The following is a 60,948-nucleotide window of genomic DNA, read 5'->3' on the forward strand; positions in this document are numbered from 1 at the left end:
TTTAGGCTTAAAAGAAAAACATGTTGGAGATTTATTTGTATCATTTGTGTTCTATAACTGGACTTGTTATCAATAAGATATGTAAAGTTCTATGTTACTTTTTACACTGAGATACAATTTAAATGTATTTTTATGTTAATGAGAGCCTAATCAATGTAAAGGTTTTATTGCAAAACACAAAAGTACATTGCTACTTTTCTACAAAAGGTTAAAGCTTTCAGCTTTTCTTTAATTCATGTTTTAGATTTGATATTATATTGTGTTAGCTAATATTCATGTGAACTTGAGCAACAATTTATGTAGGCTTTATAAATTTATGTAGGCTTTGTTTAAAAAACAAAGATCAGCTTCAGAACTACAGTACTTAAGATTTATGAAGAACCCTGCCTTACCTGAGATAAGGCTCTATGTCCCATCTCACTACATGTGAAAGTGACTATGGAAGAAGTAGGCCAGATTTCAGTACATTTAAAGTTGTGTCCAAAAGTTGGTTTTTGTCACGATTGCCAGGATCTCAAACAGGGGATATACTCCACCAAAATTCAAGGTAGCTATTATATGAACTAAATGTTTTTACTCTTGATAATTTTATTTTGTAGTTTTCTTATAAATGACCTAAAAATTGCCTGTTAATGTTTTGCAGAGGTACTGATTTAAGAACACACAACCTGGGTTAATTTATGATAAGGAGTTATCACCTACAGGATAGAGAGATAGACATTAAAGCCCAGTACTCTTAATATAAGACTATTGAAATTTATTTTTTTTAACATTTATTTATTATTCTTCGGCGGTCACAACATCTTTGTTTGTATGTGGTGCTGAGGATCGGACCCGGGCCACACGCATGCCAGGAGAGCGCGCTACCACTTGAGCCACATCCCCAGCCCCAAACTATCAGAATTCTTTTTTTTTTTTTTAGAGAGAGAGAGAAAGAGAGAGAGAGAGAGAATTTCAATATTTATTTTTCAGTTTTTGGTGGACACAACATCTTGGTTTGTATGTGGTGCTGAGATTTGAACCCGGGCCGCACGCATGCCAGTCGAGCGCGCTACCGCTTGAGCCACATCCCCAGCCCTGTTGAAATTTATTTGCTGGATGTTTAAGATTAAGTTTTAAAATTAAAGCTAAATTAAAAGGGCCAAGAAAACCAATATTTGGCTCTTGCCCTCTGAGTCAGTCTGAATCAGGGAATAGGGGACTTCTCCAAAGAGCTTTGCAACTCTGGGCCACATAACCTCCCGATCAGGGAGATTAATGAGCCGGCTGGAGGACAAAAAGCCAATCAGTGCATTTGCTATGAAGAGGAGGGTCATCAAAAAAGGGAGACATCCCTGATGCTTCCAAGGGAAGCCACATGGTCAAGCAAGGCCTGGACCCATCCTAGCGCAAATGGCACTAGCAGCACAAATGGCACTAGCAAAACTGAGAAGCTGCTGTAAAGTTCCCCCAAGACTCCCAAGGAAACTCAGCTGACTATTAACAATAGATAGAAACAAAAGTCAGTTTGACTTGCTTCATCTTAAACACTTAGCAAAGACAGTTAAAGCCAAAACACTGCTATTCCTGGGCATTTTAAATGATAATAATAGTTAAATGTAACTTCCAAGAATAAGTAAACTGGAGGCTGCAAAAGAGATTATCAGACAGGAATGCCTGATAACTATCAAAAGGGACTTCCAGAGTAGTTTTTAGTTTAAGGCCTTTATTTCTAACCTACACAGGTAGGCTTAGTGTTTGCTAGTATGGTTATCCAGCCCTAAGTAATAGAATTAAAGATTTCTCTATTAGACACAGAGGTCATACTAATAAAAGGATTTTGCAAGATCAGATGACATTAAATTATTAAACTGTATCTTAAGGGGAAGGACATCTGTAACCCTAACAGTTAAATGTTATGTTTACAGTCCTGGTAACTGAGGATGTTAAAGCCTGGTGAGGGAACTTATGTACAGTGACATGTTCCAGCTGCTACAACACTTATTCAGTACTCATGGTTTTTGTTTCCCTCATAAAAGCACCCATCCCCAGATGACAACCTGTTTTTCCCCAGCCAGACCTCAAATGGAACTGACTTCTAAAAGGGAACTCATGTCCCCCATGTCGTCCAGGAGAAGGCATATACACCAAGTTACAGTCAGCTGGATGCCAAGGCACTGTCGCCCATATAGGTCCACTATCATCATCTGAAGATGGAAGACCGTGATGCCAACATTTAAAAGGATGTTCTACCCTTCTCTCAGGTTTATTTCTTAAGTTTACATCCCCACAGATCTCTCTTTCTTATATAAAAGTATAAGTAACAGCTCTGACCAACCATCTTCTGCCCTTGCCATAAGGGTTCACTCCTCCATGGGCCCCTCCGCTTGGGGGAGGATGCACCCATGGAGTGAAGACGTTAGGCCATAATAACGGAGGGTGCAGGAAGGACTGCAGGAGGATGGATCCACGGATCCCAAAACCCAAGACCTCTGAGTGACACGCTCTGGTGATGGCGGTTGGCATGCTCCCCCCTCAAAGCTGTCTCCTCCAAAAACATGCCAAGGCCACCATGAAATCTCCTAGTGAAGATGCTTGCTCAGATCAGGAGATATTCTAAGGCCTCCTAGAGGAACAGAGCCTCCAGCACCCCCTAAAAACATGGCCGGTAAGGTATGGTCAAATATTTTATATAAGAAAGGGGGAGAAGCAGCTCTCTCCTTCTCAGATGTTGTCCTTGAAGGGTTAACTTACCCAGAACAGTGAAAGGAAAAGCTGCTTTTATGTGAACTTCTGCAGACTGTGAACTTCTGAGCCCCTCCCCTTACATGCTGGGTATAAAGTTCTGAAACTACCTGAACTTGGGGTTCAGGAGATTAATTGGTTACAGCAAAACCTGTACCCTCTGAACCTGGCTGCAGCCAAATAAAACTGTTTCCTGCTATCTTCCATGCCCTTCTTTATCTGTCCCCTACAACATTTTGAGCTAATTTAGAATTGTGGGCTTTGAATTGATTAAGTCTGTTGCAGAGCCCAGCATTAAGGATCATCATTTTCTTTTTTCTTTTGTTTTTTTTTAAGAGAAGAGAGAGAGAGAGAGAGAGAATTTTTTTAATATTTATTTTTAGTTTTCGGTGGACACAACATCTTTGTTTGTATGTGGTGCTGAGAATCGAACCCGGGCCGCACGCATGCCAGTCGAGCGCGCTACCGCTTGAGCCACATCCCCAGCCCGGATCATCATTTTCTTGATTAAGAACCTATAGAGTGAAATTGAATTGATTGATTTGAGTGAATAAAACATTGAAAAAAAAAAGCAGAAGCATGTGCACATTCTTTATTTCTCCCCCTCAACTGCATAAGTTGCACCTTTGCCCATCACAACAAATCTCCACCTGTCCCTTTCCTAAAATATAATAATAATAACAACAACAACAACAGCTCAGAGTAGGCCCTCTACATTGACTAAGCCATGTCTAAGGCCTGATGGGAGGAGAGAATATGTTGGAAGGTTCCAGGATAAAGATGGAGTGACTGCTGTGGCTCCTTGTTATGGTCCTGTGGGGATGGCAAGGGATGGGCTCACAACAATCAAAAGAACATCTTAAGGTTGCTTTCAAAGCCCAAAGTAGGAAAGAGTTGTGCTAAGGGCACTAGGAACCAGTGACTTTTCTGGAAAAAGGAGAAATAAAGAGAAGGTGGCAGGGCCCTCAAATTCACTGTAGTTACCTAGGGGCTGAAGAGGCCACCGGCCTGGGGGATGGATATGCAGCCTCTTCCAGTTGGTACACCCTGGCAACAAAGTGGAGCCAGTGGGGTCCAGCCTTTCCCTTAATCTTTTAAATTTTTTGTACCGGGGATTAAACTCAGGGACACTAGACTACTAAGACATATTCCTATTGGCATCAGATCAATATTGGCATTAGATCCTCCCTTTTAGGTCAGGAGTCATTTTTATCTAGGGACTCCTAGGTTTCCATTTTGCAGACATTTTATCTAGAGATCCTGAGGCAATGCTGCTTAGCCTCCCTGCTAGAGGGTCCACCCCACCCAGCCCATGACATAAGCCTAGACAGGCTTGTGAAATTCCTTACAGGCTATAGAGCTGCTCTGTGACTGCCCAGAGGCTGCTGCTCTTGTCGGAGGGACAGCCTTGTCAATTGGCTCCATGCTCTGACAATAAATCTCTCAAGTGGTGTGGTCCTTGGACTTTGTATGGACTCTGCTAGTGTCCTTTCAGTGGTGGCATGACTCAGATTAGGCTCTCCCATTGACCTTGCTCTCCCTTTGGGGGTCTGAGCTGCTTTGGGATCCTATACCTGGTCCTAGGTCACCCTCAACTCGAACCAACCTTCCATTTCATGGAGCACTTGACATCTCATCCACCACCCACTGATTCCAGTAAGTTCCCCTGCCATCAGACAACTCAAATGACCTAGGGGTCAGGGAAGTGACCTTCGAACATGCAGCATTCCAGGGTTACTGTTTGGTTGGGAGCACTTGCAACCACAGCTTCAAAGTTATGGTTGGTCCCTATTGTCGGCCGAGTCCATAAGCTTGGAAGGTCTCACCCCTGGCAAAAGATCTCTCTCTCAGGGTCTCGGAGTAAACCCGTATGGGCCTTAGCCCCAGCTGCCACCCTGAGACAGTGATGACTCCCAAAGCTGTCCACTCTTCCTTATTCGGTGTGAGAAGACACAGAGGGACACCTCTGCTCCTCCATCTCTTGCCATGGGTGCAGCCACCTCTGCCATCACCTTGGACACCAATTGGGTTGCCTTTTAGCAAATTCAGACTCATTCCACCTTACTCCTGTCTTAAAGGTACAGAAACTAATTTGTTTTTGCAACCAAATTTGGCTCCTCTATACCCTAGACAATGATTCCAAATGGCTGATTAATGGTACTCTAGATCCCAATATTTTGAGGGATTTTTAACTTTTATGAGCACTTGGGGAAATGGAAAGAGTCCTCCTGTATCTGGGCCTTCTCTGCCTTCCTTTAAAACTGTCCTTCTGCTCTTCGGCTCTCTGGCCCAGGTTCTGCTGGCTCTTAAACCCTCTCTTCCTGACTTCACAACCCTCCCAAAATCCCAGAATTTGACCCTGCTGATGAACCCTCTGCCTACCATTATCCACCTTCTGCTCTGACTCCTCTGGGACCACCCTCACCCACTTTAAGTCCACCCACTTGGCCCCCTCTTGCTTGGCCCCTCTACCCAGCCCGGACCTCTGCTTCCCTCTCAGGAAGTAGCAGGGTTGGAGGGAGTTGCCTGGTACACTTCCCTTTCTCCCTAGTGACCTCTCCCAAATCCAAAGCAGGTGAGGGTCCTTCCCCTCCAATCCTTCAGGCTACACTAAGGAATTTTAATACCTAACTCAAACATACAATTTAACTTTCCATGATCCTATCCTACACACTTCTATCTGAGGAATTCAGGTGGGTTTGGGAGCAGGGTTAGGGAACAGCAGTTTTCCCTAGTTCTTCCAGACCTGTGTCAGGACTTTCAGTCCTCCCATTACTTGCTTTCATTCTCACAAAGGACCCCTCTGCCTTTCCTAAAATTTTTATTCAACTATGAAGTTTAAAAAAAAAAAAAAAAAAAAAAAAAACTCTGTAACACTGCAATGGAGATTCACCTACAAAATGAGAAACTCATGTGACTCCATTTTTTAAAAACCAGCCTGTACTTCAGAGCCTGTCCAAGGGGGTTGGGGGGACCCTTGTCCTTGAAAAACCCACAGAGTGTTCCTAGGCACCCTGCTGAGTCATTTGTCCTTAAATAACAGGAAAGGCCTGTGGAGCCACATATCCTTAACTACAGTGATCAGATGTCCTTGACTCAGCAATGCAAGTTCCTGGAAAGACCAAAAGATGCTTGAGGCCTAATTCGGACCATAGCAACAACCAATCAGAGTGAGACAGGGAAGATACCTGAAATTCCAAATGGCCCTCCCAGTAGTTTCTTGATTGATACAGGCCACCCTGCAAGTTTAGCATATACACTCTTGCAACCCCTCATGGCCTAAACCAATCAGTTCAAATGTATCCACCACTTGAACTGACCAATCACTCTTACCCGACTTGTTCCTGCCAATGCTAATCAATGTTAAGAGTTGTGGTTTGGTTTCCCCTGCAGTGTGAAGTGATTTGCTGTGTGATGTTGTGATGCATAGAGTATCCCCCAAAAAACTATAAATCCTCACTGAATTAAGGGTCAGGACTCACTCCTCAGGACCACTGCATTGGAAATGGTTGTGATTCCAGGCTCCAGCTTGCAATAAAGACTCTTCTGTGATTGCATCAGATTCAGCTCCTGGAGGTCTACTGGGGTCCCACAAATCTGGCATTACAAAAAAGCTACAAGGCCTTTGCTATTGTGTTATGTGTGCACACTGGTATTGTGTGTTGTCTGTCCATATGTGTGTGTGTCCATATATCATGTACAGAATATCAAGATTGGCAGATAATGAGTGCTCATAAATTAAAAATGGATCCAAATACCCTTATTTCATGTGATTTAAAATTGTTCAATTTAGATTGGATAAAAAAAGTAAAGATTTCTTACTTAATTCACAAGTCTCTAGGTGGTCAAAGAACTAAGAATAGGTTGATGTCTGTAAAATATCTAATATCCCATGGTTCTAGGACTTTTCTTCAACAAAGAAGAAGCAGTTAATACTGTTCAATACACTTATGTGATATCTTGGTAAAAATAAGTAAAGTATATTTGACATGGGATTACTCATCAATGTGTTTCTTAGACATCTGATTAATTTACAAGGTTAAAATGCTAATTGTTAAATATACCTTCAGGTACTCTTAACTCCTTGAATTCCATAGGGTAACATTGATGTTTTCATAAATTGGTAAATTTAAAAAAGGGGGGATGGTTAAAGTTGCTTTGTCATCACTGAAAACAAGTTTAGGTAAATAGATGTGATTAACTGTGTACTGTAAATAACAAAATATTTCTTATTAAAATGGAATAATCTGATTAAATTCAGAAATTTACAAGGATTATTTCAAAATGTGAATAAAAAATGGGTTAACAGGTAGGAAAGAGAAATTAGAAGGTTCTAGGTATGGAAACCATATTTAATAAAAGGTGAAAAAAGTTTTCTGGATAAAAAGTCTATGTGATTAAGTAAATAAGAGGGTTTAAGAAGTGATAAAGAAGGTCTGTGTAAGTTGGTTATATATGTAAGGTTTTTTCCCCTAAGGTCAATGATATACACCAAAGTTAAGAACAAGAATTCTTGGCTGGGGATGTGGCTCAAGCAGTAGCGTGCTCGCCTGGCATGCGTGTGGCCCGGGTTCGATCCTCAGCACCACATACAAACAAAGATGTTGTGTCCGCCGAGAACTAAAAAATAAATATTAAAAATTCTCTCTCTCTCCTCTCTCACTCTTTAAAAAAAAAAAAGACTTCCTCTAAATTAAAAAAAAAAGAACAAGAATTCTTAAAACATAACATTGTGTTTATTAAGATTTTTAAGCTTGCAATCTTGAGGGAATTAAGGATTATACAACTGTGGTTAAACAACAACTATTATTTTGCAATATTGTAATGTGTTATTTCTTTAAGAGCTAAACTTCATTAATATAAAAACATCAATTTAATTGTGGTGCTACTGTTATGCTCGAATTCGGGACCCCCAAAAGATCACCAGAGACCAAGATCAATGTAAACAGCAAAGAGGTATTTATTGCAAGCTACCTCGGTCCTACACACACACATACAGCAACTGGTGATGCTGAGAGGCCCCAAGCCCAGGGTTTGCAGCAGTTTTATACACTCTTTGGGGAAAGCAGGGACTTCACATACATCATAGTGTAAGAGGGGTCCGGCGGAGTGTCGGAGGGAGAGACCACACACAAGAGACTTACTCCATGCAATTGGCAAAAGGGGATTTATTGGGGATCCATTCCAGCGCGCTGGGACTCTGTGCCCACTCAAGAAGGGAGCGCAGCTCAGAGCCCCGAGCAGAGGTTCAAACAGAGCTTAAGTACACTTTTTGGAGAGGGCGGTGGGCTTTGCATACATCAGAACAAATCATCATGAGGCGCGGGGAAATTGAACAACAACTCTGAGACGTGATTGGCGGGAACAGGTCGGGCGGGGGTGATTGGTCATTCGTAAGCGGGTTACACATTCAAACTGATTGGTTTGGGCCCTGTGACAAACTGCACAGGGCCCTAGGCTAAATGGCCAGTAGGGCGTTGTTTTAACTATCTCAGGAATCTGGGTGTAACAGAGGAACTTAATAATACCTAATCTTTTACATTCAAGCTTTCCAGCTTAGAAACTTTACCCTTTCGGGGCTGGGGATGTGGCTCAAGCGGTGGCGCGCTCGCCTGGCGTGCGTGCGACCCGGGTTCGATCCTCAGCACCACATGCCAACGGGGATGTTGTGTCCGCCGAGAACTAAAAAATAAATATTAAAAATTCTCTCTCTCTCCTCTCTCACTCTCTCTTGAGAAAAAAAAAAAAAAAGAAACTTTACCCTTTCAATAGCATCTCTTAGCAAATCATCACACACTGCAAGAAGATCATAAAACAACTCTAAAACATGATTAGCACATTCACTGGTGGGAACAAGTTGGGTAAGGGTGATTGGTTAGTACAATAGGGGGATTTATTTGAACTCATTGGTTTAAGCCATGAGTGGAGTACATGCTGAACTACATGGTTTCCCAACATGTTATCATCCACCATAAACTACTGAGGGGTCATCTGGCATCCCAGGTATTTTCCCTGTCTCATGCTAGGGTTGCTATGGGTCCTCACCTAGCCTGACTGAGTCACGGACACCTGGTACAGCAGATCTCTCCTGTTATTTGTAGATAAACAACTCAGCAGGGTGGATATGTGCCTAGGAGTGCTCTGTGGGTCTTTCCAAGGACAAGGGTCATGCCCCCTGACTTGGACAGTCTTTGCTCTGAGGTAGAGGCTGGTTTTTCACTACTACTCTTCTTTGTATATTAAATGTGTTCATATTTTCCAGGTATACAAGTTCTTTAAGGTAGAAGCTTTAAAAGACCATTATATCAAGATGGTATTCTCCAAAATAAAGTTGTATGGTAATTTTAGGCTTATAGGAATAACATATTGGAGATTTATTTATATTATTTAATGCTCTATAACTGGACCTGTTATCAATAACATTAACATAAAGTTTTATGTTACTTTTTACACTGGGATAAAATTTATTTGTGTTTTTAAGTTAATGTGAGCCTAATCTATGTAAAGGTTAATATAGTAAAACACAAGTATTTTGTTCCTTTTCCACTAAAGGTTAAAAGCTCTCAGCCTTTCTTTAATTCATCTTTTAAATGTAATATCATATTGTATTAACTAATATTCATGTGACCTCAAGCAATGATATATGTCAACTTTGTAAAATAATATTTAAGAAGCAAAGATCAGGTTCAAATCTAGAACACTTAAGATTTATACAGATTTCTGAAGAGCCCCACCTTAAGGCTCTGCCTCCCATTTTACTACATGTCAGAATGACTCCAAGGTAGGCCAGACTTCAGCTCATTTAGAGTTGTGTTCAAAAGATTAATTTTTTGTTAAGATTAGTAGAATCTCAAACAAGGGGTATAATATATAACTAAGTCAGAATTTAAGATAGTTATTACATAAACTAAAAATGTTTTTATTCTTGTTAAAGCCTAGTATTCTTAATTTAAGACTAGTGAGACTGATTTGCTAGATATTTAAGATCAATATTTAAAATTAAAGTTAAATTAAAAGGGCCAAGAAAGCCAATATTTGGCTCTGGCTCTCTCAGTCTGAATTCAGGGAACAGGGAACTTCTCTAAAGAGCTTTGCAACTCTGGGCCACATAACCTCCTGATCAGAGAAATTAATGAGACCACTGGAGAACAGAAAGCCAATCAGTGCACTTGCTGTGAATAGGAGGGTCATCGGAGACAGGAGACATCCCTGATGCTTCCAAGGGAAGCCACATGGTCAAGCAAGACCTGGACCCATCCTAGCGCAAATGGCACTAGCAGAACTAAGAAGCTGCTCTCAAGCCCCCCCCCCACCATGAGCGACCCCTATGGATACTTGGCTGACTCTTAACAATACATAGAAACAAAGTCCATTTTGTCCAGCTTGATCTTAAACACCTACCAAAAACAGTCAAACCAAAACAGTCATACCTGGGCATTTAAAATAATAATAATAATGATAGTTAAGTATAACTTAAGATGTACACTTGTGTTAGCCCTCAAGAATAAGTAAGAGTGGAGGTGTTACCGCTGTTGACCGGTGCTTCCCCGATGTTGAAGAATAACACCAAAGAAGCACACCGAGGCAAGGTCAGAGTAGAAATTAGAAGTTTATTAAAGGACAGCAGAAAAGACTTCTCCCAGAGGAAGAAGGGGACCCAAGAGGTGGACCGTGGAAGTGCGGTTGTTTCCCCTTTTTATAGTTTTGGTGATGGAATGTAGGTTGGAAGGGTTAGGACACAGGTGGGCCAAATGGGCGGGCGGGCAGGAATGACTTTTGGGATGGGCTTATCACTTCTCTGGGATGGGCTATCTCCAAATCTGCTGGGGGCTGTTCATTAACACTTCTTTGAGGTGGACTTTGGCCTAGGGCCTCTTCATTAACATTCCATGAGTTGTCCTGTGTTTTCCCTGAGTCATTCCCAGCATGGCCTCCATTTTAGATTTCACTGGATATTAGACCCGATTTACCTAACTACACTGACTACCTAACTTTAAATCTGGCTTCAGAGGCTACAAAAGAGAGATTCTTAGGCAAGAAAGCCTAATAAGGATCAAGAGAAACTGCCAAAGCCAGAAGTTTTTAGTTAGTTTAAGGCCTACAGATACTCGTAACCTACAAAAATAGGCTTGATGTTTGCTAGTATGATTATGCAGCCCTGGTTAAAAAAAAAAAAAGTAGATATTTTATAAAATCAGATGATATTAAATAGCTTAACTACACCTCAAGAGGACAGAATGTTGGGTGTGAGGGAGACTCCCTGCTGAAGTTAAGTTTCCATCTCGTAAAACATCACATAATCCCTTGCCCCTTCCCCTCCTCTCCAAAGGGCACCAAGATGAAGAGCTCCAAATACAAAAGTTTTCTCGACTAATCCCCACTGGACACAGTGTCTATTCACTGTTCCTGAGTCACCTTGCCAGTCAATACCCTCCATGTCGCCTACGCAACCTTTCTTAAGATGAAGCTTGCAAGCTCACACTCTCTGCCCTCTTCCTCTTCTTTCTCCCCTCTCTGCTCTTTCTCTCCCTGCTGTCTCTCTCCCTCTCTCTCTCTCTCTCTCTCTCTCTCTCTCTCTCTCTCTCTCTCTCCCCTCCTCCTCTCCTCTCTCTGCCCTACTCCTCTCCTTTTCTTCCCCTCTGGCAGCCCCCCAATAAATCTCTTGGTTGAATCTCTATCTCAGGTGAGTCACTCCCCTTTCACAGACATCTGTGGCATTAAAGGTTAAGTGTGTTTACATTCCTGATAACTCTGGCTGTGTTAAAGATTATATTCCCAGGGCTGGAGTTGCGGCTCAGTGGTGAAGCACTTGCCTGGCATGTGTGAACCCCTGGGTTTGATCCTCAGCACCACATATGAATAAATAAATGAAATAAAAGATCCACTCAACCTTGTTATGGGGACAACTTCTTGGCCCTCACACCTCCTGGCAAGAGATTACAGGCTTCTGTCATTTAACAGCAGGTCTTCTAGGCCTAAACAGCTCACTGGAAAGCCCCTACTCATATGAGCCCTCAACACAAATAGGCTATGGAATTTGTTCCCCTAGTAGCCCACCCCCCCTGGGTTTATGGCAGGCCTAGCCACAGGAAGGGCAGGAATAACCATACCATTACCTATTTTCATCAGCTCTCCAATCAGCTAATAGGGGACATCCAACAGGTAGTCGAGTCTATACTAACCCTCCAGAATCAACTGGACTCTTTAGCCTCTGTGGTCCTACAAAACCGCTGTGGACTGGACCTACTAACAGCAGAGAAAGGTGGACTCTGTCTGTACCTATAGGAGGAGTGTTGTTTTTCTGTCAACCAGTCAGGGGTAGGGCTGGGGATGTGGCTCAAGCAGTAGCGTGCTTGCCTGGCATGCGTGCGACCCAGGTTCGATCCTCAGCACCACATACCAACAAAGATGTTGTGTCCGCCAAGAACTAAAAAATAAATATTAAAAAATTCTCTCTCTCTCTCTCTCTCTCTCTCTCTCTCTCTCTCTCTCCCCCCCCCCATTCTCTCTTTAAAAAAAGAAAAAAAAAAAACAGTCAGAGGTAGTGAAGGACAAGATCAAACAACTACAAGAACAGCTAGAAAAGAGGAGATAGCAATGAGGCCAACAGGCTCCATGGGGAATGTTCAGTCAAGTGTAGCCTTGGTCCTCCCCCTCACAGGATCCCTGTTAGTCCCCTTTATGTTTCTCCTAATAGGACCATGTCTGTTAATTTGCCCACAGAAGTTCCTGCAAGATCAGATACACAAATTCACAAACCAGTCAGTCAATCAACCACTTCTTTAAGACTACCAGCAGGGCTGGGGATGTGGCTCAAGCGGTATCGCGCTCGCCTGGCATGCGGGTTTGATTCTCAGCGCCACATACAAAGACGTGGTGTCCGCCGATAACTAAAACATAAATATTAAAATTCTTTCTCTCTCTCTCTCTCTCTCTCTCTTTCTCTCCCCCCTCTCACTCTCTCTTTAAAGAAAACAAAATAGTAAAGGGAGGGTTCTTTAAAAAAAAAAAAGACTACCAGCCCCTGATGCCCAAGATGGAGACCTACGACTCATGACCAACTCCTCTGGCTCCAGAGACTCTGCCCCAATCTAAAACCCTCCCTGACCCCTTTTACAGGAATGAGATTCTTCACCCCTAAATAGCAAAAAGAAGCTACAGGAGAAAGTTTATCATCCCCACCCTAGGTATCTATAAAAACAAAAATGGAGGAATATTGGCATCAGATCAACATTGGCTTTAGATCTGCCATTTTAGGTTGGGAGCCATTTTTATCTAGAGACTGCTAGGTTTGGATTTAGGAGTCATTTTATCTACAGATCCTGAAGCAATGCTGCTTAGCCTCGCATAAGAACACCTGCCTGCTAGAGGGTCAACCCCACCCAGCCTGTGTCATAACCCCTAAGCATGGTTGTGAAATTCCTCTTTCAGGCTATAGAGCTGTCTGTGAGTGCCCACAGGCTGCTGCTCTCCTTGGTGGGACAGCCTTGTCAGTTGGCTCCATGCTCTGACAATAAATCTCTCATGTGGTGTGGTCTTTGGACTTTGCATGGACTCTGCGAGTGTCCTTCAATCCTCAACTATATTTTCTTTCTTTTTTTTTTTTTTTTTTTTTTGGTACTGCTGGGGATTGAACCCAGGACCTTGTGCATTCGAGGCAAGCACTCTACCAACTGAGCTATATCCCCACACCTATTTTTGTTGTTGTTTGTTTGTTTGTTTTATTTTTTGTTTGTTTGTTTGTTTTTAGAGGCAGGGTTTCACTGGGTTCCTTAGCACCTCACTTTTGCTGAGGCTAGCTTTGAACTCACAATCCTCCAGTCTCAGCCTCCCAAGCTCTGGGATTACAGGAGTTCGCCATTGTGCTGGGCTCAATCTTTTTAATTTCTATAATCAACAAAGTCTCCAAAAAAATTGAGTGACATAAATATGCTAATTCCCTTTTGTTTCCTTATTCCTGACTGTACTGAGGCTGGAATCCAGAGTTTCCCTGCCTACTGAGCAAGCCCTGAGCTGCAGTCCAGCTGCTTTGTTTTAAGCAATTCCGCCCTAAGGCAACCCTGTGACACACCCCTGCAATGTGGTGGACCGAGAGGCTGCGACCAGAGAATCCATTCAAGGCCAGCCTTGGCAATTTAGTAAGACTGGACAAGTCACTCAGTGGTAAAGCACCCTTGGATTTAATTCCCAATACAAAATTAATATAATAATTCTGCCTTAGAAATTGGAAGATGACTTTCTGGTAATTACTAATTCAAATGCCCTTGGGGTAATTAAAATTTCCACCTCCAGGCCAATCCCAGCAATTCTGTGCATGGGGGTGGAGGCCACCTGCCCCTGCCCACCACCACCACCACCATGGTTGGCCAGGACTGGGGGCTGCCTTGCCAGGGGCTGCAAGAGCCAGAGGGCTTCCCACTGTGCATCTGGTTGGAGGAGGGAGATTGAACCAAGGGGATTTTACCACGACATTTCATTTTATTTTTTATTTTGAGAATGGGTCTGGCAAAGTTGCTGAGGGTCTCATTAAATGGCTGAGGCTGGCCTGGGATTGTGCTCTTTCCTGTAGCAGTGGTCCACTTTATGATGTGAATACAACCCTTGCTGCTCTGCCATTGTGACTTATTTTTTTAAGAAGGTGTTTCTTTCTCTTCCTCTCTCCCAGCCCCTTCCTATTCTCTCCCCTCCCTAATCTGCAGGTTTGGGGAAAGAGGTTTACTTTCTTCCCATCCTACAGGTGTTATCCATCCTTGAGCACTCACCCACCACAGGAAGGAAGAGATTCAGACTTGCTGATGCAAAAGTTCCCAGAAATTACTATCTCTCAAATTAACAAATGAATTACCTCTTCAGACGTGGAACATCAGGAATGTATCCTTTGAATCACCTCTTTAAAAAAAAAAATTGTTTGAGGCTGGAGAAATCTATATGGGACTCTTTCGTGTCATTGCTTTAAAAAGAAAGTGGGGGGAAAGAAAATCATTGTACCCCCATCAAAATGTACAACTTTATGTTTGCATTATCAGTTTGAAATACATTTATTTATTTTTTTAAAAAGCCCCCTATTGGGGCTGGAGTTGTGGCTCAGAGGTAGAGCACTTGCCTAGTATGCTTGAGGCACTGGGTTCGATTCTCAGCACCACATATAAATAAATGAATAAAATAAAGGTCCATAAATAACTAAAAAAAATATTTTAATTATATTTAAAAAAAGCCCCCTATTTCCTCTGATGGGCAGAATCACAGCCTCAGGGACAGGAGTCCCTTGTGCTTCTCCTTTGTTAGGAGAGCAATAAAACGTTGTCCTTATTCTCAAAACCATGTCCTCTTTATCGGATGGGCATTGGGGATGAGGACCAAGCTTTTTTTTTTTTTTTTTTTTAATTTTAATATTTATTTTTTAGTTTTCGGTGGACACAACATCTTTGTATGTGGTGCTGAGGATCGAACCCCGGGCCGCACGCATGCCAGGCAAGCGTGCTACCACTTGAGCCACATCCCCAGCCCGAGGACCAAGCTTTTGGTAACAATCCCCCAGCTTCAGCCTCCCCAGGATTGGGAACACAGTCCTTTAATTAATTAACTTATTTTTTAAAGACATGGTTTTTCTAATTTGCTCAGGCTGGCCTCTGAGATTCTTCTGCCTCAGTATCTCCAGTGGCTGGTCACTAGGCAGAAGCAGCAAATTTTAAAAATTAAAATTAAAAAATTTAAACAAATTATGCCAGTGAGAATTGTCTATTTAAAAGGAAAGATGGGGGAGCTCCCAGAAGGAGGAGAAAGAGTTTATTCAGCCGATGGGAGATGGTCATCTGGAGGGGATTCTACCCAGTTAGAATTAGCACACCCACAGGGCACAGAGGGTCCCGGTTCTCCTAGACATAAAAGAAAGAGGGGGTTAAAGCTGAGTGGATGCTGTTCCACACTGAGTGAGGCCCACAGCTTAGATGGACACTCCAGCTGATGTTATGCCAGATTCGTGGGACCCCAATAGATCTCCAGGAGCCAAATCCGATGCAATCACACAAGAGTCTTTATTGCAAGCTGGAGCCTGGACTCACAACTGTTTTATCTAAGATTTTATCTAAGATTTATCTAGATTTTATAGGTTTGGGGGGGATACTCTATGTGTCACAACATCACACAGCAAATCATTCCATATCGCGGGAATATCAAACAACTCTTAACATTGATTAGCACATTCACTGGCGGGAACAAGTTGGGTAGGGGTGATTCGTTAGTACAATAGAGGGATTCCTTTGAACAGATTGGTTTAAGCTATGAGGGGTATACTACATGGTTTCCCAACATGTTATCAACCACTACATGCTAAACTATATGGTTTCCCAACATGTTATCAACCACCATAAACTACTTGGGGGTCATTTGGCAATCCAGGTATTTTCCCTGTCTCATACTGATTTGAGGTTGCTAGGGGATTGCTATGGGTCCCCACCTAACCTGACTGAGTCAGAGACACCTGCTACAGCAGACCTCTCCTGTTATTTGTAGATAAACAACTTAGCAGGGTGGGAATGTGCCTAGGAGTGCTCTGTGGGTTTTTCCAAGGACAAAAGTCATGTCAGTTCCTTGGACAGGCTTTGCTCTGAGGTAGAGGCTGGTTTTTCAGTCCCAGACCTGCCAGGGGCCCCAGCCATGCCAGTCACCTTTGGGTTTTTCTACAGATCTGACACATCCAGAGAGACAAAAATAAATAAATAAATAAATAAATAGACGGAAGATGTCAATATTAGGACAGCCTGTCATTAGTTTTTTTTTTTTTTTAAAGAGGGGGGGGGGACAGAGAGAGAATTTTAATATTTATTTTTTCTTAGTTCTCGGCGGACACAACATCTTCGGTTTTTTTTGTATGTGGTGCTGAGGATTGAACCCGGGCCGCACGCACGCTAGGCAAGCGCGCTACCGCTTGAGCCACATCCCCAGCCCCAGCCTAACTGTTAACAGTTATAATATTTTTGCTAAAAGCAATGATCTCTGAAGCCTGCAGGAGTCCTATGAGTAATGACACAGGATAAAGCTCTCGATACCTCTGCTTCCTTTGTACTTGTCCCCTTCATTCCCCTGCTCAGCTCTGCAAAGGACATATGACCCATTTAAGGAGTGTTCATCGAGAAACTAGTACTACGAGGTTTATTGGTCTTAAATGTACCTAAACTACCCTGTCCCCCTGAAGCCAGAATTAGACAAGCAGTTGGTGTAGAGAGGAAAATTGAGTCTGATCCGATCAAGGAGGCCAATTTTGAGTGAGTCTGGGAAGCTGGAGGCTGTCCAGAGGGATTGAAATGTTAATTCCTTCAGAGCCCTTCCTCCACCCTTATCAAGAACCTGCCCCTGCTCCAACCTGTTGCCTAGGTAACCTGTCCCAGAAATTGCCCCTCTCTACAGGGAGCTATAAGGTTGTTAATGTGTCCTAGGCTGCACTATCCTGCCCTTCCCTCTTCAGCCCACCTGTGACCCACCTTTGGGCCATCCCACCCCTAGTCACATGTGCAGGAAGGAGAAAGATAAGGGGAAGGGGCAGGAGAACAGAGGAAGCCTAGGGCATATAAAAAGGGCAGAACACCTGCTTTTGGGGATCCAGGATACCAGCGATGGCCCCCTTCTTCCTCCTGAGAGAAGTCTAGGTTACCCCTTTTTAGACAAACCCTGCTTTGTGTTTGCCTTGGCTGCTTCTCTAATGTTCAGTCTTCAACATGTGGGGAAGGAGGACCTGTCAACAGTAACTGTATCACTCCTTCAAGACTGAGGCCAGATTTTCAGGACATTCCAGCATCCTGTTTCAGACCCCTGTGAGTACCTAGAGACTTCCAGAACCACATGTCCGACAGACAGACCTCCTGAGCCACAACTGGAAATTTGGGAAGTGCTCCCTCAAGTGCTAAGGATCTCTCCAGAGCCACTTCTCAGAACCAGAACTGACCGCTCCACAGAGCTCCTGTCCCTGCCCCAGGCCACCATGTACCTCAAACTAAAGCTCCCATCAGCATCCCAAGGTGGGGCTGAGATACTGAGTCTTCCCAGTAAGGCCAAGCTGATTAAAGTTCTGTAACTGCTTGTCTATTTTGCTCACTCCCAAGTCCCTTAAGACCACCCATAAAGAAACATGCATACTCTACCAGAGTACTGCCCTTTGTAGCCATTGTACCCTGGGACCTCCAGGTAAAGGAACCTGGTTGACTTAACTAGCTGCAGACCCTTCCCAAGTCATCTTGTCTCTGGGACCATAGTCGTGCACACCATGCCTGGCTTTCTTGTAATTTTTTAAGAATATTTATTTTTTTAGTTATAGGTGGGCACATTATCTTTATTTTATCTTTTTATATGGTGCTGAGGATTGAACCCAGTGCCTCACACATGCTAGGCAAGCACTCTACCTCTGAGCCACAACCCCAGCCCCCTTTCTTGTTATTTTTCAATGTGAGACAGGATCTCATAATTTGTTTATTGTCTCGCTAAGTTGCCTCAAACTTTTGATCCTATTGCCTCACCTCCTAAGTAGCTGGGATTATAGACATGTGTCTTCATACCTGGCTGCAAGGGTTAGTTTCTTAGGGCTACATAACAAATCGCCAGAAACCATGAAGTGTAGACAGTAATAATTTACTTTCTCAGGGTTCTGGTATTTGAACCAAGGTATTCGCAGGACTGTAAGGTTGGCCTTAGTCTAAGCAACTCCATTTTAAAATAAACCTGAAGTCTTACCAGGCAAGCCCACAGGGCCCTCCAATATGTCATTAGGCATAGCCTAATAAAACAAGACACTTTCCACAACCCTGATAAGAGTCAGTGAACTCACTTGATATAAACATGCCATTTGCCTTATCCGTGATAAGAGCTAGAAGGGTAATATCACGGTGGAATCCACCAGACCATATGTCCTCTCTAAGATGTCACTAACAAAACTGGTAACAGCTGATAGGGGCCAAAAGGGATGCAGAAGCCCCTAGATTCTATATAAATAATAGAACAAAAGGACAGACATTCAGCCAGTGGGCTCTCATGCCCACAAGCCTGAGAGCCTGATAAGGACCTGGACTGATACCCAGCTCTTCTCATCATCTGCCTGATCCTCTGCATCCTTCTCACCGCTCTCCAACTCTACAGCAGCCTCCTGACCCTGGTGAGAAAGGTAACTTCTCCTTACAACCATCTCCTCAGCCAGCCTTCAACTCCACACCAGGAGAAGAGTCATCGGTTCCTGACCTGGTCACTGTGGTCTGAGTGAATGTGGATCTGCTGGACTTGAGACCCGAGACTTAAGACTTTAAATCTTCACTTAAGCTTAGCATGCAGAGGGAATGTCTGTAATAGGTCTGTCATGATTGTGTTTGCAGTGCTTAGAGTTAACTTAGAATGTTGTGTTTAGTGCTTTTATCAGTCTGAATTATCATATTTGCAATGCCTAGCTTTAAACACTGTCATTTCTTGATTAAGAACCTATAGAGTGAAATTGTATTGAGTGAGCTGAGTGAATAAAGCATTGAAAAGAGCATTAGCAGTGGACATTCTTTATTTCTCACCTTGACTAAATATGTCACATCTTTGCCCATCAATGCAAGGACCATACTTCCTCTGAAGCCTCCAGCTTTTAGAGACTGTCAGCCACCCATCCCCCAACCTCACTCCCTTTCAGCAGGAAGTAGCTTGGAGACTTTGTTGCCCACTTTCCATAGAAATAGAATGTAGAAATTGATATTGAGGAATAGTAACAGGGGTTCACTTGATGGTTTGACTATATCCCTTGTGGCTTTGAAATTTGCATGTTTTTTTTTCTTTTTCCCAATCTTCTATTCCCTATACTTCCTGATCTTCATTTCCCTAACTTCTTCCTAATCTTTCCTCCCTAATCTCATTTTCTCTGAATCATCTCTATAAAAGCCCCCTGTTCCTGCTGATAGGCAGAATCTCAGCCTTTACGACAAGAGTCCCCTGTGTTTCTCCTTTGCTAGCAAAGCAACAAATCTTTTTTTTTTTTTTTTTTTTTCCCTCAAGACCTTGTCTTCCTTATTGGATTGGTGTCGAGGATGACGATTGAGCTTTTCATTAAGGTCATGGTCACAGAAACCCTAAGTTAGAATTTAAATATCTCTTGGTAAGTGACATGGTTCTACCCATCATTGAGACTCTCCTCACCAATGCTTTTTGCACATGCTACAAATCGGGTCAGAGGAAATGAGAGTGGAGGACACCACAAAATTACAAGAATCAGTAGTGAGTCAGTGTCAGGGACTCCTGGGACAGATCACCTGTGTTCAAAAGATTAAGCAAATTACTTGGAATACAGGAGGACTTAGATGCAATTCAGAATGCCTCATAATGAGGGAAAAAAAAATAACCGTTAGGTGGTGTTTATTATTTCTGGCTCTGCAGAGAAACAATTAGAATGTGATAGACGAGGTGTAGACATGAATATGGATAGATATAGCTATGAGGAAATTCTGGGAATTGGTTTAGGTGCTCAGGACTGCCGAGAAGTCCCACCACATGCTGCCTGCATCTGTGGGACTGGGAAAGCCAGTGCTAAACTCAGCCTGAGGTCCAAAGCTCCAGAGATTGGGGAAGCCACTAGTATAAGGCCAGAGTCCAAAGGCCTAAAGTCTTGGAGCTCCAAAGTTCACAATCAGAAGGTGAATGTTCTAGCTCAGGAGGAGACAGGAATTCCCCCATCATTTGCCTTTTTCTTTACCACTGAGCCACATCCACAGCCCTTTTTGTATTTTGAGGCAGGATCTCACTAAATTGCTGAGGCTAGCCTTGAGTTTAGCATCCTCCTGAGTCAGCCTCTTAGCCACCACACTCAGCTTCACTTGCCTTTTTACTCTAGCTGAACTCTCAGAGATTGATAATGACCACTATTCATCCCTGCCTAGGAAAATTTGCAGTTAGATAAGAAGGTCTCTAAAGAATGTGATAAGGACAGCATGGTGGCACACATCTGTAATTTCAGCAATAGGGAGGCTGAGGCAGAAGGATCCCAAGTTCAAAGCCAGGCTCAGCAACTACAAAGTACTGTGAAAGACTCAGTCTCTGAATAAAATGCAAAAAAGGGCTGGGAATATGGCTCCGTGGTTGAGTGCCCCTGGGTTCAATCCCCAGTGCAAAAACAGACAAACAAAAATGTCCAAAATGTCTCCTTGCATCCTCCAAGTTCTTTCCCAGTGATCAGTAAGCAGTGCACTGGGGCTCACTGTTAACAGTGTGTTCACAGGGTTAGCAGCCCTGGGCCGAACAACATCTGTCCTGGTGAGAGCAGATCTTCACTGCTCAGTCTCCTGCCACAGATGCCAATCTCCTTAGGAAACACCTGATGGACACACCTAGAAAAAGTGAGGTTTTTTAATTTTGTTTTGTTTTTTGGGTGCTGGCGGGGTGGTGGGGGCAGTTACCTAGGGGCATTCGATCTCAACCACTGAGCCACATTCCCAGCCCCTTTTTGTATTTTATTTAGAGACAGGGTCTCACTGAGTTGCTTAGCACCTCCTTGTTGCTGAGGCTGGCCTTGAACTCGAAGTCCTCCTGTCTCAGACCCCTGAGCCACTGGGATTACAGGCGTGTGCCACTGCACCTAGCCAGAAAAAAAAAAAAGTGTTTTTCCAGGTATCTGTGTGTCCCTTAGCCCAGACAAGTGGACACATAGAGCCAGCTGCAGTAGCACCCACCTTTAACCCCAGCTACTGGGGAGGCAGGAGGAATACAAGTACAAGGTCAGAGTGGGCAACTTAGTGAGACTGTATCTCATAATAAAATAAAAAGGGCTGGATATAGCTCAGTGATACAGCAATTGCCCAGCATGCATGAGGCCCTGGGTTTAATCCCAGCAAAAAAAAAAAAAAAAGGTGACACCTATAATTAAATATGACAGTGTTCAGCAGCAGAAAGGGCAACAGATAAACTGAAATAAGAGATGCCAAACATTAGAAAATATGGTAGGTATGCAGATCTAATGGATAAGAAAGGACCTTAATGATCTCTAGTTCGGTGTTATCCATATGAGCCAGGTGTTATAGCAACAGTTATAAACAGAGAAATGAATCCACCATCTCCCACCACCAAATGACTCGGAAAGCAAGTGAGTTCCAGGCCAAACTCATAGACATGAGACTCTCTTGTCAGATGGAAAACAGCACGGTCCTGTGGCAAACTGCTGAATGAGCAGGCTGAATGGATGAAAACCACAAGCAGGAGGTACTCATGGAAACACCTTACCCCAAGGTGAGGGACCCCGGGGTGGGACCTGGGAGGCGAAGTTGGGGCACATGTTAGACTGGAATCTAGGACCAGTCTGTGCTCTGAGATGGAATCAGAATGTGTCAGCCATTCTCACAGGGAACACAGGGGAGAAAACAAATGTGAGAGAGATTGAGGCTTCAAATTTAATTTCAATTGAAACAAGCTAGATATGAGGGCGGGGGTGCAGAGTGGCCACAGGTGACCCGAGCTGGGTGCAGCGGTATACATCTGTAGTCCCAGCGACGTGGGGGGGCTGAGGCAGGAACATGGTGAGTTCCAGGCCAAACTCAGCAACTTAGGGAGACCCTGTCTCAAAAATAAACAAATAAAAAGGCCTGGGGCTGCAGCTCCGTGGTAGAGTGGCACTGGGTTTAATCTCTAGTACCCAAATAAGCAAACAACAACAAAAAGAACAGTTCCTGAAGGCTGATATTTAAGTCCTTGTCCTCTTCCTGAACACATAGCTAATGGGATTTCAAGGTGTCACCTTACTCTGTGGGGAAAGGTGGGCATTTCAGAGGTGCTGTGAACAGTCCAGCTAAGGCAGCCTGCCTGGAGATAAGCAAAGAAAACAACAAAAATTAGCGGCCTCTGTGAGAGAGCCAGCATGCAAGCCACATAACAAGTGAACTTTCCTTCCACTGGCTTCTCACTGAGCCCTTCCACAGGCCACACTCCTGTGGACACTGGAGCTAGATTAGTGCCTTCCTCCAGAAAGGCTGAGGGTGACAGTCACAGTAAGAACTAGTGCTGCTATTCCCAGGACAGTCCACTAAGCTACAGCCTCTGCTGTGCCCAGGATCTAGGCTGCAGTCTTCCCCTGCTGCCGAGAGCATACAAACCTACCAGGACTGCTGGCCATGCAGGCCCTGGCTGGGGCCTGTGGGCACTGCTTCCACAGAGGGAAGGCCCACATGGCTGGCCTGGGATGAGGTGGCGAGACTGCACCTCTTTCCACACCTATATTTGTACTGACCCATGAGCATATTTATAGAATGACAACCTTGGCCCCCCTTCCCCAGAGGAGATCTCAAGATGTATTGTGGCCCTCCCATGACTTACTGGGTGTTAGAAAAGTTGCAAATCCAATCTTCCTATACGTAGTGCACTTTCCATGTTGGGCATGGTTTATCATTTCCACAGCTGCAGTTCATTCACCCCCACTCTCTGCAAAATGTAGTCTCAAACCTTCTCTTTCATGCTCCTCCAATTCCATTCTCTCTTCCCTGTCAATTGAGGGTCTTGTGCGTCAGGGTTCTCCAAAGAAACAGAATAGGCTATGAGGGGAGGAAGAGGATTGGAAAGTGGAGAGATTGAGACTGCATTAGTTTAAGGATTGCCCATGAGATTGTGGGTGTCTGCAAGTCCAAGATTTGCAGGCAGAAGGAAAAAAAACCCTCTGAAATACAGATGTTAATACACAATAAGGGGGAGGGGAGACTAGAAGTCTATTGGATTAAACCAAGGCAAATGAAGGGAAGGGAATGGGAAAGACAGTAGAATTAATGGACATAACTTTTCTATGTTCATATGTGAATGCGTGGCCAATGTAACTCCACATCATGTTTAAGCACAAGAATGAAAAGTTATATTCCTGGGCTGGGGATGTGGCTCAAGCGGTAGTGCACTCACCTGGCATGCGTGCGGCCTGGGTTCGAGCCTCAGCACCACATACCAACAAAGATGTTGTGTCCGCCGAGAACTAAAAAATAAATATTAAAAAATTCTCTCTCTCTCTCCCCTCTCTTTAAAAAAAAAAAGTTATATTCATATTCCCTGTATGTATATGTCAAAATACATTCTACTGTCTGTAACTAAAAAGAACAAATTTTAAAATGTGCAGGAGACACAGGGAGCATCAGTGCTACTGCCTGACTCCGAAGGCCGACTACAGACAGAGCTCCCTCTCGGGAGACCCCAGTCTTTGCTCTCAAGGCTTCAATGGATTGGATGCCCCTCCTACATCACAGAGGGAAATATGCTTTATTCAGTGTCTACAGATATGGGACAGGTGTAGGTCAGTGGCAGAGTAGTTGCTTAGCATGTGTGAGACCCTGGTTTCAATCCCCAGTACCACACACCAACAAAGTCTATGGTTTTAAATGTTAGTCACATCTTCAAAACACCTTCATAGAAACATCTACAGTGGTGGTATTTGAACAAAAACTGGTTACTATAGCCTACCCATATTGGCATATTAACTAACATACCCACCTTTTTCCTTTTTTTGGTGTGTGTGTGTGTGTGTGTGTGTGTGATGTTGGGGATGGAACCCAGGGCTTTGTGCATTGGAGGCAAGCATTCTACCAAAAGAGCTCTTTCCCCAGCCCTCCTACTTATTTTACTGGAGGGCTGAGGAAGATGGAAGCAGCCTGCCAGGTCCTGCTGAACCCCTCTGGATTTGCAGAGCCTCCGACCTCCTCAAGGCCAAGTGCTGCAATTTCTTCCTCTACTGGAAGGTGGGCTCTGGAGCACACTGGGTAGTCTGGACACATCCCTCTCTCCAGTGTGCAGTGACCCAGCAGCTTCTCCACTGCTCTGCTCGGGGGCCCTTCTCCCAAACCCTGGGACAGTGTTCTTTGCTCAACTAGTTTGATTTTGCAGCAGCATTTACCTCCAATGACTCCTCCTCTTCCTTGAAAAGTATCTGACTTTAAGATTCCAGGGCTCTGTGCACAGGATTACCTCAAGGTGGGAGGTTGTCTCCCTCCTTTCCCCTCTCCTGCCCTTCTTCCCCCTTTTCTTTCCATTTTTATCATCTCTCTTTTTTTTCCCCATACTGGGGATTGAATCCAGGGGTGCTTTACCCCTGAGCTCCATCTGCAACCCTTTTTGAGACAGGTCTTGTTAAGATGCCAGGCTGGCCCTAAACTTGTGATCCTCCTGCCTCAGCCTCCCCAGATGCTAGGATGACAGCATGGCCACAGTACCTGACCCTTCCTCTCCCCTTCCCCAGGCTCTCCAGAGGCTGGAGCTGACATTTCCCTTCCCTGGGCTGGTTCTCCACTCCAGGGTTGCTAGCTGTGCCCAGCAGTTCCTGCCAGTCACAGGCAGGAGCTCCAGCAGGCTGCAGCAGAGCATCACTCCAGGGCCTGCACTGGAGTGCCCAGTAGGTGCTCTGCACACCTGTGTTGAATGACAGAAGGACCCACACAATCACAAAATGAGGCAGTCAGCATCAGCACCATCCCTGTTTCTGCAAGAGGAAACTGCAGCACAGAGAGGTGATGCAGGCCTCAAATCACCTGGCTGGCTAGGACTTGATGAGTGAGTCCTGACTCAAATGCTGAGTTAAATGCAAAAAAAAAAAAACAAAAAACAAACATGAACATGAAGTAAGGGCATATTCAGAGCCACAAAAGATTAATGGGGAAAGGGACTCCTATGCAAGGAAATATCAGGTGGGCAAGAAACTGACTTGAGTGGGTAGTGAGGATTAACCAAATGCTGTGGGCCAGCCATCTCTGAGCCCAGCATTTTATTTGCTTTGGGGCTCTAGGGGGCATCGCTATGCGCATAGATTCCCAAACACTCAACAGCGGTTCCTGGGCCAATCACAGGCAGGAGCTCCAGCAGGCCTCAGCAGAGCATCAAAGGCTGTGCTGTTTGCTAAAGCACCTAAGCCTGCCGGCTCTTGCTGATGATCCTTGACTCCTCTGCATGCCTCTCCTCCAGGCCAAAGTTCCTGGCCCATGCTTCTGAGGTGGGTGTGCCTGAATCCTGCAAATGCTGAGTCCACATGTCCAAGAAGGAGTAAGATCTCCAGATGGCCCTGCCAGATTCTGGCTGTCCTCAGGGAACATCTCTCCTTTGCTTGGTCCATCTCCTGCTAAAGTCGCAGAATCTGGGCATTTGACTAGCAACTCTGGCAAGTAGTGGCACCAAGGCTCATGGAATGACCGGAGAGAGGCAGCCAGTGTACGGGCCAGTAACCTTCTCCCCTACTTCTACATGGCCAGACCATAGAAAATGGAGGACCTGTTTCCTTCCCTGTGTTATGGTGAGATTGCCATAAATCACCGGGTGGATCCTAAAGCTTAAGATGGGACCTTTATTCACACTCCCTTGGGGTGTTCTCAAGGGAGAAGCATTTCTTACATGACATGGAGTCTCCGGGCAAAATGGAGTCTGGTCATTGTCCATATAGCCTGTCCCATAACACCTGTGTCCTTGAAATAGCATCTGAAGAAAATCAGAGTAACCCACAGTAGCAATCCTCTGGAAGAATTTTCTCTGCCTTCCGTCCGTGGAAGAGTCCAACTCTATTGCTGGGCAGACGAAAAAGGGTCATGGACATGAGAACTGTTTGGAACTGGGGACAGGCCTTCTCCGAAACTCTGGAGCCTGAATAATTAAGGATGACTCCGGGAAGATCCATCTGAGAATCTAGACTATATTCAGCATAGTGCCTTGTCTGTGGGTCTGAGGCCCTAGCTCTGCTTGCCCCTCACTGGTCCTCTCTCTGCCATTTGCACCAAGTAACCTTCACTCAGGCTAGCTTCACGGAGTGCCTGAGCACTCCCCATGATCATTCCGCTGCTCGCAAGGGTCCTCGTGTGCACCGCGGTCCTTAAACTGTGCAACTGTACACCCGCGCCAGCATGGAAGGCGCGGGATGATACCTTCCGTGCCGCACAGTGGACAAGGGGAGGGATCCTGAGTTTCTCCAGCCCTCCTCGCCTGGGAGGGGCACGCTCGGACTAAAGGTTCTGGCTGGAAGGGGGTTGTGCCTATCGGCAAGGACTAGTGCCTCACGCCCCCTACCCCAATTCTGGCTTTCGGCCAGCTCTACCAGGCGTCCATACGCCCCAGTCAGAGAGCATCCGAAAGAACCCCTAGGGGCTCTTCCAGACCCGCGGCGGCCCGCGGCGCAGCACACCGGCGCGGGTCCTCTGCCTACAGCGCCCTGGACCAGCCGCGCGCGCCGCCCCGCGCGCCTCTGCTTACCCCGCTCCCGCCCAGGGAGGGCCACAGCCCCCCGCCGGCGCCCGGGCCTGGGCGCGCGAGGAGCGGGGAGGACCGCACCCTCGCGGGCCCTTGCCCATCGCGCCCCCTGCCCCCTGCCCGGTGCCAGCTGTGTGCGCCAGGCGCCCGCCCAGGAGAGACCGGCGGGCGCGGCCGGCCCAAGGAGCCGCGGAGCCCCGCGCCCGCCCGAGCAGGCCCTCGGAATCCGGACGGCGCCCGGGGCTGGGCGCGCGCCGCGGGGCGGGGCCGAGCGCGCCGGCCGGCTGGGCCGGGGGTGTCGGATGTCACCCCCCGCGCACACCTCGGCCGGGGGGCGGGGGGAGCGAACCACTGAGATGCGGAGACCTCCTCGGTCCTAGAGCGGAGCAGGAAGTGTCCCAGGGGAGGGAGCCGGAGGGCTCGGCCTTTCCTTTCGGCGGCGGAGGGGCCTGAGCGGCCGCCAGCGGGATCCGCGGCGGCGGTGAGAGCGGCCTGCCCCGGCAGGGCCCGCGCAGAGCCGCCCGCAGCGCGCGCACGGGGCTGAGGCCGCGCGTCGCCTTCCAGGCGCCTCCCTGGGCTTCCAGTCTAGCGCGGAGCTCTGGATGGTCCGCAGGCTGGTCTCGGACTGCCGGGGACCATCAGGCCCATGCACTGATCCCGCTTCGGCAAGGACACCGGAGACCCGGCGGGAAGGACGGAGCCGCGGCCCGGGGTCCCGGGCTGCAGGTGAGGGGCCCCGAGGTGGCTGTGCTGGAGGCGTGTAGGAGCGAAAGCCTCCGCTTCCTCGGCCTAAAAGGCCCTCCTCTTCGCTTTCTGCGGACCCGGTTCGTCCCTCCTCCGAGAACTTGCTTTAAGCAAGCCCCGCCCCCGCGGGAACCCTCCCCCGACTAACGTGGGTTCATTCATCAGGCTTCTGCTCCCGAGCCTCCCGCGCGCCAGGTGCGGGCCACCGAGACTGCGTCTCTGAGATGATCCGAGAGGGCAGGGACTGGAGGCTGAGGGTGGGCCCCAGGGTCTCAGCAGAGGGGCTGTCCTGGTAATCAGGGACCCAGCAGGTAGGTGATGTGTGCCCCAGAGGAGCCAGTAGGGTTCAGACGGGGTTCCTAAGGAAGGAGCAGTGGCTGAATGGAATCCGGTGGTGGGGAGAGCTGTCATGGGTTCCAGCCAAATTCTGTGGTCAAGGGCGCGTCTGTCTGTATTTTTACTTTGTAAAGCAAAGAAGTCCGGAGACCGGTTTCTCTGGTGCACTCAGTTGATTTGTTACTGTTCTGGACTCGCTTGTCTTTCTGCCTGCCTTGAATGCCCTCAGGTGAGGGTGCTGCTCAGCTGAGAACTTCACCAGATGGGGGTGAAGCCACCATGCCTGAGATCACAGAGACCCAAGGGCACAGGGGGGAGATGTGCATGTTTCAAGGTGTGGATCAGTGACCACTGCCCCTGTGTGTGTCAGCTGGGTTGTGTGCTTAGCAGCCTAGGAGGTGTAGGGAGCACTCATGTGACAGCCTGTGGAATTGGGTTCCTTGAGGGATTAGGGCCACACTCCGAGAGTCCCCCTCTTTCATCCTGACTGTGGAAGGACCAGGGAGGAAGGGTGTACCATGGACTGAGCAGGGTTTGAAGAGGACTAAGGTAAAGAAAAGGATGGAGGCAGGGTTGAAGGTCAAGGTATGTTCAGGTAAATGTTCCACCTCGCCTGTCCACTGAGCACAAGGTCTCTCTGGGAAACTGTCTAAGGTTTGTCTTGGAAACGATGTGTGGCTTCCTCTTGTGACATTCCCTTCTTGCCTGGGTGCCTTCTTATTTGTGCTCCCTCCCCCACCTCCCAGTGTAGGCCTCTACCAAGGCCGATTCTGGCTCTTGGGGTCCATCCAGTACCAGCAGTGGTGGTCAGTCCTCCAACACCGCAGAATCTGTTTTCCATCCCTGGATGTGTTTCAAATGCATGTGTCTCCTTGTTTTTCCAGGTCATTTTGTAAAGGTCTCAAGAACAAGGAGAGCAACTTAAGCTCCTAAGCTTCAAGACAGTGACCTGCTTGGCGCACCGTCCATCTCAGGTCCTCTCTAGGAGGATCTGGCCACCAAAGGTACCTGGCAGCCTTCATTACATCCCATTCTGCACATGGTCCCTTGGTCTGGGATGGTTGGAAGACCAGTTCCTGTTTAAATGTACCACTTTTCTCAGGTTTCTTGGCTTGTCTGTCATCGTCTGTTTAGGGGAAAAGCACATGTACTGAGACTGATGGGAGATGGTACCTTTCTTTCTGTCCCCATAGGTGAGGACCAGCCATGATGACACTCCTTGGGTTTCTTTGAAGGGCTGGTCTTTGTGGGCTTTGTCACACTTTCCTCTCATTACCCCCAGAAACAACCAAAGGAGACCACAGCATTAAAGCCAGTGATTTCTGTTTGGAAATAGGGTCGTCTTCTGCTGCTGACCCCCATCAAATCCCATCATGCCCACAGCCCTGTGCCCCAGAGTCTTGGCTCCAAAGGAGAGTGAGGAGCCCAGGAAAATGAAGAGTCCTCCTGGAGAAAACCCAGGCCCCCAGGGAGAGCTTCCCAGCCCTGAGTCCTCCAGGCGTCTCTTCCGCCGTTTCCGCTACCAGGAGGCTGCGGGCCCGAGGGAAGCCCTGCACCGCCTCTGGGACCTATGCCGGGGCTGGCTACGGCTGGAGAGGCACACCAAAGAGCAGATCCTGGAGCTGCTGGTGCTGGAGCAGTTCCTGGCCATCCTGCCTCGGGAGATCCAGAGCTGGGTGCGGGCACAGGAACCTGAGAGTGGTGAGCAGGCGGTGGCTGCTGTGGAGGCGCTGGAACGCGAGCCGGGGAGACCCTGGCAGTGGGTGAGCAGGGGCACAGGGGAGGGAAAGCTCAGCCCTGTGCTCAAGCTTTTGCTGGGGTCCTGTAACCCTGACCAGGGCTGAAGAGTTCTATCTAAAGTCATGTACTTTGGTTGGCCCAGAATACAGTTTAGTTTTCTAGGAAAGTAAGTTTTGCTCTCTAAAATTCCTAATATCCTATGCAGTCCTGTCAAAACCCAGGGTAAGCCTTTGCTGGTTAGCTGTTGGGTCTCAGTCAGCAGCACAGGGGGCAGGGTCTTCCCCAGCTTCTGCATAGCCCACAAGCCTAACCCAGGCCAGGGTCCTCTCCACCTGGCTCTGAAAAGTTCCTTCTGGAATTGCAGCTCAAGCACTGTGAAGACCCTGTGGTGATTGACGATGGGGATGGCCCTCCAGACCAGGAGCAAGAACGGCGGCCAGTAGAACCCCAGAGTGACCTCACTAAAAGTCATGATAGCCAGCCCATGGCCCCAACTCAGGGCCTGGGGATCCTCAGCAGAATACCAAACCAGCTCAGCGAGGACCCAGGTATGCAGCCCATGGGGCACGGAAAGGATGAGCTGGGGTACGCAACCCTGTCCTTGTATGCTTGGGTTTTTGTTAAGGTGATGGTTTCTCATGACAGCTGCTTTCTTCTGTCCCTGAGGAGCTGTGAACTATTAATAAGGTCTGTGTCCTTCTGTAGAACAACTGAATCAATCTCGTAAGGGTGTCTTCTAGGCCGTCTCAGAGGGACCTCTTCGTGGGTAGCAATCCTCCAGATTGAGCTGTCTCATGTCTTTGAACCTGTGCCTATCTGTGGGTTTTGTCATTGCAGACTACCAGGAACTGCCTGTGGCCTGAACTCAGCATGGCCATGGCACCTTTTATGTTGGTATTGGATTGAACCAGGAGTCCTCTACATGAGCTGCATCCCCAGCACTTTTTATTTATTTTGAGACAGGGTCTTGCCAAAGTGCTGAGGTTGGCTTTGAACTTGTGATTCCCCTGCCTGTCTCCTGAGATGCTGGGATTTCAGGACTATATCACAGTGCCCGCCTGACCATGTCTTCTTGGCTCTCATAACCACTATTTCCTTGACAAAGTAGCTCCTGTTCCACAACCCCTTTGTGCTGCCAAAACCCAGGTGTACTCAGGTTTCTTATACAGATCAGCATTTTATATATATATATATATATATATATATATATATATATATATATATATATATATATTATTTTTTAAAAAATTTATTTATTTATTTTAATTAGGTATATATGATAGCAGAATGCACTCTGATTCATTGTATACAACTGTAGGACAACTTTTCATTTCTCTGGTTGTACCTGATGTGGCGTCACACCATGTGTGCAGTCATACATGTACCTGGGGTAATGATGTCCATCTCATTCCAACATCTTTCCTGCCCCCATGCTCCCTCCTCTCTTCTCCCTCCCCTTTACCCAATCAAAGTTCTTCCATTTTTCCCATCCCCCTCCCATTGTGGATCAGCATCCATTTATCAGACAGAGCATTCAGTCTTTGGTTTTTTGAGATTGGCTTACTTCGCTTATTATGATATTCTCCAATTCCATCCATTTTCCTGCAAATGCCATACTTTTATTTCCTTTTAATGCTGAGTAATATTCCATTGTGTATTTGCATGACAGTTTCTTTATCCATTCACCTATTGAAGGGCATTCTAGATTGGTTCCACAGTTTAGCTATTGTGAATCGAGTTGTTATAAACAACATTGATGTGGCTGCATCACTACAGTATGCTAATTTTAAGTCCTTTGGGTATAAACCAAGGAGTGGAATAGCTGGGTCAAATGGTGGTTCCATTTAAAGTTTTGTAAGGAATCTCCATACTGCTTTCCAGATTGGTTGCACCATTTTTATTTTTTATTTATTTTTTTGTATCAGGGATTGAACCCATGGGTGCTTAATCACTGAGCCACATCCTCAGCCCCATTCATTTATTTATGTTTATTTTTTTAAATTTAAAAAATATTTTTAGTTGTAGATATATACAATGCCTTTATTTTGTTTATTTATTTTTATGTGGCGCTGAGGATTGAACTCAGTGCCACACATGCCAGGCAAGTGTTCTACCACTAAACCACAACCCCAGCCCTCCCTTTATTTTTTATTTTGAAACAAGATCTTGCTAAATTGCTGAGGACCTTGCTAGATTGCTAAGACTAGGTTTGAACTTTCTGTCCTCTGCCTCAGCCCCCAAGTCTCTGAGATTATAGGCGAGCTCCTCCATGCTTGGCAAGAACAGCAGATTTGCATGTATCTTAGCCATGTCCTCCTGTACTTTAAATCCTCTCTGGGTTGTTTGTAATGTCTAATGAAATGCAAAGCCTATATGGATTATCGTGACACTGCATGGTCTAGAGAATAATGGCAGAAAACACCCTGACCAGTTCAATAAAATGTGCTTTTGTTGTGCCCGTCCGCCCCCCACCACTGCACATTCAATCCTCAGCTGGTTGTGGGGCTGATTACCAAGGGAGGTGTGGCAGCTTTGAGTTGAAGGATGGCTGGTGTATGGGTTTGTCTGGGTGGACTTGCCACGTTGCTTTGTGGTCATAGTGGAAAACCAGGTGTGCATTCGTGTGATGTGTGCAAGTGGCTTTATAATAAGTGGCATTTTAATAAGTTTTTCCAATAAAAACAACCAACATGTCTATTAAATTTCCCACTAAGCCACACCCCCAGCTCCTGATTTCTGTTTTTAAATTGACAGGAACTGCACATATTAAACTCATGGGGTATAAGGTGACACCTTGATACATTGTAAAATAATTAAGCTGATCAACATTTGCATTGCCTCATATACTTACCTCTTTTCCTTGGTCCAAACACTTTGTAACTTCTCTTGTGGCAGCTTTCAGATGTGTGATACATTGTACTAATTATACACCAGTCTCCTGGAGTTCCTCTGGCTAACTGAAGCCTGTACCCTTTGACCCCTGCAGCCCCACCCCTCCTGCAGCCTCTGATGACCCTTTTATATCCTCTGCTTCTGTGAGTGGGACTGCTTGGGTGACTTTAAGCAAGGTCTTGCAGCTCTTTCCAGTGCCTGGCTTATTTCAGTTGGTGTGATGTCCTCCAGTTCATCTATGACACAGCTACAGGAGTTGCTTACATTAAGGGTGAACAGTGGGCTGGGGATGTGGCTCAAGCGGTAGCGCTCTCGCCTGGTATGCGTGCGGCCCCGGTTCGATCCTCAGCACCACATACCAACAAAGATGTTGTGTCCGCCGAGAACTAAAAATAAATATTAAAAATTCTCTCTTTCTCTCTCTCCTCTCTCACTCTCTCTTAAAAAAAAGGGGGGGGGTGAACAGTATCTCACTGTGTGGGAACCACATTTTCTGTGTCCGTCATGTCAGTGGGTGCTGACTGGGCTGGAGAACCCTGCTGCAGTCCACTTGAGAGCCTTCTCTCTTGATGGCGCCTGCTCCGCCTGGGCGTGCACAAGAGGGATTGCTGCATGGTTCAGTGGTCACTTTTAAATTTTTGAGGACCCTTGCACTGCCTGCCCTGTGGCCGCTCTGCAGTTCTTCTTCCCCATGCTCACCAGCCCTCAGCTTGCTGGTCTTAAGGAGTGTGGCAGTTTACAGACTTTTAAATACAGTAGTTTATGTGACACCAGGGCTGTGCGGCAGTCCTCCTTGCCCGCAGCCCTCGTGTGTGCATGTGCGCCATAGAGTTCAAGTGATCCCTTGCCTCAGCCTCCGCAGAGCCTATGATGGTATCAGTCCTCTCTGATGCCGTCACTCCAAGGAGCTTTAACCTTTGCTTCCCATATCATAGACGCAGAACTGAGGTCCCTGGACCTCCAGAGGTCGGACAGCTAATCGTTGGTGGTGCTGAGTTCCAGCCCCTGTTGTCATATCAGAAAGCAAAGTCGGTGTGGTTGGAAAGTGCCTCTCACGCGCATCATCTTGGGACCCTCGTTTTGTAGACGAGAGCAAGACTGGGGTTTAGAAAAGCACCGTGAAGCGGCGCCCTGTTGGTGTTTCTCTTAGGATTTTCTTTGCTTACCGCAACTGAAGCAGAGGAGTCCCAGGGAGCTCCAGAGGTGGCAGTGCCTGACCTGGCCACCTTCAGGACACCCTGCCTGCCCTGTCTCTTTCAGTTCCGCAAGACACCTCCCTTCTTCAGGAGGAGAGCATGGGGGATGCAGAGCAGATGACCACCCTCCAGCTGCCCCCGGTAAGTGATTTCTGCAGGAGTCCTTGAGAATCCTATGTTGCTCTGTCTAAGCCACACTCCAGGGCAGCTTCCCAGGGCCCTAGCCAGCTCGCTGCCTGCTACACAGGACATTTAGCCTGAGCCCTGGAAAACCAGAGTGGGCAGGGTTGGGCTTAGAGTGCCCCGCTCCTCCCCTGCCCCTGTGGTCCTGAGTGCCATGCTGACTGCCAGGCCACCTGTAGGAAGCACTGGGTAGATGCCATGGAAGGAGGTCTTAGCCCAAGGTCACTGGGCTCCCTGCAGCCAGGTGGTCACAGCTGGGAGGGTGTGATGGAGCACCACTGCTGCACTCATGGTGGCCAGGAGGCAGAGAGGGAAGGGCCTGGGGACATGGTCCACCCTTCAAGGCCATACTGGTGACTCACCTGTTCCCACTGCGCCCCACCTGCCAAGGTGTCCACTACCTCCCAATAGCATCACCAGCTGGGGACCTGCCTTCAGTACAGGAGCAGTGGGGACAGTCCAGGAGCAAACTAGGACACATGCAAGGTACTGAACACTCACCTCACCCAGGAGCCTCCTGTTGCCCCAGGGCCACCTGCTTTGCGCACCCCCATTCCCACCAGGGTCCTGTGTTCGGGAAGACACTTAGTCTCAGGAGTGTTATGGAAATGGATTCCATGGTGTGTGACCTTCACTGTGTTCCTGCCCTTGCTGAGTGGTCGTCTTCATGCGTGGAAGCCCCAGGGTTCCTTTAGCGTCCACCTGTCCAGGAGCCTCTGGTGTGAAGCCACAACGCACAGTTGTGCACGGCCTGCGTGTGGACTTTGGTGTTCGGCAGTTATTGGGCGTGGTAGTGCACACTGGGTTTTATGAGAAGCCACCACATCCTTCCCAGAGGGCTGCCTGCCCACTTCTGTGTCCAGGTAGCCTGGTCCTCTATGCCCTGCCAGCACTTGGTGCTGTCCCTGTTGCTGTCTGAGCCATTCTGAGAGGAAAGGACAGACATTCAGGATGCTAGCTGGCTGTACTGGCGTCACCTCTGTCTGACTTTGCTTATCTCAAGTTACACCCTTTAGTTTCCTATTTTTGAGTTCTCAAAGCTCTTTACATATTCCAGTACTCATCCTCCGTTGGATGTGCATTTTGTGAATGCTCTCTCCACTCTGTGGCTGGTCTTGCATCCCCTTACTGAGGTCAGGGTCTTTAGCAGAGCAAGGTGTGTGTTGTGTGTCTTGTGTCTTGGGGCCTGAACACCCAGGGTGCTCTGCCACTGAGCCATGTCCCTAGCCCTATTCTATTATTTTTTAATTTGTTCTTTTTCATTACACATGACTGGAGAGTGTATTTTGACATACCATATGTACATGGAGTATAACTTCCCATTCTTGTGGTTGTACCTGATGTGGAGTTACACTGTCGTGCGTTATTTGAACATGGGAAAGTGATGTCCGGTTCATTCTACTATCTTTCCCATTCTCATCTCCCCTCTCTTCCCCCATTTTAATTTTTATTAATTTAGAGATGGGGCCTCACTTAGCAGCTTAGGACCTTGCTAAGTTGCCCAGGCTGACCTCCCACTTGCCATCCTCCTGCCTCAGCCTCCTGAGTCACTGAGATTGCAGGTGTGCACTACCCCGTCTGGCTGGGGATGCAGCACTGGTTTTTTTTTTTGTTGTTGTTTGTTTGTTTGTTTTGATTTTTTTAATATTTATTTTCTAGTTTTCGGTAGACACAACATCTTTATTTGTAAGTGGTGCTGAGGATCGAACCTGGGCCGCACGCATGCCAGGCGAGCGCGCTACCGCTTGAGCCACATCCCCAGCCCCTGCAGCACTGTTTTAACTGTCCCACAAACTGCATTTTGGAGTTCCCATTTCCTTCATTTCTCTCACTTCCCTATGCCTTCCTGTAACTCAAGGACTCTGGGATGTGTTGTTTAATCCCAAGGATGTGGTGACTCTCCTGATATCTTTCTGCTGTGGATTCTGCTAATTAGTTCACACTTGCTGGATGCTCTCAATTCTTTCACTTCTTTTCAAACTTTCGAGATCCCTACTCCCTCTCTCCAAGAGTTCGGTTCCTTGGCGTATGTTCTGGAGCTTTTGGAAGAATGTTCTGGTCGTGGTGGGTGACGTGCTCTGTCAGTGTGGGCAGACCGTTGCTGGATGCCCTGCCTTTTGTAACCTGGCTACTGGGGACCGAACTGGGGCTCTTTACCACTGAATCGCATCCCCAGCCCTTTATATTTTTATTTTTGAGACAGGGTCTTGTGAAGTTCCCGAGGCCAGCCTCAAACTTGTGGTCCTCCTGCCTCAGCCCCCTGAGCCACTGGAGTTAAGGTGTGCACTGCACCTGGCTGGCCCCTCACTCTTGACAGAGGAGTGGGGTTCCAGGTGTGCAGGCTGGGGCCCTGTGGCCTCTCAGTCAGGCTCTCCTCGAGTGTCATATCAGCTCTTGTTGGCACATGGACACTGTACTTTCTGGGACTGGCCCAGTTATTACAATATGACGTCCCTCTTTCCCTGGTAATCTTTTTTTAGTCTGAAGCCTACCCTATCTGGTGTTTATATAGCTTTTCTTCTCTTAATAAATGATCCCACAATGTAATTTTTCTATCCTTTTCCCATGAATCTGCTGTTTCTTGCTCTATCCTTGTATTTAAAGTGGTTTTTTTTCTTTTTTTTTTTTTGACATCGTGCTGTGGAATCATGTTTTTTTTTTTTTAATCCACTCTGTCAGCTGCTCTCTTTTGGGGGGCCTTTTTATTTTATTTCTTTGGCTTCTTTTGGTTTGTGCTGCTGGGGATCCAACCCCGGATCTCATGCACCTAAGCAAGCGCTCCAGGGGCAGAGCCTACTCCAGCTCGCTTGCTGTGTCTTCATTCACGTGTTGAGACTTTGTTACATTATTATTTCCAGACTTGTTTTTGTTCTGCTCTCCCTCTCCTGCCTTTCTGTGGGCTGTTGGGCCCTCTTGTGGACCTCTTCTGACGTCTTGGCGTGTGGTCCAGTGTGTCTGCAGCTCCCTCACAGCATGCTGCAGCCTGCTTGGTCCTTGTTCACAAGCTTGACAGAAGCATGAGGCTTCCCTCCCTTTGCGTCCTCTACCGCCCCTCGGCCAGCAGGGCTGTCCGAGATGTGCCCTCTGTGCTCAGGCTAACACTGCAGAGAGCGCCTGCCTCCATATAGCACATGTTCTCCACAGATGGGAGGAAGAAACCTGTGGTGTCTGCTCACGGTTTCGTGGACATTCTTCCTTTCTGTGTCCCATGGTCCACTCCTACATTGTTTCCTTAATGGTTTCTTTAGGGCAGGTCTGCAGGTGACCAGCTTACCTACTGCTTCTTCATCTGGGAATGTCCTAATTTCCCCTTCATGCCTGAAGGACATTTTCATCAGATGCAGGATTCATAGTTGAACCAGGCGAGACCTGTAACCCCAGCAATTCCCAGGCTGAGGCAGGAAGATGGCCAAGTTCAAGGTCAGCCTCAGCAACTTAGTGAAGCCCTATTTCAAATAAAAAGTAAAAAGGGCTGAGGATGTGGCTCAGTGGTAGTGCGCCCCTGTGTTTAGACCCCAGCACCATGGGTATGCACTTGGGTGTCCTGCTGTGTCTTGATTTGTGTGTCGACTCTCTCTCTTGTGCGCGCGCGCACACACACACACACACATGCACACACACACAAGATTCGTCATTGGCAGCTTCTTGGCACTGGGAAGCTCTGCCACCTCCCTCTGGCCTGCGTGGCCTCTGATGAGAAGGTGGCTTCTATTGAGGGGCTGTGCCTTGGGCAGGGCCCCCCTGCTCTGTGGTCACTCGGAAGCCTCATGTCTTCTTGTCCTGGGTCTTGGTGTGCATCTCTTCAGGTCGGCCGGTTAGGGTTTGCTCAGCTTTTTGGCATCTGTAGATTTATGGCTCTGTCCCAAGTCCTCTGAAAGCCTCATGTGGCAACCTTCTCCAGGTGCTTTCCAGTCCCACCATCTCCTGATGGAAGGCCTCTCAGCTCCCGGTGTCTGCCTGTCTGTCCTCAGGTTGGCTGCTGTGCTCCTCAGCAGTCCTGCAGGGGGCCTCCGCCTCACTTCCCTCTGGGAGGTGCCATTTTGCCCCCCGTTCCGCACATATCCCAGCTCCAATGTCTGCAGATATTCCGGCACCTCTGTCATCTTGGGGTGGCTCCTGCCGGTTCTTTTCTCATTGAGAGCTTGGTTCTTGAAGTGGAGAGGGATTTTCTGTTGACACCTCTACACATGTCTCAGGAGACTCTGGGTCCCATTCACACCTTCAATAAGCCATCTGGTTTGTTTTTGTGACATCATGGAAGGGGAGGGTGCCCCATGTGCTAATGCCATTGAGGGACAGTTGGTTCTTGTTGGGCTCTGCAGTGCTAAAGTGGCAGTGCAGCTTGATGCTAGACTGGGCTAGGGACTGTTACCAACCTACAGGGATGGACGTCCCATTCCCTGCTGGGCCTCAGGGCCACCAGGCAGGGCCCTGATGGAGTGTGTGTCTGACTCTTTCTGCTGTGTGGGTGCAGGTAAGGGGAGGCCACTGTGTTATTCTGGGTTGTGTAGCTGGAATGTTCTGGTTATTGTCTGTCTTGATAAGCTGCCCCTCCTGGCCCTATGGCTGAGAAAGTGGGCTTTCTCCGAGCTTTTAAAATTAATTTATGTTGTCTGTGCTCAGTGCTGTTTCTTCTTTTTCTTTTCTCTTCCTTTCTTTCTCAGTGCTTTTTATTTTTTGTTTTTTATTTAGAGACAGGGTCTGGCTAAGTGGCTTAGACTGGGTTTGCACTTGCAATTCTCCTGCCTCAGACTCCCAAGTTACTGGGATTGCAAATGTGTGCCTCCATGCCCTTTGGTTGACTTATTTACGTGAACCAATGAAACCAGGGTTTGAGCTGGAGCTGGGTTCACCACTTCTGCTCAAGGGTGCTCTGTGCGAGCTGTAGGCCTCTGCAGCAAGAAGGCCCATTTTAAATGTTGTTGGCAGCTAATCACAGCAGGGGAGGCCTGCTGGCATCAGCTCAAAGCCAGTTCCTTCTCCATGGCCACTCTTTTTCAGCTCTCAGTGTTGTGTGAAGAATAGAGACAGAACTCCCGCAGGGTGAGAGGGCACCTAGTAGCTGCTTGCCACCTGGTGTTTTAGTCTGGGGTTTATATGTTTATATAGCACTTGGGTCAGAGCTGTTGGTCCAGACTCATGCTGATCCTGGTTTGGAAAAGCACCAACACTGTTGGTGAACTTTTGAGCCTGAACTGCCATCAGGGTGGCCCCATTTGTTTTCTCCTGTTGGTCAGGAAACCAGAGGTTGAAGTGGAGCTGGGGACTCTGGCTGTGGTGTTCCGTGGAGCGGGCCCCTGCCCTGGGACAGGCCATGTGCCAATCGCAACAGGTTGGCATGCTCTGGCTCCCCGCCGTCCTGGCTTGCCACCTTTGGGTCCACACTGGTGTGGGGGTTCTGTGCAGCTACAGCCTATGCTCCAGCCCACCCGGGCTGCCACTTCACTGCTCAGAGAGGGCTGCACCAATTTGTTTCTGGACTTTTTCTTCTTTTCTTCATCAGTCAATTTTTTAAAAAATATTTTTTTAGTTGTAGATGGACACAATACCTTTATTTGTTTTTATTTTTATGTGGTGCCAGGGATCAAACCCAGGGCCTCACGCATGCTAGGCAAGCATTCTACCACTGAGCCACAACCCTGGCCCCCATTAGTCTATTTTTGTTTCAAAATTACATTTCTGATTTTGGAGCTTTTATCAAAATTATTACCAATTACCATGTTAATTTTTTTCTTTTTCTGGTGTTGGGAATTGAATAGGGGCCTCTCACACACTAAGCCTGGGCTTTTCCACTGAGCTGCATCCCAATCCCACACTAATCTCTTAAACACTTGCTGGCAGTTATTCTGTGTCACTAGTAGTACCAATTACTTATGTGACTGTGAAATGATTGAAATACATTTAAATATTTTTTGAATTTTAAAATTAAAATAGTTTTATCCTTTCCATGCAATAGTGAAATATAGCCACAAAATTATAAGCCAGTTTGAAAAAAAAAAAAAAAAGGAGACAAAAGCAACCCATCAGAAAATAGAAGCTTAATAGGAGGTGTGGTTGAGATATGGAGCACCTGTGGAGCTCAGGATAGGTCCTGGGTCCACCACAACTCCACAGGAAAAGAAGAAGAGAAAAATAGAAATGTACACCAAGAAGGTAAACAGGCATCACAAAAAGGTGAAACTGAAATACGATTGGCCAACAAACCTGGGATGGTGGCCCAGGTGGCAGTAGGCAGTGGCAGGTGGCAGTGTGCTCTCAGAACAGGGTGGGAGTGGACGGGGAGGGGAGACAGGCAGGACAGCTTGTGGAGCTGTTGTTTATAATGGAAAATACTGGAAAAACCCTAAGCATTATTGACAGAGCAAAGGTTGCAGCCATGGTGATTTCTGACAGTGGACACGTTCATTGAGTTCAGTGCACTAGACCCAGGCCCCCTGGCACAAGGGAACCTTAAATATCAAGGTGAAGGTAACAAGAGTTTGTCATTTAAAGATACACCAAACTGCCATGCTGTCCCCTCGAGGAGTGAAATGCTCCGGGATGCAGTGCTGTCCTTCCATCTGCAGGCATCTTCGCTGTGCCCCAGCCACATCCCTGGGGGCGTCCCGGGTCTGCTGGGTCACAGCTGCCCTTGTGCTACACACCACCTCACCCACACAGTTCCTCTCATGCATGTGCATGACCTGTGGAGCAGCTTCTTCTGATCGTTTCTAATTGGGTGAGGCTTTACAAAACCAAGTGACCACACCAATAACTGAACATGAGGGAGACTGTCGGATCTCACTTGTGTTCCGACGGTTGACATTTGGACACAGTCTGTGTTCAGCAAGATTTCTCCAGCCCCTTCAGAAGCTCTGGCCCAGCAGTTTCTATCGTGGACTGCTTCACAGTGCCCTGGCCAACTCCTGGCAGCTGGTTTTCCCTGGAAAAGTGATGCCATCTTATTCAGGACGCATCAGAGGGCCAGAGTGGGCTCAGTGGTGTGCACTGGCCTAGCACAAGTGAGGGCCTGGGTTCTGTCCCAGCACCGCAGAAGACACAAGAAGGAAGGAATTGGGTTCCTAGCCAGTGTTGGGTTTCTTGGGTGCTGTGAAGCAATGTCCAAGCGGTGGCGCTGTCCTGGCCATGTGTCTCTGGTCATGTGGGGCTGTCCCATGTGTGTCAGGATGAACCAGCATCCTTGGTTCTACCCATGCCAGCAGTTGCCCCCCTCTGTGACAAGAAGCAGCCTCCAGACACAATACATGTCCCCAGGGCGGAATCCTGGTGCTGAGTTGGTGGTCTAGTTGGACAGTGGCCTGTGTGTGTCCACTGTGTCACTCCCATTCCTAGGTTTGAATCATAAACAAGAGCCGGTATGAGGGGGAAAGGAGTCCAAGGGTCCAGAGGACATCCACTGGAAGCTGTCTCTCCAGCCCCCACATCTCGTCTGTCTCCTTCAGAAATTTAACCAGAGGCAAGGGCAGACTTTTGAAGCGTGATCTGCTGTTTCTTTTTGGTTTCTCCCTCATACGTGTTTTCTTCCACAAAATTCCTATTTTGAAATATTTTCCAATAAATTGTATGAAGCACTTTATTTTTATGGTTTGGGGAAATTTGTAGATTACAACAGTGAGGTGTCTTTTAGTCCAGTTAGGACCACAAGAGGGCAGAGACCGAGCACACCCAGTTAAGTTCCTGAGGGGCTCCTACTTTTCCAGAGGTTTCTTGGGGTCAGTCCAGGCTTTTGTCAAGGTACAGCATGTAGAGATTAGAACAGTTGAAAGAAGGCAGAGCAGAACTGTTCTGCCAACGTGCTGTCTTCTGAACAGGAACTGTCTGATAACCAACTAAAAAGATCACCAAACAGGCACCTCCTGCTTCCTCCTTCCTCCTTAGAGATGCGCCCGAGGAGAGGGCTTGTAATATTTTCTTAATGGGTTTCTGCGTCATCAGAGGCACTGATGCATACACAGTTACGTAGGGAAGGCGTGTTAATCGCCATATGTAAGTGAGTGATTCAGTTACCTGAGGCAGCTTTGGGTCAGGAGTCCCCAGTTCCTGAACGGGGACTGGCAGTGTCCTTGGCAATGCTGCCAAGGTGGTGGGAAGGGTTCTTACCCAGCACCATGGTAAAGGGTTATCCCTGAGGAGGAGAGCCCTCCTCCTTCCCTGGTGACCATGGAATATTGCAGCCCGACAGTCCCTATCCAAAATGGGTTGTTTGGGTCCAGAGGAAAGTTTGAAGGAACTCACCAGTGTTGGGTGGGAGACTCGGTCAGAATCAGACAGGCAGGTGTGAGTAGGTTCCCGGGGCTGGCCATTCCTGAGCCACCCTTCAGTGCATCCATGGCCCATGGTGCTGCTTGCTCCTCTGCAGACAGGAACAAGCTGAGACCACAGTCCCAGGCTGCCTTTCATGTCTTTGTGGTCAGTCCCCTTGACTTAATCTGCACAGGGGACAGTTGAAGAAGTACCTGTCTGCATATTGTTCTCTGCAGTGCTGGGGATGGAACCCAGGGCTTTTCACGTGCTAAGCAGACACGGTGCCACTGAGCATCCCAGCCTAGGTAGGGCACCAGGAGGGGCCTTTCCAGGGGCTGGGGATGGAACCCAGGGCCTTGTGCATGGAGGCAAGCACTCTGCCAACTGAGCTATCCCAGCCCATGTTGGGAATTCTTAAGGGAGATGTCTCCTCGGGTACCAGTCCCCAGGCTGGATCCCAAGGTGGAAGTTGGCTCTCCTTACTGCTGCTGCAGAGAGTGGGTTTTATTACAGTGAGTTCTGTGTAACCACCTTAGGAAGCTTAGAGGACATGTTAAGAACTGCCCCCTCAGCAGCTGGAGTCAATTGGACCACAAGGGAAAGATGTAGGCCTTCCTGTCATGACTCCAAAAGGGGAAGCCTGGCCTTCTCAAAAGAGGAGGGTTCTGAGGTCAAGAGCACTGTAGGCGAGGCCTTTGCCTGAGGAATTCCAAGATCCTGTCAGTTTAGCCGAGTTGGAGTGGCTCCGTTCTGAGGAGGTCTGCACGGTGGGAACACAAATAGCACACACCTGAGGGGCCCCGGGAAGCTCCCCACCCTCCAGCCGCACCCCGTGCCCCAGAATGAAGGCCTTGCTGAGGCCTTGGCGTCCAGCCCCAGACCTGTGAGACCACTTCCACTGCTTGTGGTGTCGCGCCCCAGCGGCCTGTCGGACTAGGGCACCAGCCGCCCCCTGAGCCACCCATGCTCTCCTGTGGTTTCAGAACCGGGTTTCTCCATTCAAGGACATGATTTTATGCTTCTCAGAAGAGGACTGGTCCCTTCTCGACCCCGCCCAGACGGGCTTCTACGGAGAGTTCATCATTGGGGAGGACTACGGGGTCTCCATGCCTGCGAGTAAGGCTTAACCCCTCCCTACCGAGGCCGCGCAACCTGAGGTCTCTCTCCCTAAGGCCAGCCTCCTCCCGGAGGATCAGGCGGCAGGTCTGCATCAGAGCACCCTGTTCACCCTCCAGCCTCAAGGGGTCACCTGTGCAGCAACTCCATAGACTGTTGTCTGGTTGGCTGCTCTGCCATCTTGCCCCTGCTGCTCAGGCTCGCCTGGCTTTCCCTCCCACAGAGCCCCACAGGACGTGGTCTCAGTGTTTGGCTCTCTGGCCATTCTCACCCTGTCGTCTCCTCCAACCTCCTGTGCGCCTCAGAGCCATGCCCTAGCCACAGGCCCGCCTTGGCTGCATGCCCCCTGCTGCCCTGCTTGCTCTGGCCTTTGCACGTGTGCACCCTGCACATCCCTGACTGCTCTCCCAACGGCCTCCCTCCACCTCCTCCCTCTGGGCCTGAAGGGGAGTCCCCTGGGCAGCCTGCCCTGGTTGTCTGCAGGAGCAGATGGCTGATGCAGGCCTATCCTGCCCTCTTTTGAGCAGATGACCCAGCAGCCCAGCCAGATCTGCTCCAGGGAGAGGAGAATGGGCCCCGGGTTCCAGAGCTGCAGGACCTCCAGGGGAAAGAGGAGCCACAGGTCTCCTACTTAGGTGAGTGACCATTCCAGAAGTAGGTGGAAGGCCAGAGCTGGGCCTTTCCCAGCTTCTTCCCAGCTCTGATCGGCTGCAGCCCAAGCCCTGCCCAGCCTGTAAGTATCTCCTGTTTTTGCTGATAATTTCAGGCCCTTGTGGAGGGTCAGGTGTCCATAGCAGGCCAGGTTAGCGGGGAGTTCTCTGGATAGGGCCTTCTGGACACTTGCCTGTCCCATCCTGCTACCACCCTCCTCCTGCAGGGGTGTGAGGGCACCCAGGGGGAGGGAGAGGCTGGAGTTCTGCACATGCTGGGTTTGCCCCCTCTGCCTCCACACTGTGAAGCCAGACTTGCACAGAATCCGCAGCGTCCCCTGGCCTCTTTCCCTCTTGGGACCTAGCACTGGCACTGAGCCAGTGTGGATGTGTGCACCAGGAACAGGTACGCCCCACCCCACCCCGGCATGGTGGGGTCTGCAGGTCTGCGGCAAACCCAGCACAGGACATGGAAGTGACCTAAGTCACTTGTCTCTGACCACAGAAATGAGCAAGCAGGACCAGGATCCACACTGGTTCCGTCCAGCTTCAGAACCGGGTTTTGGTGTCACCCCTTGCCTTGTGGCTATAGGGGCTGGCCAAGGAGGGCCGTAGCCTATGTCTGCTCAGGTGCCTCCTCCAGGGGGTACAGTGCCTGGTGAATCTTCTTTTCCTTTTCTTCTCTGGAAAGACTTTCCCAGCCTGCAGCCATTCCCCATGGAAGAAAGAAGGAAGTGGGAGGAGCTGCAGGTGCCCGAGCTCCAGACCTGCCAGCAGATGGTGCTCGCCCAGAGCACCTGCCCAGGTGAGGGGGCACATGGGCATGTGCTACTGCACTGGTGTGTGCACACGTGGTGCACATGTGTGTGAGGTGTGTTAGGAGATGTGTGTGCACACGTGGGACATACACGTGTGAGGTGTGTTTGAATGCAGCTGTGCACACGTGGGCATATATGTTAGGTGTGTTAGGAGATGTGTGTGCACACATGGGGCATATACGTGTGAGGTGCGTTAGAATGCGGGTGTGCACATGTGGGGCATATGCACGTGAGGTATGTTAGAATGCAGGTGTGCACATTTGGGGCATATGCATGTGAGATGTGTTAGAATGTGTGTGTGCACATGTGAGGCATATATGTGAGGTGTGTTCAGAGAAGTGTGTGCACACGTGGGGCATATATGTGTGAGGTGTGTTAGGAGATGTTTGTTCACACATGGGGCATAAACGTGTGAGGTGTATTAGGAGATGTGTGTGCACAGTGGGGCATATGCATGTGAGGTGTGTTAGAAGATATGTGCACACATGGGTCATATACATGTGAGGTGTGTTAGAAGGTGTGTGCACACGTGGGGCATATGTGTGTGAGGTTTGTTAGAAGATGTGTGTGCACACATGGGGCATATGCATGCGAGGTGTTAGAAGGTGTGTGCACGTGGGGCATATGCATGTGAGGTATGTTAGAAGGTGTGTGCACACGTGGGGCATATATGTGTGAGGTTTGTTAGAAGATGTGTGTGCACATGTGGGGCATATGCATGTGAGGTATGTTAGAAGGTGTGTGCACACATGGGGCATATATGCGTATGAGGTGTGTTAGAAGATGTGTGTGCACACATGAGGCATATGCATGCGAGGTATTAGAAGGTGTGTGCACATGTGGGGCATATGCATGGGAGGTGTGCTAGAAGGTGTGTGTGCACACGTGGGGCATATGCATGTGAGGTGTTAGAAGGTGTGTGCACACGTGGGGCATATGCATGTGAGCTGTGTTAATAGGTGTGTGTGCGCATACATGGGGCATATGTGTGTGAGGTGTGTTCGGAGATGTGTGTGCACACGTGAAGCATATATGTGAGGTGTGTTAGAAGGTGTATGTGCACACATGGGGCATATGCATATGAGGTGTTAGGTATGTGCACACGTGGGGCATATGCGTGTGAGGTTTGTTAGAAGATATGTGTGCACACGTGGGTCATATGCATGTGAGGTGTGTGTGCATGCGTGCGTTGGCAGGGCTATGGAACTAAACTCTCACAGTCTCATTCTGTCAGCCTCTGGCCCTAGTTCCGTTTGCTCAGGTCTCTCCCGCTGACCACTGACCCTAGGCCTTCCTACAGCCTTCCCTGGGCGGTTGAGGCAGGTTGCCAGTGGAGCACTGCTGGTGGGTGTGGAATGGTCTTCCTCCCTGAGCGCAGGACAGTTCCATCATCAAGGGGCAGGTGTGTGAATGGTGTGATTAGCACTCAGCTCTGTGCAGGGCATGTGACCATTGTGCTGGGTTCACTGTCACATGCACAAAGGGGATTTTACAGCAGGTGGGACTGGAAAGATGAGCCCTCCCCATGAGAGTGGTTTCTCCTTATTTCCTGAGGGGCCTGCCTCTGCATGGGGGAGTGCTGCCCAGGGCAGTGTGTGCCTGATCCTGACCCCTCCTGCTTCCCCTGACCACAGTCCATCTTGTCCTTGGGGTGCTGGTGGGAGGTGGACAGGCTTCCTTGACCCTTCTTGGCTTCCCCTGGCCACAGCCCTTCTCGTGGACCTTGGGGTGTTGATGGGAGGTGGATGGGCTTCCTTGACCCCTCCTGGCTTCCTCTGACCACAGCCCTTCTCATGGTCCTTTGGTGCTGGTGGGAGGTGGACGGGCGTCTTTGAACAGGAGTCTGTGCTGCTCTTCCTGAGGATGCTCTGATGCAGAACCTGCTCTCCTGTGGTGACACTAGGTGTGGCTTTCTTGGAGAAGGAGAGGAAAGTTTCAGAGTAGGTCCTGTTTTCATTTGGGTGGATCCTGCCAACTCTCCTTCCAGCATGACTTTTCCTGCCACCCCACACCCCTGACAATGGTGAGGTCTGCCCCTCTGGTCTGGGACCACACGGGATTCTCTACTACTCACTGTGCCACTGAATGGTCACCTTCCTGTCACCAAAGCAGAATATCTTATTTTTGTACAGTACTGGAGGTTAACCCAGGGGTGCTCTACCTCTGAGCTATATCCTCAGCCCTTTTTATTTTTGGACAAGGGTCTCCCTAAGTTACTAAGGCTGACCTGGAACTTATGACTCTCAGCCCCCAGAGTTGCCGGGATCATAGACATGTGCCAGGTGCCCAGCACTCTCTCTTCTCTTTTGCATTTCCTGTGAGTTGCCTCAGTGGTGTATTGTGTTTTGCACTTTTCTACTCATTCATGTTTGTTTTGCTCTCTTGGTATGATTCCTGTGGCTAATGGCACAGCACCTTAGCCTGGGCAAGTGTTTTGTTTTGTTTTGTTTTTTGGGGGGAGTGGTTTCCAGGGATTGAATTCAGGGCACTGGACCACTGAGTCACCTGCACACCAGCCAGCACACACACATGCACATACATGCCCACACAGCCACACACACACACATACCACCCAGCGCACATACAACCACACACACCACCCAGAACACACACACACCACATACATGCCCACACAGCCCCCATACACACCACACAGCACACACACATGCACACACATTACCCAGCACACACACCACATACATCCCACATAGCCACACACACACACATACCACCCAGTACACATATAGACACACACACTACCCTATGCACACACACACACACACATTTGCCCACACAGCCACACATATACAGCCACCCAGCACATACACACACACCACATACATGCTCACACAGTCACACACATATACACACACCACCCAGCACACACAGCCACACACACAGCCATGCATGCCACATTCATGCCCACACAGCCACACACAAACGTACACACACCAAACAGCATACACATAGACACACACACACCACCCTGTGCATGTACGCACACACACACACACACACACACACACACCAACCAGCACACACACACATTCCACATACATGCCCACACAGCCATACACATACACTACCCGGCACACACATAGACACTCCCAGCAAACACAGAGCCACATACATGTATGTGTGTGCACATACATACACACCCCTCTGGTGTCGTGCAAGCTCCCGTCACAGTCTCCTGTCACCTGCCTTCCCTATTCGAGGGGCTTTCTGACTTGCATTGGTGGGTCACTCTGAGGTCATTTCCGCTGGTTTTAGGCAATGTCCTCCTATATGTATGATATTAATCTGCCAGGACTTCCTTAACCAAGTCTCACTGACTGCCTGATTTTAAACTGATTTTCTCCAAATTCTGGAGTCGGGAAGTGCGTGACCAAGGTGTGGGCTGGGGCTTGGCTTGGTTTCCCACTCTTGGCCTCTCCCTGGCCTATGGATGCCAGGCTGTTCATGTCTTCTCTTCTGTTTCAAGGGCACCAGTCACACTGGTCAGGCCACCAGAACACTTCATTTTAGCTTAAGCACCTCCTGACAGACTGTCTCCCAACACAGTCACATCTGAGCTAGCAGGGTCAAGGTTTTGACACAGGAGTGTGAGGGTGCACGGTCAGCCCCCGCCACCTGCCACAGCCCCTCCTAGCTGTGCCCCTCGTACATGCAGCATACAGCCACCCCAACCCAGGCACCGCGCAGCCAAGGTCCCAGCTACCCAGGCTGTGTCATGAGTCATGAGAGCCCAGGAGTTGTAAACCAGTTGGGCTAATTCTCAACACACAACATACATTTTCCCTGTGACAACACCAGTCTTAACCCACAGCATCGACCCCACCTCCGAAGTCTCGTCTGTACTCACACCTAAATCAGGCATGGAGGGGATGGTAAAATTCATCCTAAGGCAGAATCCCTTATCAGCTATGGAGCTGCAACCAGGCACGTGGTATACCTCCAGAGCTTTGTGGAGGACAGGCATGGGATGCACATCCTCCTCCCAGGAGGGGAAGGGAGAAAGGGTGAGGGGTCCTAGGATCCAAGGGAGTCCAACCTAGCAATTTCCAGTAGATTTCTCTTTTTTATTTTAGACGGGGTCTCAACATGTTGCCCAGGCTGATCTTGAATCCTGGGCTCAAGAGACTCTCCTGCCTCAATCTTCTGAGTAGCTGGGACTACAGGCATGTGCCACCATGCCCAGACAAATTCCCGTGGATTTCCAGGCTGGATGACAGTCTCTGGTTTAGTACTTTGTCCTTCATGCCCTGGACCAAGGCCTGGTTCAGGAAAAGCGGAGGCTGACCCAATTCTGGCCCATGCCCTTGGGGCCCTTGGTGGCAGTACCTCCAATGTGGTCATGGTCCTCTTCCTTCTCCTTGTCAACGACACTCCGCAGAGCATGATAGTGTGCTGGCCTGGTGTGTGCAGCCCCGAGGCCTGACTGCTCCTTCCTCTCCATCACATAGTCCAAGCCGGCAGTGTTTGTGCTCCTGTGAAATTCTCAAAAACCTGTTGGCTTCCTGTGCAGTTCATGGGGTCCAGGCAGCAGAGAAGAGGAGCCTGAAGAGCTCCCTGAATGGCTGGGACCATTACATAGCCTTACCCTGGGATGGCACTGCCAGGCTCAGGTCCCACTTCAGCCCTCTCCCTTAGACAGGTCCCCTTAGTTGACATGTATAACAGGGCAAGTGAAGTGTGCTGCGTGGTGTCCAAGAGCAAGCCAGGCTGTGGGGGTGCTGGAGTCTGCAGTTCCCGGAGCTCTCCAGTGCCCAGTATGTGGCAACTCCAGCTATGGCATAAAGGGTCCTGTGTCATGTCTGGGCAGAATGTCCTTGTGTCTGGTTACGGGACATGGTGTGTTGGCCAGGCTTGGCACAGATCAGTGCCCCTTCTCAGAACAGAGGTCTCTGTGGCTAGGGAAAAGTGGGTTGAAGGTGAGGGTTAGGGGAGCATGGCAGGAAAGAGGGAGAGAGGGGAAAGAGATAGGCAGAATGCTTCTTTTCCTTCTCAGGCTTCACAGTGGACCCAGGGTGAGGTCAGGGTCTGGGGTTTATGGACTCCCCTGAAACTTCCTGGGTAAGGCTCAGGGGGACTGGGGTGTAGCCTGGATAGCGCCACTGACCCCACCTGGGTTTCCTGTAGCAGGAGGCGACCCACCCACTGGCCTGGACGAGGAGGTGACCATCGAGATCGTCCTGTCCAGCTCAGGGGAGGAGGACACACAGCACGGCCCGTACTGCACAGAGGAGGCACAGAGCTCCCCGGAGAAGCCGCGCAGCCTCTCCACCTCCCGCGACGACAGCAACGAGGTGGGGGGCGAGGTGCAGACCTCCAGGAAGTCCTATGTGTGCCCGAACTGCGGAAAGATCTTCCGCTGGAGGGTCAACTTCATCCGGCATCTGAGGAGCCGCAGGGAGCAAGAGAAGCCGCATGAGTGCTCCGTGTGCGGGGAGCTTTTCAGTGACAGCGAGGACCTGGATGGGCACCTGGAGGCCCACGAGGCCCAGAAGCCCTACCGCTGCGGCGCCTGCGGGAAGAGTTTTCGGCTTAACTCACACCTCCTCTCGCACCGGCGGATACACCTGCAGCCGGACACACTGCAGCGCACACAGGAGGAGCCGAGCGCGCCTGAGGCCCAGGGCGGGGACACGCACGCCCTGCTGCAGAAGAGCAAGGCCAAGCTGGGCGAGCAGTGCCGGGACTGTGGGAAGCTGTTCCAGCGGCACGACCAGCTGGTGCGGCACCGCAGTGACATCCACCTGAAGCACGAGGGCCAGCCCTTCCAGTGCCGCTACTGCGTCAAGAGCTTCCGGCAGAACTGCGACCTCCTTCGCCATGAGCGGCTGCACATGAAGCGGCGCTCCAAGCAGGCCCTGAACTCCTACTGAGCCCGGGTGCCTCCCGCCCCCTTGGTACTAAGCCCTGCCCCGGCACCGCCCACAGAGACCCTCCTCCTGTCCCCTGCTCTCAGGTAGTGTCCACTTCTCCAGGTGCCTCGGTGGCCCCCTGCTCCCCAGATAACGAGCCCCTCTTCTATTTCTGCTGTGCAACTCGCCCTTGGCGTCTGCCTTAGGCACCCTCACGGGGATGCTCTCCAGGTCCTCAGGAAGACTGGGCTGCCCCCACCTCGGTGTCCCCTTGATGGCACATCCCTTCCTCTCCTGCCAGAGCACAGAGAGTGTCCAGGGTGGCTACACGTCCCATCCCATAGAGAGATGCTGGGCGGGTGGATGATGGGCCAGGAGGAAGGCCTAGTCAGGGCCCAACACAGATCGGTGCCATGTCATCCAAGTCAGCCCAGGTTCCTTAACATCTCAGGAGCCCCCAGAGACCCTGAACTCTTCAGGAACCATGTTGGGGCCTGGAGTCTTGGTGGGGCCCATGTCCATCATGCTTTCCCTCTGCCCTGGAGGGGTTGGGGGTGGAGAGGGGGGTCTCAGAGCAAAGCACATATTTTAAACCACGTTGCACCCCCACCCCAACGTCTTGTCTTTGTACCCTGAAGGTCTTTGGTAAATGTTCTTGGGATGGAAACGGAGATGTCATCATTTAAAAGGCACTTATATTTCTCCCCGACCCTGGCTAAGAATATGGGGAGCTCAATTCCCAAAGAGGGATTGTTCTGCCTGATTGAGCCCAACCCCAGGACAGCCTCACATGAAGTGGCTGGAGTTCTTCATGTGCATTCACTTCACTACTGGTGGTGTTGGTTTCCTAGGACTGCAGTAACAAAGGAGCAAATCCCGGAGCTTCTAGCCAGGGAAGGTATTCCATCAGTGCAGGAGCTGCGATTGCAGGGTCCAGGCATCAGCAGGGTTGGTCCTTCCTGAGGACTGGAGCCAGGGTGTGCTAGCAGATGATTGTTCTTGGCTTGCAGGAGCAGCAGTCTATCACTGCCTTCTTTGTGTGGTGCTCCCCACGTGTGTCTGCCTCCTGTGTCTGAGGACACCAGTCGTTGGGTTACCCATCCTATCTACCCCACTGTAATCTCATCTGCCTCTGCAGGGACCATTTCCAAATAGTCACATTCTAAGATAATGGGGGAAAGACTCCGACATGGGGATTTTGTGGGGACACTGTTTACCCCCAAACTGCAAATAATCTTGTGGTGCTGCTGTCTTTCCTGATGCAGAGGAGCTTGTCCTTCCACCAGGCAGGCCAACCAGCTGTGCGCTCCCAGGCAGCTGTCCTTTTCGAGGAAGAGTCTTAAAGTTCAGTATCTGGGGTTCTCAATTGTTGGTGACTGGCTGTTGGTAGTGCAAAGTTGAACAATCCAAAGCTTTGTCTCACTGTTCTGTAAGACAGGTTGTGCGGGCGGGTGAGGTGGGGAAGAGCCTTGATTCAGTGCAGCTGCAGCCAGCCTCAGAGCCACACCAGGCTGGGTTTGTCAGAGCTCCTCTTGGGACTCGGGTGACCCCCAGCTGGGTGCTTCTGGTGCCTGGTGCCCCTTGCTGCTCACATCAAGACACTTCCACCCTAAACCCAATAAGGGTGATAATTTTACAACCAGATTTCTATTCCTGGGTAGATGCACTCATGTTAACCTGGAATAGTAAATGCAATAAAACATCTGGTCATACCTTAAGTCAGAAATAAACTATTGAGGGTCCTAGTTTCTAAATAATTTGTCTTTTGTATTGACCTGCCTCACATCTTTAAGGCCGAGGGTCAGGAGTATGCGGACGGAAGCAGGCTGTCTTTGTGCATGTTTCTCCCCATCTGTGTTCCCGCAGGAGGTTTCATCAGGCCCCATTGCCTCAGGAAGGGCCTCCCCACCTTCAGACTGTGTCGAAAAGGGGAGCAATGCTCAGCTTACTGGTGTGCTCCAATACAGAATCAGATCACTACTAAGGCTGTGGAGCTGGACCATGAGGAGGCTCTGCATCCCCACAGGTGCTGTCAGGGACCCCTATTGCTGATCCACAGCCCAGCAAGGCAGTTCAGTCACTATAGGGTCACACTCTCTGAGGATTCAGAAACCCTCCTGGGTGAAGGAGCGCCAGTCCCAGCTTGAGTCCTGGCAGGAGATACAAGTGGAGCCACCTGCTCTGAGGACGTGTCCACCAGTCCTCCAAGCCAACAGGCCCTGCTCTGTGGGTAGGGGCAGGGGGACTTGGGCCAGGTGCATCTTTGTCACTTTTTTGGCTCCTGGTACTTGTGGCCTCTGAGAGCAGCTAGTCCACTTGGTGCCTTCCATCCCTCCCCATCTCTTCATGGGGGCTGAGCCCACAGGTGAGCTCCTCCACCTTGCCATAGTTGAGACCCCACATCTGAGACGCACATTCTTGCCATGTTCCTGCAGTTGCTTGGCGTAACGGACTCAGATGCACGGGTGCATAATAAAGACTCGCTGACTTAGCGTTTGTGTTAGACTTTCATTACAGAATACATGTGCAGTGCAGCCAGAGCGGTGGGTGTCAGGTGTCCTGTTAGGCTTTCAGGCCTTAGCTGGTTATGGTCACCTGATCTGGCCCCTCCAGTGGTTAGATCTGGTCCTGTCGGGGTGAAGAGGTGGTTACTGTCCTGGCTCCTACACATTGATTCTCTGCCCTTTCCCAGTGTGCTTCCTGCCCAGTTGGGAAGAACAAGTGGGGGGAGGATCCCATTTCAGGCCTAGGGCCTCCTGACCCAGGCAGATGCCTGACTCTGGGATCCCACAGGTCAGGTCAGGTCAGCTGTTCACCCCAAAACTAAATGAAAAGTCATGATGAAAAGCAGGAAAGGCACATTGACCAGTGCAGCTGCACCAGGAAGATGAGGAAACCCTGTCCTTAACCCGGTCTTCAGGGGCTGGCAAGGATACGCAGAGGAGGATGAGGGCTGGGGTTTTGCATGACTCCAAAGCAGGTGATGTTGGTCAGGTGTGCTTTGTCCATTATCTCAGGATTGGTCAGTGGAGCCTTGTCCTAGAGCTAAGAACTGGCTGGCCTTGGGAGGGGCAATCTCTCCCCAGCCTTAAAGATTTTTTAAGATGCCAAAATGTACAGAAAATTGGGGAGAAATAAACAATATACCTGCCCTGAAATGCTACTAGTCAGAGAAAGCACACCTAAGGCTAAGGGTAGCACTCCATGGTAGAGCAGGTCTTACATGCTGATGTCAGGTTTTCAGCACCACACCTAAAAAGTTGGGGGCATGCCTGTAATCCCATGAGTCAGGAGGCTGAGGCAGAAGAATGCAAGTTCAAGGCCAGCCTGGGCAACTTAGTGAGACCCTTGCCATTGTCTCACAATTAAAAAAAAAAAAATTTAAGAAGACTAGAGATGTATGTAGTTCAGAGGTATAAGTCCCTAGGTTCAATTCCCAGTACCAAAAAAGAGGATGGTGCTGTGTTCAGGGAGAATGAGAGGAAAGCCACATCTAATAGTAGCTAGGGCAAATCCTCCCCTCTGGAATCCAGCTGGAACCCTTTGCAATTGAGGAAGATGGGACCTGCCCACCAATAGAAGCATTTTTAAGTGTCCTCTCTGGTGTTTTTATGAGCCTCAGAAAAGAATGGATCACAGCAGCACTGAGCCTGAGCAGTGTAATCAACACCCACCTAGCCAGCTGCAGGTTATCAGCTTGGAGACTAGACACATGTTTCTTTTTGGCCACCAAGACTTGTACAGAATGGCTGAACTGATGTCAAGATGACAGTCTGTGTGTATATGATCTAAACTATCTGAAACCTTTTCCTTTTTTTTTTTTTTTTTCTTTTGCAGGGTTTCATTAGTCTCGTGGAGGACACTGCCTTTGACCAGTGGACCAGACCCCAGCTCTGGGTGTTCAGATGTCTATCCAGTGTCAGGCCGGGGCCCGGCATGCCTCACCTCTGGGCCAGGTGCTTTCTACACACCTGTTCAGATGGGAGTTCACGATTTTGGAGGCAGAAGTAGTGGCTGGGGGAAACCCAGGGCCTCATGCACACTAGGCAAGTGCTCTACCACTGAATTATGTCTCCAGTTGCATGTTCTGAGATGTTTTCTATCAATTTTCTCTAACAATCTGTGCCCAGGAACCAAAAGTCCAACCAGATATGCAATTTACAGAAGCAAAACCTGATGGTTTAGTAAAGATGACCCAGAGAAGAACAGCAGAGTTCTAACAGCCTCAGGCTGGACTTCTGTCCCTGTGGAGATATTCATTTAGCTGCCATTGGTGACAGCAGAGGATGCTGGCTCACAAGTGCCCTTGGTCCTTCTTGGGAGGAAGTGTGAGGAAGGTGCAGTCTTGGGCATGGAGGGTTGGGAAGATGCAAACAGACAGATCCCATGGACTGCTGTGGACACTTTCTCTGCCACTGACCACCAAGCGCTTGGGCCGCACCATGTTTTATTACATCTTCTAGCTCAATGTCTGCAACAAATTTCAATGTGTTGTAAAAATCCACATGCCACTACTTCTGTCTCCAAGAGAATGGACTCCTGTCTGAACAGGTGTGTGGAAAGCACCTGGCCCAGGGGTGAGGCACACGGGCCCCTGCTGCGACACCAGCCAGACGTCCGAACACCCAGAGCTAGGGTCTAGTCCACTGGTCAAAGGCAATGTCCCCCACAAGACTTCCCTGTGAGCTGCATGTCTCAGGGGTCACCCACACCTCTGACCATCTGTTGGTCAGCTTCCCATTACTCAACAAATATCAGATAAATCTGCTGTTTAAAAATAAATAAATAAAAGGAGCTGGGCATGGTGGCACATGCCTGTAATCCCAGCGGCTCGGGAGGCTGAGGCAGGAGGACAGTGAGTTCAAAGCCAGCCTCAGCAATGGTGAGGTGCTAAGCAACTCAGTGAGACCTTGTCTCTAAATAAAGTGCAGAATAGGGCTGGGGATGGATCAGTAGGTGAGTGCCCCCCGAGTTTGATTCCTGGTACCCCACCCCTCAGGAGAAAGAGAGGCTTGTTTGGCTCACACTTTGAGCAGGTACGGCTGCAGTCTCGGCCCTGTTGCTGATTCCCGTGTGGAGCAGGACGTTGTAGAGAGGGTGTGTGGTGGAGGCAGCAGCTCACCTCTCGGTGAGGGGAGGGACTGCAGACCCCTGGCCCCTTTCCGGGGCACACCCCAGGGACCTAACTCCCAAAGGCCCCTCGTCTTCAAGCTTCTGGTAGAGACATGCTGAGGACCACACCCATCACACTGGGCCTTTGGGAACACTCCAGGTCCCAGCAACGGCACTGGCCTCTGTAACCCAGGCGTGTCACTCCCCTGTCAGGTTGGCTTCTTCATGGAACAACTCCTGGAGCTCAGAACAGAGGGCTGCTGAGACGTTGTTATGATGGATGCAACTTAGAGAGAGCCCTTGCCAGCTGCCCAGGGGGAGGCCTCTGTGCTCTGTCCAGCCCTGCGGAGTCAGGGCACCCCACCCTCCCACATCTGCCCATCAGGCAGGAGAGACTGGATCACAGGCCACGAGGCTGAACACTAGCTCCAGCCCCAGCCTTCCCGGAGTCGGTCTGCCCAGAGCCCCAAACCTCTGTCTCTGCAGTTGCTCTTTCTGGTATCAGCCCCAGCCCTGAAAATACCCAGGGTTCTCAGTAGTCACCACCTCTGCATAACAGACCCTTTTACACCAGGGAAACTCAAGGGATGCTGAAGCTCTGTGCCAGGAACCAGTCTCATTTTTCATCATAAACTGCCACAGGGGTGGAGGGGGAGACTTGTTCCACAAGAGAGCTGTGTCCAGCAGGTTCTCCTCAGGTCTGCACTGTTCTCTTTGGTCGTCAAAGCTGTGCCATCCGCCTCCACTGTACCAACCATCCTGTGTTGGCTTCAGCCCAGGGCCGTTCACTCAGGGACATCTGCATGCTGGGTTCACAGAAATGCTGCTGTTCCCAAGCACCAGTAGAACTAAGACCCCAGCAAGGAACACCCCAGAGAGGTAGGTCCAGGGAGAATAGGTGGTGCTTATACTGTGTGTCCCTCCAAAAATCCTCCTGTTGAAATTCCAAATCCCCAAGTTAACAGTATTAGGGGATGGTCTTTAGGAGGTGATTAGGTCATGAGTAATGGTGTTAGCATTCTTATGAAAGATATCCAGGGACTGAGTGACAGGCACTTGTCTAGCATGCTCAAGGCTCTGGCTTCAATCCTTAGCATCACAAAAAATATATTTTAAAAATTAAAAGAAAAAAAAAAAAAAAAGCAGGGCACAACGGTGCATGCTTTTAATTCCAGTCACTTGACAGGCTGAGTTAGGAGAATCTCAAGTTCAAGACCAGGCAGGGCAACTAGCAAAACCCTGTCTCAAAATAAAACATAAGGTCTGGGGGTGTAGCTCAGTGGGAGAGCACCACTGGGTCAATCCCTTCTACCACACACAGAGAGAGGGAGGGAGGGAGGGAAGGAAGCTTCAGCAAGTATCCTCCACCTTCTCACAAGAGGATGAGTTGCTCCCAAGCCTCACTGGCTGTGTCCCCAGCTCAGGGTTAGTGATTACAGTTTTACAGGGTCAGTGATCACTGGTTTTGTAGTGTGCACACCAAGAGGGAGCCCCCCACACACCAGGGCTTGGGTGGTGGAGAGGTGCTATGCAGCCTCAGCAGCCAAGACGCGCTGCCTGTGGGGGGAAGGGGGAGGGAGCAGGGGTGCTACAAAGGAGGGGAGGGACAGTAGTATGGACAGTGGCTCCAAACCTCGGGCTCAGTTTTGCCGTGAACCTGAAGCTGCTCGGCATCACGCACTGTATACCCTTGCATGTGGTTGAGACCGCTAGATCCTGGGTGCACTTTGCCCTGAGGAGTGAAGGACCTCTGAATCAGCATGCCACCTCCTTCAGGCCAAAGTCACCTGAGGAATGGCCTCTACCTGCCGGGGACAAGCTGCGGAGATTCTTCAGGGAAGGCTGTCCTCCTCACACCAAGGCAGGTAAATGGAGACTGCTAATTGAGCCGAAATGAAGCTCTATCAAAGCTTGCTGGACACCCCTGGCCTCCTGTTCCCTTCTCCACTCCCCCATGTCTTTTAGAGTTTGCCACCTCAGAGGACCAGTTGGCCTGCTGCTCCATCCCACATGCATCTCTCCTCATCTGAAACGTAGAGAAGCATCTTGTTCTGGTCATTTCTTCCAACCTGCCTTCTGAAGGTCCTGGAATGCACGTGGATCTGTGAAAACCTGGGGCTGCTATTGGTGGAGCACATGTTTTGAATGCCCAAGGCCCACCCAGAGTTCAGCTCCCAGCACCACAAAACAAAAACAAGCAAACAAATGTGCACTGTCACCTTTCTATTACTGTGACATGAGACCTGAGGTAAACAATGTGGAATTTTCGTTTTGGTCCATGATCAGTTGGCTCCCCAGCTTCTGGGCCCATGGTGAGGCAGCACATCACCAGAGGAGCCTGAGGTGGACCAAGGCTACTCACCTCCCGGAGGCCAGGAAGCCAGGAAAGAGGGGAAGGGTATGTCCAGCATCCCCTCAAGAGCATCCCCCTGTTGGCCCAGCATCCTCCCAAAGGTCCACCTCCCAGGAACACCCCAGGCTGACCACCAGCCCTCAACAGATGGGCCTGGGAGGGGGGATTTAAGACCTGAACCACTATAGGTGCTAGGAAGGGAGAAGGCAGAGAAGGTCTCGGGGTCTGTTCCCCAACACATGTGTGCTTTCTCAGTGCTGGGGAATAAACCTGGTGACTCATGCATGACAGGCAAGTGCCCAGCCATTGAACTGGGCCCCTTTTTTTCATAATTAAAAAAGAAAAATGAGTGAGAAAAAGTAGTATGGCTTCACCCATTCCTCTGTTAAGGAAGCCAAGCCCAGAGGAGCAAGCCACTCAGCCAGGGTCCAGCACCTAGAGCCAGAGCCGTGGTAGGCAGTGTGAGGCTCATGCCATCGACCACCTCCTGTGTAGAACTCAATCTTGGCTCCCAGCCACGGCACTGCCCCTGCATGCCTTGGGCCCCTCCTGGGCTGGCCCCATCAGGAGCTCCAGGCTCTGGGCAATCTATCCCAACAACTCTATGTCTATGGCCGCTACCTGGAAGCCCAGATCTCTGCATGCATGTGGGCCAAGAAATCACAAACAGGTTACAATAAAGCAAAGATGGTCTTTATTCACACTCAGAATAGATTTGCAAATCAGGAGACACAGATTCTGTCAAGGATGGGAGGGACTGAACTTCTAAAGGGGAAAGGACAACAATGGGTGAAGTCAAATAACTTGCTTTTAAAAGTGTTTGAGGGCTGAGGGCCTGCTCAGTGCTAGAGCACTGGTCCAGCTCACACAGGACCTAGGGGTCAATTCCAGCACTGCAAATGAAAAACAAAAAACAAAAAACAAACAAAAAAAAAAACAACTTGTCTACCTGACAGGGCTGATAGAAAATAAGGTAAGTAGGTCTTTTGAGATAGTCAGCAAGTTGGCAGAAGTTCCAAGATTAGAGATCTGGAGTCTTAAGAGCCCATTCTTTCTACACAGCATTCTTTGTCTGGTGTTAAGAACCGAGAGACTTTTGTCTATGAGGTAATCACAGCCTGTCAAATGCAGCATCAGAGGCTCAAGGACATTTTGCTCTTTCTCTTGACCATATAGCAGCCAGTGTACTTTTATCCATCCAGGTCTCTGCTTGCATCTATCCAGCGTGTACTCAGAGCCCAGCCTGACTAAGCTTGTAGAGGAGACCTCGTTCGGTCCAGAAGACTTGTGCTGATCCTGCTGGCTGTCTCCTGGTGAGTGAGCAGTCAGACGCCTGGACTGTAAAGCACTGTTCCCGGGCTGCTTCGGGAGCCATGCGAAGCTGTGAGGTGGCCCCAAAGCCCTGCTTCTTGCCATCACACTCTCTGCACCTTCACCCTGGACAGGAAACAATGTAAAAGACGTGATTCGACAACACTAAACATTAGTTTTGTTTGTTGTCTTTTTTCTCTTCTTGGTGAGAAGTGAAAAGTTCTTCCTAGCCATGTTTTGAGAAGTAGGGGGAAGCAAATTTCTTTTCTGTATCCTGGTCTCAGCACTTTTGCATGGTGCTGAATTCCTGGAGCCACTTTACCTCTCCCAGCCTCAGCATGGGGACAGCATGCCCTGAGCTACATGGGCAGAGGCGTAACCTGAGCTCCAGGGCCCTAGCCTGGCCAGGGGACACTCATCTGCAGAGCTGCTCCTGTGTCTCAGCATGCCCTGCCTCTAGAAGATGATGGATGGACAAGCAGGGAAACAGACTCAGGACACTTCTGAACTGGAGGGGGAAGCCTGTTATAGGTTGGATCCTAAATGGCTGAAAAGTCCCAAGAGTTGACAGCTTGGTCCCTAGCCTGTTACCAAGAACTCTGTCCTTGGCCCAAGTACTGTTGTTTTAGGGACAGACCAGGCAAGGCACTGGAGACACTGGAGACATTTGGCTGCAGCCAGGTTCAGAGGGTACAGCTTTTTTGTGGTAATCAATTAATGCCCCTAAACCCTGGGTTCAGGTAGTTTCAGAACTTTATACCCAGAGTGTGAGGGGAGGGGCTCAGAAGTTCACAGTCTGCAGAAGTTCACACAAAAGCAGCTTTTCCTTCACTGTTCTGGGCAAGTTAACTCTTCGAGGACAGCACCTGAGAAGGGGAGAGCTGCTTCTCCCCTTTCTTTCCTTCCCCTGCCAGCTGTTACCATGGAGCCCAGTTGGTAACATCCTCTCCTATTCTTGAACTGTGAAGTTGGGCCCAAGGCCAAGGACCTAGTTAAAAGAATCTGTTTTTCTTATCACACTCTGCATTTGCAGACCCACCACCCTTGAGAACTTTTACCAACTATTCTGTAAGTTATTACTATACCAGATAGTCCAAAATGTCTGTGAAACACTAATAAAGAGGTGTTCAGCACCTGGAGTGCTCATCTCTTTCAGGCCTGTGGCCAAATTTAATTATTATAAGAGAGATACAGGAAATAGGAAACTTAACTACATTGAACTCTTTTGTAGAGATTCTTTTGCTGATAGTCCTAAAATCAATTATGGTGAAGATTCTGGAGAAGCTTAATTAAAATTTTCTGTGGAGGGGGGGTGCAAGTACACTATTTGAACTCACTTATAGTTGGAGCTTAAAACAATGAACAAGTACACAGGGGCTTGTTGGTAGGAGAAATGGGGAGGTGTTGACCCAAAGTCCAGACTTTCAGCTGTGAGATGAATGACAGTTGAGCTCTTGTGCAGCCAGG

The 60,948-nt window shown here is 49.0% G+C and overlaps 1 protein-coding gene, 1 long non-coding RNA gene and 2 other non-coding genes across 6 annotated transcripts; 1 reads left to right on the forward strand and 3 right to left on the reverse strand.

Annotated features, from left to right (window-relative positions):
• Positions 1–13,339: 13,339 nt before the first annotated feature.
• Positions 13,340–13,417, reverse strand: Trnas-cga (transfer RNA serine (anticodon CGA)). Its single transcript has one exon. It is a non-coding gene; the product is annotated as a tRNA-Ser (tRNA).
• Positions 13,418–17,808: 4,391 nt separating this feature from the next.
• LOC113175648 (small nucleolar RNA SNORA70) lies at positions 17,809–17,937 on the reverse strand. The gene has a single exon (XR_003299998.1). It is a non-coding gene; the product is annotated as a small nucleolar RNA SNORA70 (small nucleolar RNA).
• A 4,173-nt stretch (positions 17,938–22,110) lies between these two features.
• On the reverse strand, positions 22,111–23,673 carry LOC113175633 (uncharacterized). Its single transcript, XR_003299997.2, has 3 exons — positions 23,608–23,673; positions 23,038–23,252; positions 22,111–22,527 (listed from the first exon to the last, which is right to left on the reverse strand). It is a non-coding gene; the product is annotated as an uncharacterized LOC113175633 (long non-coding RNA).
• Positions 23,674–27,240: 3,567 nt separating this feature from the next.
• Positions 27,241–53,188, forward strand: Znf496 (zinc finger protein 496). Of its 3 annotated transcripts, none has more exons than XM_026379944.2 (9): positions 27,241–27,645; positions 28,884–29,003; positions 29,336–29,762; positions 30,104–30,287; positions 33,892–33,968; positions 43,238–43,370; positions 43,895–44,005; positions 44,712–44,825; positions 49,984–53,188. In XM_026379944.2, exons 3-9 carry the CDS (start codon positions 29,373–29,375, stop codon positions 50,724–50,726), a joined length of 1,752 nt encoding a protein of 583 aa, XP_026235729.1. In that variant the 5' UTR covers positions 27,241–27,645; positions 28,884–29,003; positions 29,336–29,372; the 3' UTR covers positions 50,727–53,188. The 3 variants fall into 3 exon arrangements, with proteins under 3 accessions (XP_026235729.1, XP_026235727.1, XP_026235728.1); XM_026379942.2 differs by having other exon boundaries at positions 27,242–27,645; positions 49,981–53,188; XM_026379943.2 differs by having other exon boundaries at positions 27,243–27,645; positions 43,898–44,005; positions 49,981–53,188.
• The last annotated feature ends 7,760 nt before the right edge of the window (positions 53,189–60,948 follow it).

Source organism: Urocitellus parryii, chromosome 1 (genome assembly GCF_045843805.1).
Source record: "Urocitellus parryii isolate mUroPar1 chromosome 1, mUroPar1.hap1, whole genome shotgun sequence".
NCBI classification, from domain to species: domain Eukaryota; kingdom Metazoa; phylum Chordata; class Mammalia; order Rodentia; family Sciuridae; genus Urocitellus; species Urocitellus parryii.

Bases quoted from the DNA above. Each gene is read 5' to 3' on its own strand.
- Znf496 (XM_026379942.2), top strand. From the start codon at position 29,373: ATGCCCACAGCCCTGTGCCCCAGAGTCTTGGCTCCAAAGGAGAGTGAG. The intron at 44,006-44,711 runs GTGAGTGACCAT...TTCTCTGGAAAG, and splicing joins GCCACAGGTCTCCTACTTAG to ACTTTCCCAGCCTGCAGCCA. The intron at 44,826-49,980 runs GTGAGGGGGCAC...GGTTTCCTGTAG, and splicing joins CGCCCAGAGCACCTGCCCAG to CAGGAGGCGACCCACCCACT.